The 71,634-nt window shown below is 45.6% G+C and overlaps 2 protein-coding genes and 2 long non-coding RNA genes across 4 annotated transcripts; all 4 read right to left on the bottom strand.

Annotated features, from left to right (window-relative positions):
* Window positions 1-7,250: 7,250 nt before the first annotated feature.
* Window positions 7,251-8,840, bottom strand: LOC311512425. Its single transcript, XR_014709453.1, has 2 exons — window positions 8,777-8,840; window positions 7,251-8,218 (listed from the first exon to the last, which is right to left on the bottom strand). It is a non-coding gene; the product is annotated as an uncharacterized lncRNA (long non-coding RNA).
* A 5,688-nt stretch (window positions 8,841-14,528) lies between these two features.
* On the bottom strand, window positions 14,529-17,282 carry LOC311512737. Its single transcript, XR_014709549.1, has 2 exons — window positions 17,193-17,282; window positions 14,529-15,042 (listed from the first exon to the last, which is right to left on the bottom strand). It is a non-coding gene; the product is annotated as an uncharacterized lncRNA (long non-coding RNA).
* Window positions 17,283-21,490: 4,208 nt separating this feature from the next.
* Window positions 21,491-26,095, bottom strand: LOC311512300 (uncharacterized protein). The gene is made up of 2 exons (XM_084613444.1): window positions 26,036-26,095; window positions 21,491-23,336 (listed from the first exon to the last, which is right to left on the bottom strand). The coding sequence occupies exon 2, from the start codon at window positions 23,313-23,315 to the stop codon at window positions 21,783-21,785; it is 1,533 nt and encodes a 510-aa protein (XP_084469570.1). The 5' UTR covers window positions 23,316-23,336; window positions 26,036-26,095; the 3' UTR covers window positions 21,491-21,782.
* Window positions 26,096-55,779: 29,684 nt separating this feature from the next.
* On the bottom strand, window positions 55,780-59,203 carry LOC311512079 (uncharacterized protein). Its single transcript, XM_084613109.1, has 2 exons — window positions 59,150-59,203; window positions 55,780-57,095 (listed from the first exon to the last, which is right to left on the bottom strand). The coding sequence occupies exon 2, from the start codon at window positions 57,072-57,074 to the stop codon at window positions 56,571-56,573; it is 504 nt and encodes a 167-aa protein (XP_084469235.1). The 5' UTR covers window positions 57,075-57,095; window positions 59,150-59,203; the 3' UTR covers window positions 55,780-56,570.
* Window positions 59,204-71,634: the final 12,431 nt, after the last annotated feature.

A 71,634-nucleotide genomic window follows, 5' to 3' on the forward strand; every position in this document is an offset into this window, starting at 1 on the left:
TAATTTCTGAGTAGTGTGGATGATCAAAGCATTTGATTTGTGTAATCCTCAAATACGCTGCGTGAGGCAGATCAGAAGGAATTTATTTCTCCATTTTACAAATGGGTAGACTGAGGCACAGAAGTCGTAAGTACCCTGCTACCAGTGAGTCACGGGAAGAGACAGGTGCAGAAATCCAGTGTCCCACATTCCCAGTACATTACCCCATGCTGCTGACTCCTATATCACTTGATAATGTAATTAGTAGCTCCAGCGCATGTGGATGGCAATCGGGAACAGAACTGGCTGACCTGCCTAGGAGCCCAGACGAGTCACTGGCAGAGCCAACACACAGGGATATCTAGCTCCCAGCCCCAGGCCCAGTCCCCTAGACAAGTGGTTTTCAACCTTTTTACATTTGTGGACCCCTAAAAATTTTTGAATGGAGATACGGACCACTTTGGAAATCTTCGACATAGTAGGCGGACCCCAGGTGTCCGTGGACCAAAGGTTGAAAACCACTGCCCCAGACCATGGTGCCTCTCATGTTACGGGTTGGTTTTTAACGAAATGTGAAGCTGAGCCCCACTGAACAGGAATTGATGGAGGGGATGGATCAAAAGTGAGGTGGGTTTTGGTTTTGGTTTTGCAAAACTTTGAGTGAGGTTTTTCTTTTGTGGGAGGGTTTGATTTCTGAGTCCCATTGACTGTACCGAGTCCTCAGTCCATGGCCTGGACTGTCCAGAAGTTTACAATTTTAGTCAGAGGTAAGAAATGGACCAGGGGCTGGGGGGGAGTCTGGTAGGGTCACGTGCCCACCCAAGTTGCTGCTTGGCTTATAGTGAGCATATTTACACGGACTAAGCCATGCTCAGTAACATCTGCTGAGGCCGTTGCCCTCAATCTGTGTCTTCCTCCCCACTCTTGGCAGGTGGGGTCGTCACTGAGTTTAGTCCCGCCAGAGTGATAAGGACATTCAGTTCACCACACCCCATCCCCTGAAACTATTTTGGAATTAATGTGACTGATTTTCTCTTCTGCTGACCTCGGTGTACAAGGCAGTGACTATAAATGGAGGTGCTTTCAAACACTGCCGTGATATGTTAACATAGGCCGTGGGTTATCCTGTGCAGACCATATCAGGCCAGATTTTGGGCTCCTGAAAGAGTTTCATGGAATCCCACCCCTGACCCATTTGGTGGTTGTTATTGCTGTTGGAGCTAGTCAAAATGTTTCCATCAAAAGCTCTGGCACCTTCAGCGCAACAGCGCCCTCTAGCAACACACTGGGGCACTGCTTTGGAATTGAGCTCCAGGACGACAGCTGAGGAAGGCAGCTAGTGATTATGGTTGCTTCCGTTTTAGGGTGTCCCATCTAAGACACCTTCAAGAGGCTAGATTTTCAGAGGGAGGCAGCTCAGCCACTTGCTAAAAATTGGGCTCCTTTCAGGTCTCTCATGCTGAGCACCCCAAAATGGTGGCATCCCAAGTCACTGAGTGATGGGAAGGTAAGCCAATGGGGAAGGTCTTTTGGGACCATTTTGTCTTTTCTTATTGGTGGGGCGGATCAGGTACATGGTTTTGTCGAGAAGGATTTGGGGCAGAGCCAGTTTGGAAAAAAAACAATTCCAGGATGTGAATGGGTGAAAGAGAGAAAGGAATAATTAAGGCAACAAGTGTGGGCATAGGATAGGCTCTGAGAGCGTGAGTAGCAGTCATGCAAGTTGAGTTGGTCATGGGTGTGTCAAGCCTTGAAAGACTTGAAAGGGAGGAATGCCAGCCAAATTAATCTCTGTTGTACCTCCATGGAAGCCAATGGGTCAAATCAATGGATCAGAATCAAACCCGAGGGGTGAAATTCACATCTGTGCAGCAGAAGGCCTACATGAACCTCTAAGTCCGCAAAATTGGCTTGAAGTGGGATGAAAGTGGTTCAAAGGCCTGGTGCCGGGACAAACACTGTTTCAGTGACGACAGATTGTTGCCCTCAGAATGAGGCATTGGAGCTCCCTTTTCTATTACGGTGATAACTCCAAGCACACACAAACCCTCCCATTTCTCTGGCACTCAGAGCTAAGGGCCAGATCCTCAGCTGTCATAAACCAGCATGACTCCATTGAAGACAATGGGCCAGCCTCTTAGCTGATGTGAATTGGCATAGCTCTTCTGAAGTTGGTGGACTGGTGCCAGTTTACATTGGCTCAGGGTGTGGCCAGAAGTGTTGAGTGTTGGTGTAACCCAAACACCACCCGGGTGTGGTGTTCTGTCCCATCTAATGGCACCGAGACCACTTAGAGAGAGAATAGAATCATAGAATCATAGAATAGAATCATAGAATCATAGAATATCAGGGTTGGAAGGGACCCCAGAAGGTCATCTAGTCCAACCCCCTGCTCAAAGCAGGACCAATTCCCAGTTAAATCATCCCAGCCAGGGCTTTGTCAAGCCTGACCTTAAAAACCTCTAAGGAAGGAGATTCTACCACCTCCCTAGGTAACGCATTCCAGTGTTTCACCACCCTCTTAGTGAAAAAGTTTTTCCTAATATCCAATCTAAACCTCCCCCACTGCAACTTGAGACCATTACTCCTCGTTCTGTCATCTGCTACCATTGAGAACAGTCTAGAGCCATCCTCTTTGGAACCCCCTTTCAGGTAGTTGAAAGCAGCTATCAAATCCCCCCTCATTCTTCTCTTCTGCAGGCTAAACAATCCCAGCTCCCTCAGCCTCTCCTCATAAGTCATGTGTTCCAGTCCCCTAAACATTTTTGTTGCCCTTCACTGGACTCTCTCCAATTTATCCACATCCTTCTTGAAGTGTGGGGCCCAAAACTGGACACAGTACTCCAGATGAGGCCTCACCAATGTCGAATAGAGGGGAACGATCACGTCCCTCGATCTGCTCGCTATGCCCCTACTTATACATCCCAAAATGCCATTGGCCTTCTTGGCAACAAGGGCACACTGCTGACTCATATCCAGCTTCTCGTCCACTGTCACCCCTAGGTCCTTTTCTGCAGAACTGCTGCCTAGCCATTCGGTCCCAAGTCTGTAGCTGTGCATTGGGTTCTTCCGTCCTAAGTGCAGGACCCTGCACTTATCCTTATTGAACCTCATCAGATTCCTTTTGGCCCAATCTTCCAATTGGTCTAGGTCCTTCTGTATCCTATCCCTCCCCTCCAGCGTATCTACCACTCCTCCCAGTTTAGTATCATCCGCAAATTTGCTGAGAGTGCAATCCACACCATCCACCAGATCATTTATGAAGATATTGAATAAAACCGGCCCCAGGACCGACCCTTGGGGCACTCCACTTGATACCGGCTGCCAACTAGACATGGAGCCATTGATCACTACCCGTTGAGCCCGACAATTTAGCCAGCTTTCTACCCACCTTATAGTGCATTCATCCAGCCCATACTTCCTTAACTTGCTGACAAGAATACTATGGGAGACCGTGTCAAAAGCTTTGCTAAAGTCAAGAAACAATACATCCACTGCTTTCCCTTCATCCACAGAACCAGTAATCTCATCATAAAAGGCGATTAGATTAGTCAGGCATGACCTTCCCTTGGTGAATCCATGCTGGCTGTTCCTGATCACTTTCCTCTCATGCAAGTGCTTCAGGATTGATTCTTTGAGGACCTGCTCCATGATTTTTCCAGGGACTGAGGTGAGGCTGACTGGCCTGTAGTTCCCAGGATCTTCCTTCTTCCCTTTTTTAAAGATTGGCACTACATTAGCCTTTTTCCAGTCATCCGGGACTTCCCCGGTTCGCCACGAGTTTTCAAAGATAATGGCCAGTGGCTCTGCAATCACAGCCGCCAATTCCTTCAGCACTCTCGGATGCAACTCGTCCGGCCCCATGGACTTGTGCACGTCCAGCTTTTCTAAATAGTCCCTAACCGCCTCTATCTCCACAGAGGGCTGGCCATCTCTTCCCCATTTTGTGATGCCCAGCGCAGCAGTCTGGGAGCTGACCTTGTTAGTGAAAACAGAGGCAAAAAAAGCATTGAGTACATTAGCTTTTTCCACATCCTCTGTCACTAGGTCACTAGGAGAGACTAATGAGCCTGCTCTACAGCCTTAGCTAAGGGCCATGTGGCTTTTGGCTCATGCACTAAGCTCCAGAAGTTCCAGGTTCGATCCCACCCGCCCGCCCGCTGACAACCGGGGTCGGTCAGTGTTACGTTGGCAGCTGGTGAATGAGAAAACCTTACAAAATGACAGCCAGGTTTCATAGAAACACAGGCCCGGAAGGACCTTCTGAGTCATCAAGTCCTGTTTCTGCTATTGCAGGCCACACCATAATGCAATCCCATTAATTTAACAAGAGCCAGCTTAAAACTAGTTAGGTTGTTTGCCAAGCGACTTCCTTTCTCTTTGCCCATTTCATTGGGTTTTAACATGGTGTGTTAATTTGCCCATTGCAACCACCCACCCTGAGATCTTGCCAGACCTGTCTTATGCCTGGGGTATAGGTTCCCTTCTTTCCAGAAACTGGCTACCATTTTAAGCATCTGACAACTATAAAACTTCATGGGTCCTGTAGGTGGCTGTGTGTATTGGGTGACCCAGAATGAGTTGCAGTGGATTGTCTGGCAATTTCACTCCCCTTAGATTTCCTTCTTTCTCACAGCTCAGTCATATTAAGAATGACTGTTCTTATTTGTTGGATGCTGTCAGTGTGCTCTGTGTCATAAAAGATACAGAAGAAGAAACAGTCCCTGTTCCAAGGATCTCAGGATCTAAGATTCTGGGGAAGATTATTTCAGAGATTCCTAGATTTTAAAGCCAGCAGGGACAATTCGATAATCTAGTTTGACCTCCTGCATAACACAGGCCCAAGAAACCCACCCAGTGACAGTAGAACCTCAGAGTTACGAACACCTCGGGAATGAAGGTTGTTCGTAACTCTGAAATGTTTGTAACGCTGAACGAAACGTTTTGGTGGTTCTTTCAAAAGTTTACCATTGACTATTTACTTAATGCAGCTTTGAAACCTTACTAGGTAGAAGAAAAATGCTGCTTTTAACCATCTTAATTTAAATGAAACAAGCACAGAAACAGTTTCCTTCCCTTGTCAAATCTTTTTGTTAGGCTTTCCTTTTATTTTTTTAGTAGTTTATGTTTAGGGGTATGGAACGGCTTCCGTATGAGGAGAGATTAATAAAACTGGGACTTTTCAGTTTGGCAAAGAGACGACTAAGGGGGGATATGATAGAGGTCTATAAAATCATGCCTGGTGTGAGAAAGTAAATCAGGAAGTGCTATTTACTCCTTTTCATAACACAACAACTAGGGGTCACCAAATGAAATTATTAGGCAGCAGATTTAAAGCAAACAAAAGGAAGTATTTTTTCATGCAATGCACAGTCAACCTGTGGAACTCTTTGCCAGAGGATGTTGTGAAGGTCAAGACTATAACAGGGTTCAAAAAAGAAGTAGATCAGTTCATGGAGGACAGGTCCATCGATGGCTATTAGCCAGGCTGGGCAGAGATGGTGTCCCTAGCCTCTGTTTGCTAGAAGCTGGGAGTGGGCGACAGGGGATGGATCACTTGATGATTCTCTGTTCTGTTCATTACCTCTGGGGCACCTGGTACTGGCTGCTGTTGGTAAACAGGATACTGGGCTAGATGAATCTTTGGTCTGACGTAGTATGACCCTTCTTATGTTAACACAGTACTGTACTGTATTGGCTTTTGTTGTCTTTGCTGTTGCCTGATTGTGTATTTCCGGTTCCAAATGCGGTGTGCGGTTGACCGGTCAGTTCATAACTGTGGTGTTCATAACTCTTGAAGTTCTACTGTACTCCCGTACTGAGCCCCATAACTTGTGTTTGACTAGAGCATCTGTCTCAGACAGGCCTCCCATCCTGGGAAATCCTCAAGAGAGGAGGTCCCTGCCAGCTTGATAAATGATCTTTAATGCAGCTGAGTGACCTCACATGGGAAACACCCAGCTCTCAGCACGTGTGTGTTTGCACCTGCGGCCAAACCCCAGCCTTGATACTCAGTTGGTCCAATACGAGCTATTGTCTCCCTCACCTTTGTCTCCCTCACAGAATAGTTCTCCAAGCTGGTTGGGTATAGCTTTAGGATTCTGGCCAAGTACCAGGCTAATTAGGTTACATCCTCTGTGCCTAATTTCTCCAGGCAGGCTCTGTTGGATATGGCATAGGATTTTTCACTTGCTGGGCAAACTATGTTGGGGGACCTAGTAATCTGAATGCATAACTGTATGTTAGGTGGAGTTACTGATCTTAGAGATCTGTACTATCAGACCACAGCACCTGTTCTTTGTGGGACACCATCCGTATTCTCCCACTGAAAAGCTACTTGTTTTACTAAGTCTTGAGTCCCCTTTCTGGACCTTTCTTCCCAATCTTTTTTGAGCCTACAGCTTTTGGGTGGCCTTAAAAGAAGAATGAAAAATGTGGGCCAGATCTCCAGCTGGCGGGATGTGGCCTTAGCAGGAGTCAATAGAGTTACCCTGATTTACCCCAGCCGAGGATCTGGACCAATGTCTCTGAAGTCTGGCTTCTTCCCTGTGTTCTCTGTGCCTTCAAAGCATATCCCTGTTCTATTGCTAAAGAACGTTTGTGGACTTTTTCCTGTACCAGGCCTGTCTGAAAAGGTGAAATGGTATCTATATAGGCCTGTGCTGGGCCTCAGATAGCTTCCAGTGAACTGAATGGGAATCCTGCCGTTGTCTGGTTCAGGAGTTCTAAATCTGACTGCAGTTGTCACTGAACAGGACTGGGCAAAACTGGGGAAAAGAGAAACTGCATTTTTATCAGGACTCAGTGAGAAATTCCAGAAATAATGGGCTTAGTATCTATCTATCTATCTATCTATCTATCTATCTATCTATCTATCTATCTATCTATCTATCTATCTATCTATCTATCTATCTATCAGATGAATGGAATGGGATGGATTCTTGATAGGACATTTTAATTCCTGGGTTTCCTATGAAATTGATCCCAAGACAGTTAACATTCCTTTCACTGAATAATGACTTTTTCCTTCTGGATATAACGAGCAGTGTAGACAAATAATTCTGTATGGGCAGATCCTCACATGGTATGAATTGGCCTTGCTGCACTTAAGTATATGGAGCAATGCCAGTTTACACCAGCTGAGGAACTAGACCTTTGATTTCTAAGCAGATTGGCGCACTGTAGCCATTTCTTCATCAAAGAGAGCAAAAATATTCCGAAAAGGAAAGGTTATGGTGGAAATAAATGAGAGGAGGAACACCAAGACAATGGGATGCTCATGAATTGTAAGTTTTATTGTCTTCACATCTACAAGTGGACACTGAAGTGGGAAGGTTGTGCGTGAAATTATCCCAGCAGAAAATATTTCATGCTGCATAGCCCAAGAATATAAACGATCCAGCAGAAACAGCCCTTAATGATAAGATTTCACACTTATACAGTGGGTTAACTCTTCAAAGCGCATTACAAGCATTAATTGATTATAATACTAAAAACAATAGAGAGAGTGCAATTTGTGAATGAAACAGATCATGCCAAGCTGTATAAATGTAAGGCAACGTCATGAGAGCAGGAGATTCATTGTTGTAACTTGTCGCTGTCACTTCAGCTGCCGTGATGGAATTTTGCAGACTTGATTTTGCAGCTGTTGACTTGGAAGACACTTTGCCCCTGGTATTCAGCACTTTTTCACTGGAAGACAGCACTGTTGCATTGGGGGACAGCACTTCTGCACTGGAGGACAGCACTGTTGCACATGTTGTTTTGGCTTCACATAAATTGGTGCACTGTGGCATGCTCCAGAGGTATCGTGGCACGACGATCCAGAACCGTGGCACGACGATCCAGAACCGTGGCACGACGATCCAGAACCGTGGCATGACGATCCAGAACTGTGGCAGGACCGCTCAGAACAGACCGACCACCCATGGCCGTGGCATCCTCCGGAGGATCCATGGAAGTACGATGGCCTCCTGACACAGCAGTGGCCTCCACTGCCATGGCACGACCCTGATGACCCGTGGCAATTCTCAGCACAGCCCGATCGTCGATACTCGTAGCATCGGTTATCATGGCCTCCCCTTGGCCCACAACCACTGCTGCAGCAAGTGCTATAAGCATAGGTGAAGGGGGTGCGCCGGGTGTCCAGCCAGGAGCCCGCAGGGTCATACCAGGTGGAGTTCCTGTTGAAGTAGGATTCCCTTCCAGAAGAGTAAATCATTCTGCAGCCTAGGTGAAGCTGAAAGAAACAGACCACATGGAATAAGCCCTTGAATTTCCATTTACTCTCTTCAGATAGAAATCCCTGCTTTTATAGCCCTCACACGGGCCAGGGGTTCTTAACTTGAAAGCGACAAATCTAAAGGTGATCTCAACACCCACATCTGGGGAATGGCCAGTCTCTTCCAAGATGCCTTCCCTAGGTTTACGCTGAAATGGATTTCCCCAGCCACATGCAGCCGGGGATCAGAGTCAGCCATAGGGCATTCTGCCATTTCTCCCCCACACAAACGTGCTGGAGCTCTCTTCTCGAGGGAGCCCTGTGGTGCTCTGACCTCTCAGCGCCCCATCCTTCAGCTCCTAACCATTTATCCTTATGACCCGTAACGCATTCTGTACGCTGCCTCGGAGACATGAATGCCCTTCACATTTGCATATGGACCCAACTACACAAGGAAAACTTGGCTCTAGCATTCGAACCCAGGCACAGGGAATTGTAGACTCTGATCTGGAAAAAATATATATGTTAAGGATATTTCTAATGAACAGCAAAAAGGATCAGTATAATCTGACTTACCCTATTGACCAACAAGGACCGTTGAGAAGAGGTGAAGCTGAGTGTGTCAGGAGCACTGGGATGCAAGAGTTTTTATACAGCTTGGAGCTCTCTTTGAAATGAGATATCCCCGGGGAATGAGCACTTAATTATTGACAATCAAAACAAGCCCGTGTTTGTTTGCAGTTCCCCATGTCCGGCATTGTGAGTTGACTATTTCTGATCAGCAATAATTTCTGAGTAGTGTGGATGATCAAAGCATTTGATTTGTGTAATCCTCAAATACGCTGCGTGAGGCAGATCAGAAGGAATTTATTTCTCCATTTTACAAATGGGTAGACTGAGGCACAGAAGTCGTAAGTACCCTGCTACCAGTGAGTCACGGGAAGAGACAGGTGCAGAAATCCAGTGTCCCACATTCCCAGTACATTACCCCATGCTGCTGACTCCTATATCACTTGATAATGTAATTAGTAGCTCCAGCGCATGTGGATGGCAATCGGGAACAGAACTGGCTGACCTGCCTAGGAGCCCAGACGAGTCACTGGCAGAGCCAACACACAGGGATATCTAGCTCCCAGCCCCAGGCCCAGTCCCCTAGACAAGTGGTTTTCAACCTTTTTACATTTGTGGACCCCTAAAAATTTTTGAATGGAGATACGGACCACTTTGGAAATCTTCGACATAGTAGGCGGACCCCAGGTGTCCATGGACCAAAGGTTGAAAACCACTGCCCCAGACCATGGTGCCTCTCATGTTACGGGTTGGTTTTTAATGTAATGTGAAGCTGAGCCCCACTGAACAGGAATTGGCTGGGGGGGGGAGTCTGGTAGAGTCACGTGCCCACCCAAGTTGCTGCTTGGCTTATACAGAGCATATTTACACTGACTAAGCCATGCTCAGTAACATCTGCTGAGGTCGTTGCCCTCAATCTGCGTCTTCCTCCCCACTCTTGGCAGGTGGGGTCGTCACTGAGTTTAGTCCCGCCAGAGTGATAAGGACATTCAGCTCACCTCACCCCATCCCCTGAAACTATTTTGGAATTAATGTGACTGATTTTCTCTTCTGCTGACCTCGGTGTTCAAGGCAGTGACTATAAACAGAGGTGATTTCAAACACTGCCATGATATGTTATAGGCCGTGGGTTATCCTGTGCAGACCATATCAGGCCAGATTTTGGGCTCCCGAAAGAGTTTCATGGAATCCCACCCCTGACCCATTTGGTTGTTGTTATTGCTGTTGGAGTTAGTCAAAATTTTTCCATCAAAAGCTATTTTGGACAGAATTTGGGTTTTTAAATTGTTTTTATTCCAGTGAAATCAGCAGAGTTACATTGATCTACACCAGCTAAGGGCCTGGCCCAATTATTCAAGTGGGAGCTGATTCAAAGTTCTTTCAAGTGAATGGAAATAGTCCCATTTATATTAATGAACTTTGGATCAAGCCCTTGGTGCTCAAGTGTAAATGAGAATAGATAAAATGTAGTTATCAACATTGGGATTTGTCAGAACTGGAATTTTTCAAACATAGAGCTGAGTTGGGTTTTTTAGATCAAAACTATTTTTCAATAAAAATGCCTTTTTGATGAAATTTTTGCAAAAATTTCCATTTTTGTTGAACGTTTTTGTCTATTTATTGGAAGAAACGAAAACTAAATTTAATTCCCTGGAAACCAAGAAAACATTTGTTGTGTGGGTATTTGGTTTTTGTTGCAAATCCAGAAATTTTCAGTGAAAATTAAAAAATGTTTGTTAAAAAGTTTCACGGTAAAAAACGGTTTTCAAACCATCTCAAATCATGAGATCCAGTCTCTAGAGAACCATCAGTGACATTTTCAGACTTTTCATTTGAGAATCACAAATGGCACGTTATAATTTGCATGTGACCTCATGCTATGCGTGCCCTGCATACTCAAACACATGCTTCACATTCTGAATCCATTCTTAACGATAAGGACACGTTGCCTTTGCACACCACCAGTGCAAACATTAGCTAATTAGTGTGTGTAATAAATCACACAGAGTAAATCCACCATGCAATGCTTTAGGCACTGAACAGATACATGACATATCGCAGTGAAACTGATATGTTGACACAGCATGCCACTTATATACACACTGAGACTCCCAGGTGGACATATTCAGCCCGTGCTGCCGCAGTTTCATCGAATCATAGGATTAGAAGGGACTGCAAGCATCATCTAGTCTACCCCCTGCCAAGACGCAGGATTTGTTGTGTCTAAACCATCCAAGACAGACGGCTATCTGCTATAATAATGGCTATCATGGCGATTGTTGCTGGAGCTAGCTAGATCAAAGCTAGCTTGGGTGGATCTATGCATGCTGCAGTGTAATGATGTGTACTGGCCCTTTCAGACTAGAGTTGGCCAGAAGACTTTGTTCCAGGGACTTTGGAATAAACAAAGGCCTTGGAAATGGCCTGATAGCAGGAATACCTCTTATTGTAAAGTGTAGTCCTGAGTATTGGTCCTCATTCGGATGATCCTGGCTGTTAAACGCTATAGTGATGAGTTTATGTTGACCCCTGAACCGGTATGTGTTCAATAGGATGCTTCTGGAGTTACCAAGGAAAAAGTGAAGAGGCTGATAATTATGGAAATGCCAACACGTTGTCCCTCTGATGAATTGCAAGCTTTGTCTCCAGGGTCCAACTGGAGATTGGAGAAGGAAACCAAGGGCTGGCTAGTAGAAAGTTTTATATATTAGTTTAAATATTCCATAACCCAAGAATATCAATCAGACACAAGGCATGATACTTAAAAAGAACACTTCACATTTGTATGGGGGACGACGCTCTTCAAAACGTGTTGCAGACATTAAAGGCAACTGGAGGGGAAAAGAGAGAATACCTGTAATTTGTGAAACGGAGAAGACACAAAAAGCTTTATAAACTGAAGGCAATCTCAAAAGAACAAGCAGCCAACTGGCACATTTATGCTCATAGGCTGTTTTCAACAGTTCACTGTTGTTTCTCTGACTATCTCTTCTGCACATGGGCTAGCAGCTGGCAGATCTGCTTTTGCTGGTGCTGGCTTGGATATTGAAGCGCCGGGGTTGATAAAAGAGCAGAGCACGGTTGCACTAGTGCATAGCCTTGCTGCTTTGGTGCACAGCAACGTTGCACGGGTGGGTGGCATTTTTTCACCAAGGCACAGTGTTGCTGCATTGGTGAACAGTACTGCTGCACTGGACAACCCAGTTGTGCTTGTCTTCACGTAAGGGCAGCTTTGTGGCTCCCTCGGGCAGGTTCCCTGGGTGTTGTGGTATGATGCTGCAGAATCATGGCATGATGATGCCTCTCAACACAGACTGATTCTTTTTGGCATGACCCTGAAGCTCTGTGGTAGGGGGAGTCTTTCAGGGACCAGTAGCAACCTTAAAACATTGCAATAATAATAATTAATAAGAACACAGAGCTCTTTTCCCCAGTAGATCTCCAAGTGCTTGGTTGAGGTGGTCAGTTTTCATTGTTCCTTAAGTCTCTCCTTGCAAGGTAGGTTTCCAAATCTTGCAACTTTTTTCTATACGACTTGTGGGTCCTGGCAACTGGGCAGCTCGACTGGTAAGTGCCTGACTGGGTCCTGCAGCATCTGCTAGAGCGGCACGCCCCCTCCGCAGCCCTCACCCGGGCCTTGTGCCCCCTGCCCCCCAGCAGTGCTTTATGCCTCCACCCTGGCCTCGTACCCCCTGGCCCCGAGCAGTCTCTGGACCACCCCGACCTCATGTCCTTGAGGACTGGTCCCTGGAGCCTTCTGCAGCTCCTCCCATCCCAACAGGCCTCTTTCCCTCCCCAGTCCATCTCCAGTTTCCTGCTTCTGCCACATCTGACCTCTCCAGGGCTGCTATCTGGAGTCTCCTTGGCCCTCCTACTACCCGGAGCCTCCTTTCTTCCCCTCTGCTTTCCCGGTCCCCAGAGGGGCTTTGCACCCCTAGCTGGATCATAGTCCGACAGCTTCACCTCCTGTCTCTGAGCCCAAAAGTACTCACACACACGTGCACACTCACACCCTGCCTTACTGCCCAGATCCCAGCCCATGCCCATTCCTCTTCCCTCCACCCCCATCGCTGCTACTTGGATCAACTGGGGGCACAGAGGATCTGGGCCTAGCAAGGCAGGATTAGAAAAGCACCTGAAATCAGCAGGAGTCTGGTGCCTAAGTTGCTAAGGTACTTTTGAAAATCCCACTAGGCACCTATGTGCATCTTTAGGTGCCTAAACCCCTGCAAATATCTGGCCTCTAGGCTTTGCAATTCTGGTTAAAGCAACGAGTAAAGAGGTGAAAACCACCTGAGCCTTAGACATCCCACGCCTATTGAAATCCAGTGGGAGTTGTGGCACTCTGTACCTTGAAGCAGCGCCCTGGAACCCCTGTATTGACCCCGTCATAGAATTATGCTACATTTCATACAAAGCATGCCATGTAAAATAGCTTATGAAAGGTCATGATCTGATGAAACCCATTGTTCTGTCCAAATCTGTATATCATTAGTGTGTGTGAAGTTATGAGATTTCTGCTGTATGCTTGCTACTGAAATACGTTGCAAGCTTGAGAGTCTCTGCTGCTAGGTGCAAAGGAGGACGTGTGGCACCTTAGAGACTAACAAATTTATTTGAGCATGAGCTTTCGTGAGCTACAGCTCACTTCATCGGTGTCCCTGGGGGACACCCCTATTGACTTCTCTCCATTCTGAAAATTGACCCTTTATTCCTACCCTTTGTTCCCTATCTTTTCACGAGAGTGGCTGGCAATGCTTTCAGGATGATGTAACAATCCTTTATCGAATGTAATGACAAGCTTTTGTTATCTTGATCCCCCTGCCTCTGTTTATAAACAAACTCCCTGCCCCGGGGCGGAAGCTGTTAGCAGCACAGAACTTATCACATTCCACACTCAAAAAGAACAGGAGTACTTGTGGCACCTTAGAGACTAACCCATTTATTTGAGCATGAGCTTTCGTGAGCTACAGCTCACTTCATCGGACTCTCACGAAAGCTCATGCTCAAATAAATGGGTTAGTCTCTAAGGTGCCACAAGTCCTCCTGTTCTTTTTGCGAATACAGACTAACAGGGCTGCTCCTCTGAAACCTGCTGCTAGGTGGTGAGCCGCTCCCAGGAAGGTGTTAAGCAGCCATTCATCAGCAGGGAAGTTGTAAACAAGGGATTTGCAATACTGTAAGAGGGCTGCACAGGCATCACACAATGGGGTATTGCTCAATTCTGTGACTCAGCAAAGCCCACCAGGACATGCCTGGGCTCGTGTTTTCTAGGCACATGGACTGAGGATATAAAATAGGGGACAGTGGCATCATGCCTTGGCCTTTCTCCTCCCCCACTGGAAGCAACAATTCAGCACAGTTCTGGGGTGCAAGGCGGGGGAGATTTGCTGGTGTCCTTCTCTGTGTGATTTGTGAGTGGCTCTGGGAGCATTCTTGCAATCTGGCTGGGTGTGGGGCACCCCATGCTGTTGTGCTGAGTGATAACAGCACTTGTAGGGGTTTGCTGCTTGTCACTAGCAATGAATTGTGAGAGACAGCCCAGCCTGGAGAGTTGAGGGGGCACAGCTGTACCCCAGTTCCAGGTTGCACCCTGGTGGTCCTGTCTCAGAGTTGGGCACTTAATGTGCTTAACCTGCCATCAACAGCCCAGCTATTTTTTAAAAGGAGAGGGCTTACGCTCTAGCGAGGAAAGGGATTGGTGACAGACAAGAGGCTGAGAAGCTTCTGGTTAACAAACGCCAAGACTCTGGCACTCTCACGGTTTGTAAAATTTAATGTCTGGCATTTCTGGCCAGAGACAGAGGCAGGATTAAATTATCTGAGCATGCAGGAACCAACCACATTTCTTAGAGGTTGTTAATAACACCCTGGGTTGCTACAGTACCTATCGGAGGAGAGCGAATGTGCAATTTAGGAAAGAGGTAAGGTGGCAAAGCTTTTCCAGCTCAATGAGAGCGAGAAGCAAACTCGGCTTCTGAGATGGACTTCTTTTTTCTTGTCCTCCTTTACTTCTGGTGCTTTTGCGGTGGCCACTGGCAGGGCTGCTTGGTCTGCTGCTGACAAGGGATGGTGGTGGTTTGGCAAGGAACAGGGGTGGGGCACTGGGGCAGAGGTTTCACATCATGGCATGTCCCGCCCCCACTGCCATGGCAGGAGGAGCTTCCGGTGTCGTGGCAGGAGGAGCTTCCGGTGTCGTGGCAGGAGGAGCTGCCGGTGTCGTGGCAGCCTCGGGGCTCACGGGAACACATCTCTCTGTAATGCAGGGAACCCTGAAAAAAAAGAAAAAAGGATCATCCTTCAGTTACTGTGAAAACACGAGTAACTTCCTTAGGCTTTTCCTTCCCTCCCCGCGTGGAATTTACGATTCTGTTATGAGTTAAATGCATAAGCCAACAATTCCCAGATAATGACCTCTTCTCACTCGGGAGTCAGGAGCATTTGTCTGCGAGGTTGCCCAGACAATTTCCACTCCATGAGCCTGGCACCCCCCCCCCCAGCTGGGGGGAGGGATAGCTCAGCGGTTTGAGCATTGGCCTGCTAAGCCCAGGGTTGTGAGTTCAATCCTTGAGGGGGCCATTTGGGGCAAAAATTGGGGATTGGTCCTGCTTTGAGCAGGGGGTTGGACTAGATGACCTCCTGAGGTCCCTTCCAACCCTGATATTCTATGGTGTAAATGGAAGGAAGCTATGTTGAGCTAACCAGCTGTAGATCTTTTCTCCAGTTTTCCACTGATGGGCATTTATGTCCTCAGTCACATGTAACCACTGCTCTCCAGATTCCCAAAGAAACCTGGCATCATTTCATTGATTCCCAGGCTGCCTGAGGAGGACCTGAGCCAAAGTTTTTAGGACTTCGCTCAGGAGGTCTGGTGGCAAGGGGTGGAAGCTGAAAGAGTGAGGTTCTCTGGCCTGGGGATTTACAGTCCACACGTAACAGAGTTTGTAGAAAAGGGTCTCAGGAAATGTTGTAGGGTTTGTGATTTTTTTAAGGTGGAATCAAGCCATTTCTGGTTATGGTTCAACAAAAATATTCTCTTAAATGTGGAGGTATGAAATGAAAAGAGACACTGCTTTATAAGTAGTCAGTGAAGAAACAAGACTAATAATAACCACACCTATCATTACTGCCATTTTACAGATGGGGAAACTGAGGTATGAGAGAGTAACTGACTTGCCGAAGTTCATCCAGCAGGCCAGTGCTGAAGGTGAGAATAGAAGCTCCTGAGTTTCTAGATCTCCTGAGTTCCAGCTCAGTGTACTACATTGCCTCCCTGGGAGCGAGTAGGTGTGTGCATACAAAAAGTCTGGAGAAAAATGCTATTGAGGGAAAAATGTTTGTTGTGGGACAAGGAGGAGAGCTGAAAACAAGATGCGGAAAGAGTTTCACATTATCAGTAGCACAATTTGGCCTGTCATAAAATTTCCAAAATGCCTTAGCAGTCTAATTCTCATGGATTAGATGGATCACATCTGAGGAAGTGAGCTGTAGCTCACGAAAGCTTATGCTCTAATAAATTGGTTAGTCTCTAAGGTGCCACAAGTCCTCCTTTTCTTTTTGTGAATACAGACTAACACGGCTGCTACTCTGAAACCTGTCATGGATTTACAGTGACCCTTCGGTTCCCAGGTTCCTAAATCACTGTTGGGACATAGGTTCCTAAATCATTTAGGTGTTATTGAACATTTTACCCAAGATGACTGCCACACTCTCTCTGGTCTGGGCCAAATCCTCTGCTGGTGTAAACTGGAGTAGCTCCTTTGAACTCAATGGGATCTATGCTGATTTTACCCCAGATGAGGAGCTAGCCATTGTGAGTCTATGGACAGTATCTTTCTACTCTTGAAAGATGGGATATTCTAAGGCATTGAATAGGGTATACAGGTCCCTAAATCCCATTAAAATTCCAGATTGAAATGGGAATAGGATACCTATCACCCCTCTGCTACTTTCAAATTTCCAGACAAAATGCATAAAATAAAGATTGCCATTGGATAAAAAAGAACTATGAGTCAAGGAGATGACCTCATAGGTAGCCTTGTCCCAAAAAGCTTGAATAGCTGGGGAAAATGTATTAATAAGCTTAAGCCTATTCTCGCATCAGTTTCCATAGTTTGTCTCCTTTCCACTTCCCATACTTCACTTCGCTTCTTTCCATTTTGTCTTCAGAAAACCAGAAATCCTAGGCACTATGGTCGTTCAGATAAATAACAACAATTAAACAAAAATACTATTTAGCATCAAATTCTACTGCCAGATTTGGTATCAAGCCCCGACAGCCCACCCACCATCTCAGAACTGGAGTCTGAATAATTTCAGTGTCCAGAGCTAGACTCCTAATACATTTTGGCAGATCGTAGTCCAAAAACTATTGAGTTAATTTTAATGAACAGTAAAGAGCTTCATTAGAATAAGGGCTTACCTTAAATGCCAGCAAGAACACCAGAGATAGGCGTGAAGCTGAGTGAATGAGGTGGCTAGGGGTATGGGAACTTTTATACTTTTCCTAAGCCCTGCTCTTGGCTGGGGGACAATGACCAACGTATTTACAGCCTCTAATTATCCCCTTTTTTCAAAAGCTTATTTGACTCATCGCCTTTGATTGATATCATTTCTTTTCCCTGTGTTTCACAAAGTTTTAATTGCTCGCCCCACCCAACGTGCATTGTAAGTGGAGATGAGACAAAGGGTGAGGGTGGTTTTGGTTGTTTAATATCTTACTGTCATGCAGGGGTAATTTTTGTATTGCAGCACCTACAGTAGAGATGATCCTTACCTGAAATATCTGAAATTCCCCTGGCCAAGGTCTGAACAAGGAGGTGGGGTACAATATTCAGTGGTAGTTTCCTGCAGCTCTAATTGACAGGACATGTCTTTTAGATAATGGCCAAGATTTTCTCAAGTGAATGGATGCCTCCATTTTTACTTGAGGTGTCGTCATTTCTTAGTCGATCTAGCCAAGCCACACCTAGGGCTTGGCACAGCCCCTTCATTTCAAACGTTTGCAGCTTTTTGCTCCAGATGCTTTGCCAATACCCATGTTTCACAACTTGAAGGGACGTGGGTGCAACGGGTGTTGAATATAATCTGGTATTAGCGGAAAGTGCTGTGCATGACTACAATGATCAACAGGCTCCAACCACAACAGTTTGGTCATGTGGCTGGAATGACCCCACACTGAGTGCCTAAAACTGTTCTCAATGGAAGAGTTCATGATGAGAGGAGCAGTGGATGTCCAAGGAGACGACTGTGTAATACGGTATATAAGCCAATCTAGACAATCTCCCTAAGAGGCCCAAAGGGCCGCTCAAAACAGATTTGGATGGAATCTGTTCATAACCACGTCCCTTTGCAGCTGTGGCATTGGAATAACGAGATGTGTCCTGTTTGGCAACCAACTCTGAAAGCTTTGCCCAGGATGTGCGAGAAACAGGAAATAATTTTCTGCTGGTTGGGAAAATACTTGGAAACCGATCTTGAAATGTCTGATTAAGAAATAGATCTGGGTTCCCATTTTCTCTTCTTTACTTTTCCTCCCAGTTTCTAATAAGGGGAGTAAAAGCAAACAAAGAAGAGGCCAGGGGAAAAATAAACCCTCCAAATGATAACATTAAATAAAAAAAAATCATTGTGTTTGTTTTTAATATGTTTTCCTGTCCAAAAATAAATTAAAAATTAGTGAACAAAATGAAAATTTTTCATTTTTTCTGGTGGGTCACTTCTGAAATATACAGATCTGTTTCCAAGCAGCTCTATTTGCAAACCAGCCATTGCCACTATAGGTTCATAGGTTCTGAGGCCAGAAAAGATCAGTGTGGTCACCTACTCTGATCTGTAGAGCTCAGGCCAGAGAAGTTCCCCCAGAATAATTTCTAGAGCAGATCTTTTAGGAAAACATCAAATCTGGATTTAAAAATGGTCAGTGGTGGAGACTTCTCGGTAAATTGTTCCAGTGGTTAATTACTGTGATTAATGACACATGCTCTTCTCTTGGTGTCTGATTGTGCAAACTCTGTTCATGTGGGTGAGCCCTTACTCATGGGTGAAGTCACTCAGACCACCTGCATAAGTAAGGATTCCCCAGGAGAGTAAGTCTTGCACAACTGTGAAGTTAGAATACAGTTATGCAGCTAGCCACATCTCCCGTGCAGATGGCACCATTTACACAACGTTGTTTCGTTGCCTTAATCTAACAGGCAGGCAGTGTCCCACCAAAGCCTGAAAGGAGCTCCTAAAATGAACTGTCCCACCTCTGAGAAAAGTCCCTTAAAAGCATATGCCTACAGGGGTGTTTCCACCTCCAGGGAGGTGTGCACGGATCTGTCAATAGGCAATAGTTAATGCTAGCACTTTAACGGGACTAGGCAGCAGTTCTGCGGAAAAGGACCTAGGGGTGACAGTGGACGAGAAGCTGGATATGAGCCAGCAGTGTGCCCTTGTTGCCAAGAAGGCCAATGGCATTTTGGGATGTATAAGTAGGGGCATAGCGAGCAGATCGAGGGATGTGATCGTCCCCATCTATTCAACATTGGTGAGGCCTCATCTGGAGTACTGTGTCCAGTTTTGGGCCCCACACTACAAGAAGGATGTGGATAAATTGGAGAGAGTCCAGCGAAGGGCAACAAAAATGATTAGGGGTCTGGAACACATGAGTTATGAGGAGAGGCTGAGGGAACTGGGATTGTTTAGTCTGCAGAAGAGGAGAATGAGGGGGGATTTGATAGCTGCTTTCAACTACCTGAAAGGGGATTCCAGAGAGGATGGTTCTAGACTATTCTCAGTGGTGGAAGAGGACAGGACAAGGAGTAATGGTCTCAAGTTGCAGTGGGGGAGGTTTAGGTTGGATATTAGGAAAAACTTTTTCACTAGGAGGGTGGTGAAACACTGGAATGCGTTACCTAGGGAGGTGGTGGAATCTCCTTCCTTAGCAGTTTTTAAGGTCAGGCTTGACAAAGCCCTGGCTGGGATGATTTAATTGGGGATTGGTCCTGCTTTGAGCAGGGGGTTGGACTAGATGACCTCCTGAGGTCCCTTCCAACCCTGATATTGTATGATTCTATGATTCTATGACTTGTTGCTTTGTGGTTGGATCGCTTTAATGAGACCGGATCTCCCCTCTTGGCTTCTGCAAAGCATGTCTCCCTGGTTAAAGGGAGGTGCACTGAAAGAACAGTTAGAGATCTTTGGTGATTCTTTGTCTTATTTTCTAACACTTTCCGGGGTACACTTTGCCCTGTATTTCTGGGCGGCCTGACCCCAGGGGCGCCCCAGGAATCTACATTTCTCCCCCAGCTCCTCTCATGCTCCTGTGATTTACCACTTGCCTTTGCCAGCAGAAAACGAATATCCTTCACCTGCTGGCTCAGCTGCACTGGCCGGGGAATAAGGGAGGGGTATGTGCATGCATGTGGGTGTAACCAAGGTTCCACTCATTGCCCGTCTACTTGCCCAGGCAGGTGCAGCCCTGTTTAACTCTGCACACTCGAACCTATAGTCCAGGTAGCTTGCCTTGCGTTGGCCAAGAAGTAAGGGGAATGGTTGCCCCAGGTTGGGCTTCAGCAGGGATGTAGTGCTTTTACGTTATGCCTGCAGGCTCATTGCTCAAAAGCACAGTCCAGGTAACCCATACAGGGAGGTAAGAGATGTTCTTGCTCTTTTTAAGAGGGTGTAGTCCACGTGTTAATCAAGTGCTTTGGGAGAATTAGCCCTCTGTATCTAACCGATGTCCTGGGTCAGCAGTTATTGCGTGTAATTTATAAAATGTGCTGGTCAAGTCTCTCTGGGAGCATGTGCTGTTTATATGAAAAGGACTCTTTAATTAAAGGAGAAAACTGAGAGTTAACAAGCTGAGTCAATGTCAATTAGGCACTCCGAAGGGCTTGTTTCTGCTAGAGAGTTTTGCTGTGTTAACGTCACCAGGAAAGTGGCTGCCCTCCCGAGTGTGGATGGGATGTTGCTGGTATCAGAGTGCTCATACCTGTACAGATTATTCCAGATCAGGAAGGGGAACATCCATAGAGGGCACCTTGATAATGGACTATCTGGGTCCTCACTGGGGCCACAGTAGTACAAAATCACACCCAGGACTGTACAACTTTTCTAGTGCAGACCAGGACTCAGTTTCCCCACACCATGACCTGTCCTGAAAGGCCCCTCAGCCCATGTGACAGCCTCTGCAGCATGCCCTGAAGGCCAGCGAACTCTCTCATTCTCAGAGCAGAGAGAGAGAGAGGAGTAGGTTACCGTGCAAGGGATCCGTCCAGCTGCCGTGTTCTGTTTAAAATCCAGGGGTTCGTAGCTTCAGAGGCTAAAGTGAACTGCAGTGGGAGAAGTCCGTAGGAGAGTTCGAAATTGAACTGGGACCTCCTGAGTCCCAGTCCTGTCTTGCACTCATTGAGTAGCACCTTACTCAGGAGTAGCACCCGTGTCTTCAGTGAGAATACCCACGTGGTAAGGAACTATTCAGTGTGTGTCCGGGTCTCAGGATCAGGTCCTATCCCGTGCAGTCCTGGAGGAGATGCAGTAGATGCTATGAGGCCATGTTAGGAAGCATGACAACACCCACTTATGTCAGCTGAGGATCGGACCTTCTGCCTTCTCCAATCTGGGATTTCTAGGTGGACACAACAGCTGTGTTAATCCGAGGTCAGTTCCCAGTCTGAAGCCAGGTGAACGGCTGGCAGGGGAGCAAAGACTGAAGCAAACACCCTGACACTGCGGTTCTCATGCACAATACGTTTTATTTTTGTCTCACATGCACAACTGGAGACTGAAGTAGGGACTCGAGGAAGGGAATTTTTATCCCAGCCTCGAAGCACAAACCACATTTCTCAGGGGCATCGGCAATAGGTCAGTGATACGGGCTTCAGCTGGCGAAGAGAAGAGAGAAGCTGCAGCTTAGGACAGACACAAGCCATGCAAAGCACTGGAAATTAAGGCAGCTTCACAAGATCAAGAAGTCAGCTGGTACATTTATGTTCTGGGATTATTTCCCTTGTTGCTTCCGCGGCTGTTACTTCTGCAGATTTGGGGGCCACTGGCAGGGCTGCTTGGTCTGCTGCTGCTCCACGCATGGGATCACAATGGGGCATTTCTGCTGCATCGACTGCAGGGAGCCTCCACTACCGAAGTCGGCTGAACCACCACTGCACCCGACAGCTGAGCCTCCACAGCCGTAGCTGGATCCCCCCCGACTGCAGCTGCCTGCGATGGTAAACTTTTGTCCTGATCCCCCGCTCCCTCCGCCTGATCCCCCTCCAACACCGCAGCTGTACGATTCTCCACTCCCACCGCCTGCGATGATAATCTTTTGCCCTGATCCCCCTCCAACACCACAGCCGTATGACCCCCCACTCCCACCCTCTGCGATGATAATCTTTTGCCCTGATCCCCCACTCCCACCGCCTGATCCCCCTCCAATGCAGCACCCAGATGATCCCCCGCTCCCACTGCCTGCGATGATAATCTTTTGCCCTGATCCCCCTCCAACACCACAGCCATATGATCCCCCACTCCCACTGCCTGATCCCTCTCCAATGCCGCAGCCAGACAACCCTCCACTGCCACCGTCTGCGATGATAATCTTTTGCCCTGATCCCCCACTCCCACCGCCTGATCCCCCTCCAACGCAGCACGCAGATGATCCCCCGCTCCCACTGCCTGATCCCCCTCCAACACTGCAGCCATATGATCCCCCGCTCCCACCGCCTGCGATGATAATCTTTTGCCCTGATCCCCCTCCAACACCACAGCCATATGATCCCCCGCTCCCACCGCCTGCGATGATAATCTTTTGCCCTGATCCCCCTCCAACACCACAGCCATATGATCCCCCACTCCCACTGCCTGATCCCTCTCCAACACCGCAGCCGTATGATCCCCCGCTCCCACCGTCTGCGATGATAATCTTTTGCCCTGATCCCCCGCTCCCACTGCCTGATCCCCCTCCAACGCAGCACCCAGATGATCCCCCGCTCCCACCTCCTGATCCCCCTCCAACACCACAGCCATATGACCCCCCACTCCCACCCTCTGCGATAATAATCTTTTGCCCTGATCCCCCGCTCCCACCGCCTGATCCCCCTCCAATGCAGCACCCAGATGATGCCCCGCTCCCACTGCCTGCAATGATAATCTTTTGCCCTGATCCCCCTCCAACACCACAGCCATATGATCCCCCACTCCCACTGCCTGATCCCCCTCCAACGCCGCAGCCAGACAACCCTCCACTGCCACCGTCTGCGATGATAATCTTTTGCCCTGATCCCCCGCTCCCACCGCCTGATCCCCCGCCAACACCGCAGCCGAACGATCTCCCACCACTTGAGCCGCCACTGCCACCCCCGGTGATGATAATCTTCTGGCAGGACTCCCCGGAGCTGCAGCAGGATGAGCCCCCTCCGACGCCGCAGCCCGACGAGCCTAAAATGTGCTGGCCCAGCAAAGCTCCAGGGCAGCTGCCCGAGGATCCCCCACCACTGGCATGGCGTCCTCCAGCCTGAGCTGGGATCTCACGGCAGTCCTGTTTCTCCTGATGCGAACACATCCTCCGGCAGGCTAGGGAACCCTGGAAGGAACAGAAGCCCCCAGGGTTTGCAAAAGCAGGAGACACTGGCTTTTATTGTCCTGTGCTATTGTAGGGTAGCATTTTTTTTAATGGTGCTCAACCTGTGAACCATGAACTTGTCAGAGGGTCACCAACTGCTCTCAGCTGGTGGGTGCACTGATGGGGATTTCCCACAGCTGGTCCAGTCTCAGGGCCAGATAGGCATGTCCATATTGTGTTTGGGTTGCCACTCAGAGGGACCAGTTGCAAGTGGCTGAATAGAAAGCCCTGTTGCAAACAGAGTTTGCGCTGCCTATAAAGGGGTTGGCAGGTATGAAAAAAAAAGTCACTGAAAACTTGTGAACCTCATTGTCCCATTGTGGTTTCACAGCATCTTCAGCTGCTCTTAAGCCATCAGGGCTTCGAGGCCAAAAGCCGAAATAGAGTTGGGTTTTGCCAATTGCTCTACGCATGACAGGGGAAGAGGCCGCCTGGCATTCCAACAGCGCACATGAAAGGTCAGAAGTTAAATAAAGGGCAAAGGAACACGGGGTGCAAGAGAAAAGTGAGTGTCTGGGTATAAAAGCAACCAGATTGAAGTAGAGTAGCATTTTCCAAGGTTAATGCAGTTTTCTTTTTTGCTGAAATTTTTGGAGGAAAATTTGGACTTTTCATCAAGAACTAAAAATATTAGTTTTTGGCTGAAATATTTTGATTTGCAGGTTTTTGACGAAAAGATGAAGTTTTCCACTGGGGAAAAAACAAAAATTCTGACCAGTTTTGGAAGAAAGATTGTCAGAGAAACAAGAGCATATTTTATGTCATTGCTTTATAGAACTGTTTTGAAAATATATAGATATTATGAAATCAATGGTATAATTTTTTTGGTTCTTGAACAAAGTAGTTTACTTTCCTAGGTCCAGAATTTGGCACCTGGCAGATAATACACTGTGATAAATAGAGGGGGATTAGCTCCCTTTGATGGACACCCAGACAGCCAGTTAGCTGTTCTTTACTTGCTTTTCCTGTAAAGGGTTAAAAAGTCCCCCAGGTAAAGAAAAAAAAAGTGGGCACTTGACCTAAAGAGCCAATGGGAAGGCTAGATTTTTTTTTAAAATGGGGAAAGAAACTTTCCCTTTGTCTGTTGTTCTCTGGGCTGCAGGGACAGAGAAGCAAGGCTATAAGCAGAAATGTTGTGTAAGGTTTGAATCAGGTATGAAAAAGTATTTTCCATACCTAGAAGAAATAATTTGGATAGGGAATGTTTAGTTAGATGCTGTCAGGTTTATTTTGGCTTGTGGATCTCCTCTGTGCTAACCCCAGGTGCTTTTGTTTGCTTGTAACCTTTAAGCTGAACCCCCAAGAAGCTAGTTTGGGTGCTTAATTTTTGGAATTGCTCTTTTAAAATCTAGCAAATGCCTAAGTTCCAGCTGTATTTTCTTTCTTTTTGTTTTAATAAAATTTACTCTTTTTAAGAACAGGATAGGATTGTTGGTGTCCTAAGAGGTTTGTGCATGTTGTTTGATTAGCTGGTAGCCACAGCTAATCTCCTTTGTTTCTTTCTCAGCTCTTCCCCAGAGGGGGGGTGAAAGGGCTTGAGGGTACCACGCAGGGAGGAATTCCCACGTGCTCCTTCTTGGGTTCAAAGGGTTTTTTTTGCATTTGGGTGGTGGCAGCGTTTACCAAGCCAAGGTCAGAGAGAAGCTGTAACCTTGGGAGTGTGATACAAGCCTGGAAGGGCCAGTATTAATTTTTAAAATCCTTGTGGGCCCCCACTTCCTGCACTCGGAGTGACAGAGTGGGGATTCAGCCTTGACATGAAAAATAAACCTGACAGCATCTAACTAAACATTCCCTATCCAAATTATTTCTTCTAGGTATGGAAAATACTTTTCCATACCTGGTTCAAACCTTACACAGCATTTCTGCTTATAGCCTTGTTGCTCCGTCCCTGCAGCCCAGAGAACAACAGACAAAGGGAAAATTTTTCCCCATTTAAAAAAAAAAATCTAGCCTTCCCGTTGGCTCTTTAGGTCAGGTACCCACTTTTTTTTTCTTTACCTGGGGGACTTTTTAACCCTTTACAGGTAAAGCAAATAAAGAACAGCTATCTGGCTCGCTGGGTGCAAATCAAAGGGAGCTATCCGTCCCCCCCTTTATTTATCACACATGCCATTCTTGCTGTTATTGTTAGCAAAAAGCTAATATTGTTATTGTGGTTTTTATTATTATTATTATCATTGGGATTGTCCTAGTGGTACAACTGTCAAATGCAGATCGGATCTTGAGCTTCCTTTGCAAAGTGCTTTGAGATCTATGGATCCAAATTGCTCTGCAAAAGTTAATTTATTATTATTATTCGTATGTTGCAGTAGCATCAAAAATGTGTTAACACTTGGCAGACATGCTCACACGCACAAAGAGTGCCCAGTCCCATTATTGATCCGTCTGGGTTTCTAGAGTGCTAAAACACGCAGCATCTACTGTCCTAGCCCCGTCTCCTTTCTGCTACCCAACTGGAGTCTCTTCCTGCTTTGTCCCCAGCACATTTAAGAAATTCTGCATTGCATCAGAGCAATGGACTACCCAGACCAGGAGAGTTTGGTATTGGAAGGGAATTGTCCAGAACAGATTCAGTATGGATTCTTTGCAGGTCATACCCCAAAATTGAGGAAAGAAGTTATCATCCATGAATAAACAGGAAAAACAATCTGACTTACCTTGTTCAGCAACTAGAAACAAATGCTAAGAAGCAAAGTCGAGTGAATGAGGATCCTTGGGACATAAGAACTTTTATACTGGTACCCTGGCTTCTCCAAAGGGAAGTGAGACACCCCCAGGAATGGTGATGGGTTTATTTACCAACCAAACCCTGCTCTACCTACCCATCTCTTTGACTCAACATTTCAGATCAATATCTCTCCTCTGCATCACCTGTTATGTTCTGCTGCAAATCTATTTAATTGCTAGTCCAACTTAATGGCTCAATTGCTTAATTTGTGTTTGGAACTGGGGGAATCCTTTGATGGCTGGGGTGAGGGGGCCAGCAGCAACCCTTTCCCCGCTGTCTGCAAAACAGCAGATGAACTGATCTGTGGAAGCCAACCCTGGGTCTCCAGAACCATCTGTGCAGCTTCCCAGTACGCTTAATCTGCTTTGTTCCAGCCTCTCGAAGTCCTGGACTCCCCAAAGCCACATTTTATAGACAGTTGAAAATGGGAGCAGGCACACCGAGAGTCCCATGAAAATGACATAGGGACACTCTCAAAACTCACCGAAAAGCTGGCCAAGTTGATCTGAAGTCAAGCTGCTGACAAATCAGGATGATGGCTAATCTGGTGGTCCGTGGCTAAAGCCATCGAGAACAGCAGAGCAGAAAAAAGCCAACGAGAAGCGTGATCGAAAAAAAACAGGAAGAGGCCACGTCTGTCCGGCGTGTGCACACATCTTCAGATCCCATGTCACTTCACATTCACACAAGAAGACGCCCTGAAAGAAACCGACTCTCCTCCGACTATGACGGGAGACTCCAACCCAAAATAACCAACTTTGCTTCCTTCCAGCCACCAGCCCCTAGCACCAAAGTCTGTATTGCATAGCCCACCAGACCTGGATTCTCAGCAGGAACAATGGGCCCCGGGGTGCTGGCCAGGCCTGGCCACTGAATGTAGCCCACTGAATGTGGCCAGGCCTGGCCCCATATGTAGCCTGCCTCCCCCATCACTGAGTGGAACCATGATGGTTCTGCAGCCAGCAAGACCCTCCATTCTGAAGGATGACATGGCAGGAGATGCCCACCCATCCTGGCAGCTGCCCGGCCCAGGGCTGTTGTAGGTGGTTCAGCACCATCCCTTCTCTGAGCAGCTTGTCCTGCTAGGGTCAGAGCTCCCGGCACACTCCTGAAAAGCAAGGGATGGGAAAGCCCCTCCACACATCTCCAGAGACCCTGTCTTCAGGAAAAGTAGGGCACGGAGCTGGGGAAGCTAGAGGTGCTGGTGGCAGCCGAGCTGGGCTGGGTGGGATTTTGCTGGTTTGAAGGAAATTCCACAATTTTGACTTTTTTTTTCTGTTCTGAAATGGAACGACACCAGAGAATGTCAAAATTTTGCACAAAACAAAATTCCGTCTTATGTACTTCTAAGGCCCCCATGACTGTGGTCAAGGGGCCATCTGGCGATCTCACGATTGTTTATATATTTATCCTCACAGCTCCCCTGTGAAAGAGACAAGTACTATAATCCCCATTTTACAGTGGAGAAACTGAGGCACAGGGCGGCTAAGTGACTTGCTTGAGGACCCTCATGACCTAGGTTAGTGCTTTAACTACTGGACCATCCTTCCTCTCTGCCACATTCCTTCCTGCCGCGTTGTTCCACTGCTGTTTTTCACCCCTACCAGGCGGGGACCACAGGGTAGCAATGTCTCCAATTGGATCATCTGGGTGAGTTCCACGAAGGAGATAACGTTGACCGAGGGAGCCCTGACAGTAGGAGTTTTGCCACCACAACTGGGATCACATTTGTAGGATTCAGAGACCGTTCCTAAAATATAAATGGAATAAAAGGAAAACAGAAGCAAGGAGGACATGCAGGAGCATGCTAGAGGAGGCTGCCTGGGACTTTGATCAAGACCTTGTTGAATGAGCTCCAACGCCCCATTAATTAGCCTTTGCTCCCAGTTGTTTATGTCTGTGTTTCCATCTGGCTGTGCAAAGCAGGCCAGGTTGTTTTCCAGTCTGGTTTGCATGTAGGTGGCTAAAGGATATGGCTCTACCGTGCCTGTGTTTCTAAAGGGTGGTGGTCACCTGTTGGCATGTCTGGAATGTTTTCTGCCTCTGATACACGCCTGTGTTTTTGTTGTCATGGTGGCAGCACTCCAACTTCGAGTGACAAATATCATGGTCCGGGTGATCCTCCTCCCTGACAAGCGCGGTGGTCTAGTCAAGGTGCCCCAGGATGCCACAGATCGGAGCAGAACCTGGAGGCTGTGTCAGGCGGGCAATGGGCTCTCGGCCACCTGTCTGCTCTCCTGGCCCCAAACAGGGGCTGGTTTGGACCGTTGTGGACTTTAGGCCAGCCCAGCCATCCAGGATGACCCATACCTCATGTGTTGCTCCGACTAAAGTGGGCCACAAAGTGGGTTTCTTTTCAGTGAGAAATTCTGAGAAATATGGAAGCTTTTTTTTTTTGTTTTTGTCCAGGTTTTTAGCAGAATTTTTTTGACTTTTCATCATAAAAAACCCCATACACTTGAACCGCCCCTCCCCACACACAATTTAGCTACTTGTGGCAACTGAAAACCAAAATTTCTGGCCAAAAATATTTAGTGAAAAATGTTGAGGAAAGGAAAATTCTCCAATTGACTATTACAAAAAGTGTAGATGGCAAATTTCTGATGAAGACGAGTTCTGACCATGTTCCATACCACCTTGGCCTGCCCCCTGATCTGTGAGTGGCATAGAGACAGTTATGCCAGGGTGACTTCATTAATCATCTCTGCAATGACCAGGGGAATGTGCTACTGCTCTGGATCAGTTTATCACTGGGAGATGAGGGCTGGTCGCTGAGTGAATGCGTTTCTGGAGCCATTAAGTAAGGAGCCATTATGTAAGGCAACAGATTAAAGCATAGATATGGTTATCCCTGGGAATAGGTCTTTTATGTGTGTTCTAACACACACACATACACAGACACACATCTATCTATCTATCTATCTATCTATCTATCTATCTATCTATCTATCTATCTATCTATCTATCTATCTATCTATCCCCAGACACCCCCTCTATCTAATCTATCTATCTATCTATCTATCTATCTATCTATCCCCAGACACCCCCTCTATCTATCTATCTATCTATCTATCTATCTATCTATCTATCTATCTATCTATCTATCTATCTATCTATCCCCAGACACCCCCTCTATCTATCTATCTATCTATCTATCTATCTATCTATCTATCTATCTATCTATCTATCTATCTATCTATCTATCTATCTTCTAATAATATATAGATATAGATAGACCTATATAACCCGTATAAAAAACCAAACCTAGCACTCTGAGAACTAATTAGTCTTTCAACAACATCATAATAACCAACCAGCAGCATTAAGAATCATATATATGGATAATGGCAGATAGACAGGTAGTCAATGCATTATTGGCTAGTGTTTAGGGATTTGTTTCCTCACATGTATTGATTTTCACCAGGACTATCTGCGGGAGACAATATAAAGTAAAAAAATACAGCAGACCCCCTCATCTGAAGTATGTATTCGTGCAGGGGTTGTCAGTCTTTTTCTTTCTGAGACCCCACCCCTGCCTCCCCCCACCCCAGTCATGCCGTAAAAACTCCACGGCCCACATGCGCCACAACAACAGACAAAAGCCAGGGCCGGTGTTAAGGGGTAGAAGCAGGGCAATTTCCGGGGGTCCCATACCACACGGGGTACCACAAAGTTAAGTTTCAACTCAGCCCCAGGTGGTGGGGCTCAGGGCCCTGAAATATTCCTTGCATTCCTGTGCGGTGACACGTTGCCTTTCTGCCCAGGGCCCTGATGAGTCTAATGCCAACCATGCTGGGAGGATCCCCTGAAACCTGCCGGCAGCCCCCCAGGGGGCCCTGGACCGCTGGTTGAGGACCATGGTATTAGTGTGCGACTCACAGACCATCACGTACGGAAAAACTGAAATGTTTCATTTTGAAAATTCAAAACTAACTGTTCTGATTCCCCTCCATTAATTATTAGTTTTAGTTTTTTTTCAACTGAAACAATGCAGTGAAATTGACATGACTTTAGTGCAATGTTTCAATGGACAGGCACCTGCGTCTTTTGTAGGGAAAAATAAAAACTTGGGCAAAAAATGTTGCTCAGCGTGAATTTTGACGCAGGCCCAAGTCTTTGGTTGGGAAGTTTGTCAGCTGTGAGCAACAGAGGTAACTCCTTTTCTGACTAACAAATTTATCTGAGCGTAAGCTTTCATGGACTACAGCCCACTTCATCAGATGCACAGAATGGAACATCGAGTAAGAAGAGATATACACATACAGAGAACATGAAAAGGTGGAAGTTGCCATACCAACTCTAAGAGGCTAATTAATTAAGATGAGCTATTATCAGCAGGAGAAAAAAAACTTTTGTCGCGATACTCAAGATGGCCCATTTCAGACAGTTGATAAGAAGGTGTGAGGATACTTAACATGGGAAATAGAGTCAATATGTGTAATGACCCAGCCACTCCCAGTCTCTGTTCAAGCCCAAGTTAATGGGATCTAGTTTGCAAATTAATTCTAGTTCAGCAGTTTCTCGCTGGAGTCTGTTCTTGAAGCTTTTCTGTTGCAAAATTGCCACCTTTAAGTCTGAGTGACCAGAGAGGTTGAAGTGTTCTCCGACTGGGTTTTGAACGTTGTGATTCCTGATGTCAGATTTGTGTCCATTTATTCTTTTGCGTAGAGACTGTCCGGTTTGGCCAATGCACATGGCAGAGGGGCATTGCTGGCACATGATGGCATAGATCACGTTGGTAGATGTGCAGGTGAGCCCCTGATGGCGTGGCTGATGTGATTAGGTCAGAAGTCATCAGAGAAGAAATAAGCGTAGTATATCATGAGAAACCTCTCAGATCAGGGCTCCAGCAACGTGAATGGATTTTCTTGGCTTGGGATTGGCTGGGAGCAGCCCGGATCAAATAATACACGGAATGCCTACAGGGTCTCCCGCCTCCATGCAGGCAGTTCAGAGCGCCCCCCGCTGGTCCCTTGCTGTAGAGCTTGCAGAATAAAAAGTTTTTTTTACTCTCCCAATCCTCTACATTAGCCACTTTCCCTAGACAGAAACTCCTTTGAAAACCCCTGCCTGGAGCCATGTTACTCCCTGCCGGCTGCCATGCTGGAACCTGCCTTTACACCCCTCCTACTTTGTGGTCAGATCACAGAAGGTGATGGAGCCCGGGGGGCCAGCCCGGTATGGTGCAGAGCAATGCCACCCTCACAAATACCTGCCCCAGGAAGCTCCAGAGAGTTACAATCCTTCTGCTCTTGATAAGGGGAGGTAATTACTGCAATACCGCATACTGGTCTGGGTGCAGTTTTGCTCTACTGCCTGGCACATTGGGAGGGAGTGGGCAGGGATGGCTCCCCTGCTTCCCCTTCCCTCTCTGCCCCCTTCTCTTCTACCTGCTTGAGAGGAGACTGAGTCCAGAGCACGCACCCCCTTGTCCTCCCCCAGTGTTTATAGCTACCATGGAGGGAGTGCTCACGCAGGTCCACGGGGTTGTGTGTGTGTCTATTTGTGGCATCTCGCTCCCAGGAGTGATCGTGCAGGGCCGGGTCACAATTCTTTATTGAAGAGTCTAGTCTCAGGGAGTCTGGCCTCTCTCCCCTTGCAGGCCATGTAAAGAAATACCGTAGGCATCGTACAGTGCCTAGATGTTGTAGAGACTAGTGCTGTCTCTCGGATGAAGAGAGCCCGTGAGATTTTAGCCCTGCCATCTTTAGCCTCGGACATCCAGCTGAGATCTCGCACGCTCTGGATAGTAAAGGTGCCTTAGAGCTGTTCTCCGAACATGGGGTTCTCCATTATCTGTCTGCCATTGTTGGGCTGGGTGAACTGAGCCTCTGGGTCCGTCTACCCTGCAGCTGGAAGGCGTAATATCCAGCTCCAGGAGACATACCTGTTCTTGCTCTGATCGAGCTCATGTGCTAAAAATAGCGGTCATGGTAGCGTGACGGGCTAGCTGCCCCAGTACATAACAAGGGTCTGGGACCCTAATGAGGGATGGGTATTTGCATATAAAATGGTGCTCAGATACAAAGTTACCTCCTTTGCACATGCTGATAGCTCTTTGTGTGAAACCTTGTGAGTTGGTCAGGTGGTGACATTTGCGGGCCAGACTGTGATCCCTGGCAAAGAATTACTGGAGTAAATCCCAAAGCAGTTAATGGGTTCACAATCCGGCCCTATGCAAATGTATCTTCATTTCTGTCTCAGAATGATGCGCTGCTGATGTCAGGTGTTTTAGCGCTGTGCTGGGGTGTAGAAACCCCTCCGCCAGCAGAGAAAGGGTTAATGGGAGCCTGAGCCGTCAATGAACCCACCTGGAGGGGAATTAGGTAATTCAATTAGCAGGTCCACCTGGAAAGAAGTCAGGTTTCCCTTAAAAGGGCTGGGAAAGCAACCCATGACATGGAGAACTGTGTAGGGAAGTGTTTGTCCTGTGACTGGCCTTGGATGGTGATGGGAGCTGGAAGGCAGGCAGGCCCAGGCCCCCAGGCCCAGGCCCAGGCCGGTGGGGATAAGGATCCAGCTGGGGAAGAGGTATGCAAGGAGAAGGCTTGAGTGTTAGCTGCTGGGGTGAGAGCCAGGACTCCTGGGAGGTGGTGCTCTGTAGAAAGAGTGGGGCAAGGTTCTGCAGAGCCTGCAAGGAGATGAAGATTCTGCAGAGAATTGAGCCCAGGAAGGGTAGCAAAGTTTGTTTTGTTTTGGATTTTTTTAGAACAGTGGTTCTCAACCAGGGGTATATGTACCCCTGGGGGTACACAGAGTTCTTCAACTCCTCTAGATATTTGCCTGGTTTTACCACAGGCTACATAAAAAGACCCAGCAAAGTCAGTACAAACTAAAATTTCATACAGACCATGACTTGTTTATACTGCTCTATATGCTGAAATGTAACTATAATACTTATAGTCCACTTGATTTATTTTATAATTATATGGCAAACATGTGACACTTTTGTATTTTTAGTAAGGTGTAGTTTTTAAGCAAGTAGTTTTTAAGTGAGATGTAACTTGGGGGGTAAAAAAGACAAATCAGCCTCTTGAAAGGGCAACAGTAGTCTGGAAAGGTTGAGAGCCACTCTTTTAGGAGACCTAGACTGAAAAGGAACCTGGTGGAGGTGATCAGGCAGATCACCATTCCAGACCACTGAGGCCTGAAGGTGGGAAGAGGTGGAGAAGTTACAATGCTGGGCCTTGCTGTGAAGGTGTGCTTCTGTGACAGTGAGGTGTGCACTGTTGGGTTAACGCTAACAGACAGGAAGATGTGTGAGAGCAGGACGGCGAAGATGAGATTTTCTTTATTGTTGATATCTCCCAGGATCATGTCTCTCATCTCCTCACATCTGTTCCCATCCTTCCATGTGCTTGCGGCTCGTTGTCTTGTCTCATGTTAACTACCTTAGCTTGTCAACTTCCCTCAAATTTGGGAAAGGGATTTTAAACTAGCTTCAGGGCTTAAGCTGATCTCTGGCTATCAGAGACCAGGATGAGACCGCATCTACACACAGAAGCTATTCCAGAATGAAGCATAGGGACCTCCAAATATGTTTCAAGCGGGACTGAAGTGCTGGTCCCAAACTACCTCCTCCATGTGTTACTGAATGTGGGGCCTCCAGAGAGGCTCTGCTTGTCATTGGCAGCAGGGTGGAGCAGGATCTGGGAAGGATTAAGAACTCCTGGAATAGGCCTACGTAAGTATTAAGGAGAAGGAGGCTTGGGGAATTTAGAACTGCATTTGCTCTGGTGAATTCAGTTTTTTTCCATTGCAATTAAACCATTTGGTTTCCCGGTCTAAGGAAAGAAGGCTATTGGGCCTGACTGATGGGAGTTTGGATGGGTTTAATGTAGTAGATAGATGCCCATGCTTCTAGTTCAGGTGAGAGGTTTGCCTGAGTTGCATAACTTGAGTGCACTAGCATCTTTCCTGGGGTGAAGATGAGCCCTGAGTCTGCTGAACTGAGCAGGAGACCTTATGAGCAAAGGGTTTCTTGTGAAGTTACTGGCACTTCCCACTGCCTTAGAGCTGCAGAAATTCAAATTCATCCGGAAGCAGAAAAAAACCGTATGAATCCTTTCAGTGGTATTACTCATGTGAGTAAAACGAGCATAACTGGGTCCTTAAGGAAGGCTGGGTCTGAGTTCAGTTCTAGAAATGTAATTAGGGCACTGGGAGTTACACTCTCAATTAATTATCTAGCTGAATAAAATTTTCTCTCACTGCATCTCCTAGCACTACTGGACTGGTGATCGTGATGAGTTATTAATTTGAACAGACAATCTGCAGTGGAAAAAGGAAGTAATATAGCAGCACTGGTTTGCCACTGGCTGGAATATCTGCCCTTGGGGTAATCTAGCCTTCCAACAGTGACGCGAACATAGATGTAAGCTAGCCATGCCGCATGACCCATGAAACACTCGTAGGGCATGAAGGATGGGAAGCCGTGTCCAAAATCCCCTGGTCTGAATTCAGCTGTGGTGTAATGTGGGTGCCTCTCCATGGAAGACCATGCATGGATTTGCCTCACTGTGTTGTGATAGCATCAAGTTACAGGGCTCGGTCTCTGAGGGCAGCTGCTCAAGTGTAAGGGTGGAGGTGTGGATTCTTGCAATACCTCCACTCTAGACTGTGACCCAGGTACGCTGCCCCATGTACCAACAGGTGATCGCCTAGCATGTCTGCCTGGGTTTTGATCACCTGCATTTTCACCCTTCAAGAACCTGTGACCAGGATAGTAACAAACAGCTTCCTTAAAACAAAGGATTGTAATTTAGCAGTTGGAACAAATCATTAGAGAAAACAGAGTGATCGACTGACAGCCTGCACGACTGTTTCAGTTCATCTGGTCTTCTGCTACTCTACAAGCTAATTGAGATCAGCTCTCCTCTTAAGTTACAGGAACAGAACAGACCCGTTGCATCCTCCCAGCAAGCCCAGATCCTGTGAATCTCTCAGTCGGGTTCTCCCCTCTGATTTACTCTGTTCAAACTGGTTTCAGTGGGATAGTGCCATTAACCCTACTTGCTCTGACCTTGTCTCTCAAAGAGTAAGTGGTTAGGTGATGAGTAGAAAGGGAATTCTCCCTCTTCTCTTGAGGGGCCATGCTGGCTCTGCTACCCAACAGACCCCTGTGGTGAAAGAGTGAGGCCATGAGACAGTATGGGCATATCATGTCGGTGACAGACACTGTGTTAGAGCATTTCAGAACCATTGCTCCTCTGGGCAGAGGCCCAGCAGAAGGGATATGCATCACTCAGGACCATTTAAACCAGTGTCCCCAAACTTTTTACCTTGTACCCCCCACATCCACACCCCCCCCCCCCGAGCTGTATCTGGGAGCAGGGCTGCAGCTCTAGGAGGGGGGACACGGACAGGAGTAAGGGGGCCAAACCTGGGGCCACAGCTGCCCCAGGAGCAGGGCTGGCAGAGGAGAGGAGCTAGGTGGTGCTCCCTCTCTTCCCCCCTGTGGGGGCTGGCCTGGGCCCCAGCCATGCCGCCCAAATGTTCCTCCATGAATTCTAGGGGGGCGTGCCCCACAGTCTGAGGACCTCTGACTTAAACTTTATTTTGAGAACTTGAGGTGTTGCCAAGGCCTGATGCTGCCTTGTTGTGAATTTCACCTGTATTGTGTAACAATGACTTTTCCAGATGTAATCTCACTTCTGTAGGAGTATTTACTCCTTGGCTCCCCGCCCCTCTTTCTTCATCTCTTTACCTAAGACTCCAATTGGGTCACATGAATTCGAGGCCCAGCTGTAGTCTCTCACGTATTGTCTTTTCTCCAACTAGCTCAACAGCTTCTGTCTATTCTCAAATCCCCTGCTGCTTCCATGGAATCCTCTCCCGCACGCCTGCCCCCCTCCCCCCCCCCCCCCCAAGATCCTGATTCAGGTATGTACTTAAGATTGTGCATTCATGCTGCCCTGGATAGTCATGCTTTCCTGACACAAGCCGTGACGTGGTGTCACTTTTCCTCAGTATCTGAGCTGCTCAGACTTAAGCTAGTTGCAATCACACCTCATAACTGCAGCATAGATGCCATTCGATGCTTATGTGTGTCTCTTGTGATGTACTGGGCAGTGTGTTTATAAAAAAAAAAACTGATTCATAAATCCTAGACTGCCAGATGGGGTGTTTCTGATGAACCAGCCATGAACTAGGAGATACATTCTAAATTGAACTCTCATTTTGCCAGTATTAATCAGACCTAACAAGAGAATACTCTAAACCATGATTACTCAATTAACTCAGAAAATCTCCAGAGTTGTATGTATTGTTGTTCAATAACAAAAGGAAATTGTTACATGAGGGTAATGATGTATTAATACAATTGTTCTTAATCTGTATTAATATAAAAAGTGGACCAGGGATTAGAGTGGCACAAGACATGCTATCATTGCTTGGTGGAGAGGAAGGCACTGTTTATGTAAATGATTTTGTCATTTATCATATGGTACGGTTGACAGTACACTGTGTTCTCAGTATGGCTCATATGAGAACACAAGACCTGGTAGTAACAGAGGACTCAAAGCACCCAGACGTCTGCTGGAAAAGTAATATAGCAAAAAAACAAAGTTGCCAACAAGTTCTTGGAAAGTATTGGGGACAAACTGTAGGCAAGGTGCCATGGGACGAAAATCTAAGGGATAAAGGAATTCACGAAAGCTAGCCGTTTCTCAAGGAGACAGTTTGCAGTTGTGCGTTTAATATTATCTTGCTGCAAAGGAGCTCTAGGAAGAACAGTAAGAGGAGTAAGTAAGAGTTCCCCCAGGAGCTTTGATGACCTGGAAATCAAAAAGCAATCTCACAAAGTGTAGATTTAGACAAATTGCTAAGGAGTATAAAACTAGCACAAGCCTGCCAGGACAAAATCAGAAAGGCTAAGGCACAAAATGCGCTGAACCTAGAAAGGGACATAAGGCAATAAGAAGTTCTTTAAATATATTTGGATCAAGAAAAAGACAAAAGAAAGTGTGTAGATCCTCTGCTTAGCAGAGAAGCAGGTCTATAGACACCAGGAAAACGGAGGTGTTTAATGCCTGTTTTTGCTTCAGCCTTCACTTAGAAAGGTTGAAACTCAACATAATTTAATCTGAACAAGAAGGGGGAAGGAATGTCCGACAAAATAGGGAAAGATCCAATTAAAGAATATTCAGATGTATTCAAGTTGGCAGGGCCTGATAAAATTCACCCTAAGGTACTTAAGGAACTAGCTGACGCAATTTTTGAACGGTTAGCAATTATCTTTGAGAACTCGTGGAAGCGGGGTGAGGTCCAAGAGGACTGGAGAAGGGCAAACACAAGCACCTATCTTTAAAATGGTGAATAAAGAGGATCTGGGGAATTATAGACCAGTCAGCTTAACCTGATACCTGGAAAGGTATTGGTACAAATCATTAAAGAATCTGTTAAGTGTAACACTGACAGACCCTGGTCGTCCGCGGACAGGATCAAACCTGGGACCGCTGGCGCTTAGTGCATGAGCCTCTACCTCATGAGCTAAAAGCCAACTGGCTATTAGCAAAGGCTGGAGAGTGGACTCAATCTCTTTCACTCGGTGGTCTCAGTGCTACTAGATGGGACAGAACACCACACCCAGGAGGTGTGTACCTTTACATAAGCAGCTAAAGGACAACCTATAAATTTCCTTCTTTTCCGGGGTTACTGGCCTACTGGATGGGGGGGAAGCTGCAGATATGATAAATCTTGAGTTTTTTAGTAAGGCTTTTGACAAAGTCCCCCATGATATTCTCATTAGCAAACTAAGAAAATGTGGTCTAGATCAAGTTAATATAAGATGGGTGCACAACTGGCTGGAAGACTGTAGCCAGAGTTAGCAATGGTTCACTGTCAAACTTGGAGGACTTATTTAGTAGGGTCCTGCAGGAGTCAGTCCTGGGTCCTGTACTGGTCAATATTTTCATTAATGACTTGGATAATGGAGTGGAGAATGTGCTTTTAACATTTGCAGATGACACCCAGCTGGGACAGGTTGCAAGTACTTTGGAGGGCAGGATTAGAATTCAAAATGACCTTGACAAACTGGAAAATTGGTCTGAAATCAAGAAGATGAAATTCAATAACTTCATTGAGGAAGGAAAAAAGGGGAAGAACTGGCTAGGTGGTAGTACGGCTGAAAAGGACCTGGGGGTTAGAGTGAATTGCAAACTGAATGACTCAACAATGTGACACAGCTGCAAAAAGGCTGATATCACTCTGGGGTGCATGAATAGGAGTGTCGAATGCAAGACATGGGAGGTAACTGTCCAGCTCAGACAGCTGGATACTGTCTGAGTCCGGGTGCCACACTTGAGGAAAGATGTGGACAAATTGTAGAGAGTCCGGAGGAGAGCAACAGAAATGATCAAAAGTTTAGAAAACCTGACTTGGGAGGAAAGAGTTTAAAAACAACTGAGCTTGTTTAGTCTTGAGATAAGAAGACCCCGGAGGGGAGGAGGGGGAGACCTGATTGATTTTTTTTTCAGGCATGTTAAAGGGTTTTATAAAAAGGACAGTGATCAGTGTCTGCCAAAAGCAGGACAAGAAGCGACGACGGGCTTTATCTACAGGGCAGGGCTGTCTTCTGCGGTGCGTGCACAGTGGCTAGCACTAGGGGTCGGATCTTGGTTGGGGTAATGCACATGACAATGACACCTTTCTATTCTGGGCCCGATTCACAGGGAGCAGTATCGTACTCCATGGACATCCCACTGAATCCATTGGCTCTGCTCACAGAGTAGGCACTACTCAACAGGAGTAAGGGTGACAGCACATGCCCTTTTAGTAGGTCATCTGTGCGCCTTGATACCCATAATTCCGGCGATTATAGTAGTCAGATCTTCCCTGGCAAAATTTGTCTCAGGAGGTCAGACGAGATGATAAGGGGCCCTTTTTGGCATTGGCGTCTATAAATCTTTTTTTTAAGAATTTATGCATTCTGCTAATAGTGAGTCAACTAATAATACATTGCATGTCAATGGTACGAGGGGACAGATAATACAGCCTGCTTGCAGTCATAACTCCCATTTCCATCTGGAATGGAGCAATAACCTTGACACAAGACACCTCCTTGGTGGAGTTGGCAGCACAAGGGGATAACGATGCCCGAGTTAATCATCAGATATAGCAGACATACCAGTTTATGAGCCACCCAGCTGTTAACTCATGTTGATTCATGGTACTCACCCACCTTCCTCCTCATATGATCCAAATAGTTTGCATGTGTCTTAAGGGACATGCAGTCACCAAAGGGAAACTACTAATTGGCTCACGATCGTCTCTGGCCATATCTTGCCACTGGTTTATGGCAGGATACATACTTCAGGGGTGAGTTCTTAGTTTAGTTTCAGGATTATCCTGTTCATGAAGTACAGTCCCTAGGGATGGGAAGGCCGTTCTGATGCAGTAAGGACCGGCCCAGAGCTTGAACAGAACTAGAACCAATCTGAGGCCCCCAATTCAGGATACCACTTAGGCACATGCTGAACATTAAGACCTGAGGTTCTAAAAAATTCAGTACATATTTTACAAATGAGATGACACCCTCTATGGGAGAATAGTTCCTCAGCACATGAAAAGGGGAGGATTTGCCCTTTACAGAGGACTAAGACTCTTTGACTTGGCAGGATTGCCCAAGCACTCTGTATCCGTGGAAAACCCAGAACAACAATAAGAAGCATGGGCCCACATTTTCCCAAAGTAGGTGAAATCAGTGGGAGTTAAGTACCTAATTACCTTTAGATATCTAGCTGTAAGTGAGTTTGGAGCACAAGTCTCACTGAAAGTCCGTGGTGCTTGTGCTCCTAAGACCTTGTCCACTCACAAATTGTATCCCTTAACTCTACGGGTGTAATTAAAGGGGCATTTGCCTCATGTGGACACAGTTATGCCAAAGTGAATGGACTCACCCCACTCTAGTTTATACCCATATGGGAAGGGGAATAAGCTATACCAAAACAAGGCATCTTGACACTAGTATAATTGTATTGAAACTAGGACTTGTATGGGTAATATATCTTTTTAACAGGTATACATCTGTGCTTTCTCTAGCCTGTCATTCTTTCGCATCTCGTACAATGTAACTCAATGGCGTCCTTTAAAAGAAGTATTTTAAAAAGAAAGTGTTCCTGTCTTTCTGCCCCTCCTGGTGTCAGCTAGGGAGAAGGGTGGGGATACCGAGTAAGGCTGTTCTTGTGGGCATGTCCCAGATGAAACCAGGAGTTCGATCTTTGGATTTATGGGCGTTTCAACAAGCTTTGGAAGCTACCCGCATTGCCACACATTGTTTTATCACTCATCCTACGCCCCCTCTCTTCCATCTGAAGGAGAAAGCAAAATGTCAATATGATGCCCACCTCTGGGGGAGAAGGGACAAGAAGAAGTCAGGCTTTCCATCTTGGGGATCAGCTGGAGGCAAAGCATAGTCTGTTCCTAGACCCTGCCTAGTGAGGGGCTTTTGTAGGACAGGTGGACCTTGGTGGGCATACCACTTCACAACTATTTGCAGACCGTTTCCTTTGTACATGAATCTCTACCCAAATGGCTTTCTCTTTGGTGATAACAACAGACGCTTCCAGGACACCCATGTTTCAATGTAGATCATTCCCCTTCCCCTACTTCTCCTGATGATCCAAACCACGGCGAAGGCCACGTCTATACCACAAACCTTACAGCTACTCCATTGGAGCGCCATAGTGTAGACGCTCCCTAGAGCAACGGAACACTCTTCTGTTGCCGTAGGAACTCCACCTCCCCAAGCAAAGGTATCTAGGTCAATGGAGGCAGTCTTCCGTCAACCCTCTGTGTCAACCTAACGCCCTGCATCGCTATCGCGATCAAGGGTGTGGATTTTTCACACCCCTGAGAGCTGCTGCTATGTCGTCCTAGTCTAAGTGTAGATCAGGGCTAAAACGAAGTGTATTTAGGGCGGGGAAGGAGAGAATGAACACCCCGATCCCAGGCCCCCCCACAGAGCGACTTGTGCTAAGCTGCGTGCTGCACAAACTGTGACACGTACACTTGTCCTTTCGCAACCTCCAGTTGCTCATACCCCATGTGATCAAACTGGTGTAATGATCAGAAAGAGAACCACAGCCTTTCATCACTGTGTACTGAGCTTTCTGAATGAACATGCAGGTTGTCAGACGCAATAAGGAGCTGAAGGCTGAGTCCAATGTCAATTCCCACCTGGATGTCACATGGGAGCGATGGTCTCACCAGGCTGTAGGTGTAATAAGCAAGCAAAACAGACAGTATCAGATTCTGCCATCCTTCCTGTGGGGTGGTGCCTTTCTGCACGGACCCCTGTGGAAACCAATGGCCGATGGTTATGTCTGTACCATGTCATGGATGACTCCTCGCTTGGGGACTCCTTGTTGTAAGGAAGGTAGAATCTAGCCCCCAGGAGTTTTCAGCTCTTACAATAATAAAGCCAATTAGTAAAATTGTCAGTTTCCCAAGTCAAGTTTATTCATGCTTTGGCTCGATCCAGTGCAGCGTGGCTGTGAGTGCTGTGTGAATCGTTAAGGTAAAGACGGCAGAACGAGAGAGAACACGTTCAAGAGAAGCCTGCTGCAAAGCCCTGGAGTTACTCCTGCCAAGAAGCAGGACTAGGATCTGCAGTTCCTGTTGAATTTCTGTGGACTTCCACAGAAGGTGGAGGAAGAATCGCCTTGGGGCCAAAGGACGAGGCTGGGATTTCAGAGATGTGGGTTCATTTCTGGCTCTACCCCAGACTCCCTCTATGACCTTGGAAAAGTCACTTAGGGCCAGATTTTTAAAGGTCTTTAGGCACCTAAAGATGCAGGTAGGCCTATGGCCTCACTCCCATTAAAATCAATGCCAGCTAGGTGCCTAGGCAACTCAGAAAACTTCACTGTCTGCAGTTTAGACACCTAAATACAATTCCAAATCTGGCCCCTTAAATGTTCTGTTCCTTGGCTCCCCATCCGTTAAAGGGGAATAACCAGGCTTTTTTGTCTATTTGGATAGTAAGGTCACTGGGGCAAGGACTGTCTCTCGTTATACCTGTGCACCACCCACCACGGTGGGCCCTCAATCTCGTTTGAGGCCCCTGTAGGCACTATGGGAATAGAAACAATAAGAGCAGGAGGTGCTAAGCCACTTTTTAAATCATGCTCATGGCATCTCCGATTAAGTCCCTTCTGAGAAGACTGGTCTCAGCAACTGGATCCCTTTATTTTCACTGCTAACAGGAAACAGGGTTAGCATTAGGGTGACCAGATAGCAAGTGTGAAAAATCGGGGTGGGGGGTAATAGGCAGCTGTATAAGACAAAGCCTCAAATATTGGGACTGTTCCTATAAAATCAGTACATCTGGTCACCCTAGTTAGCCTTGCTTTCCTTTTAGACATGATCTATTTTTCTGCTGTTTCACCTGGTTGCATAGGAGCTGTATTGATGATGTATCCACGTAGGAGTCCATAACACTATCTACATGCTCTTCTCCACCTTCAGAGCTGGCCAGAGTTGCAACAATTTACCTCTGCATTTTCTGCCTACAGTTTTCCAGCTGCAGGGAACGTAGCTATAACAACCCTACTACGAGAATGTTCTCTTCTGTTTTGTCTTCTCTCGCGCACATTCATTCTTCCCCTGCCAAAACCACCTTGTGCAATATTCTCCTGTGCAAATGCAAGAGGGAAACTTACGTCTGATTCAACTGTATGTGTGGCATAGTGAGTCTTACTGGGGAGTTGTTTCAAGGTCTGAGACTAGGAATGCTGGGTTTGTAACTAGAAAAACAATTTCACAGGGGAAAATTCTAATATATAAAATCTTGAGAGATCACCCTCCTCCTTAATCTCTGCTGGAGTGAAGCCATGGCATGAACTAAGATAGCCTTTATAAGCCTTACTGGGCTGACCTGAGTCAGTTTAATTAGTTGTATTTGTGGTCTGTTTTGAAGGTGAGAAGCATGCTAAAAAGTGCTGTATATCTTTATTTATGAATCTTCCTACTTGGCTAGGAGACCTCTGAAAGATGCAAAAAGTTGCTCTGGTGAGTCAGTAGGGGGCATTCGTTCATCTAATTCCATACTGATTCCGGCCCGTGGTGCGCATGCCATTATTAAGATGAGATTGAAAACTAATGCCTCATCTCCTGTGATCGCTAAAGATCCCATGACAACTTTTGCAAGAGACTGGCTGTTAATTCTCATGCTCCAGTCAAATTCCAATCTGGGTAATTACCTTTGCAGCACCCTAAACTCCTCCTGCAGTGTCAGTTCATTGCTGGTGGCTTCTTCACTGTCTGAGCAAAACACTTGTGCAATGCTGCTCTGCCCTGTCTAAACAGTTGCCCACATTCCACCCCAGAGATGGCTGCATTTCATGGGTGAATTAAGCCCTTATTACTTACACACTTCCTATCTTTAGGAATGAAAGGCTCAGTGTATATGCAGAGTGCTCATTAGGTGTAACTAATATTGTAGACTGAGCATGCTCAAATTAGCTTTCAGTCCCAACCCTTTTTGTTTTAAATTTCACCCCCAAAACTGACCAAGTTAAGGCATTCATTCCCTTTATAGCTTATGGCCGGGTAGACTCCTTCCACCACGTGGCTATATTGAGATGCATGTTTCAAAGTGCAAACACTCCTGCAATAGTTTTGTTAAAAAAAAAATCTGGAATCGCTTACAATGGAAAACCTGTGCATGTCCATAAAATATCCCTTTTCTAGCATTCAGAGACTGCTCATGGGATAGCCTGCTCAGCTGTCCAGAATCATTCCCCATTGATCAGAGACCACAGGGCTGGGTCTGAGCTACAGAGACCTTCACAGGAGACCCCAGGGTAGGCAAAGGAAATCCTTATGATAGGGTTTGTGGGTCAGATTCTTGTTTGGATCTGAAAAGCAGTAAAATCTCTGGCCATATTCCCATGCTTCATCCTAGTCTACTGTAGGGTCTTATACCACAGTGATCAACTGAGTATCTGACCGTCTCAGATAACCCACTGGGGGCTAGGTTCAGAGTCCTTCAGTCAGCACCACATTGGCCACAAAGGCCTTATATGCAGAAGGGGCTCTCAAGAGGGGCCAGACAATCTCTGATACCTCCAGAGCTCCCTAACCTGGATTCTAATCCACAAAATCTCTGCTTCTCTCGCAGCCCCTTGTATAAAGTTCTGAGCCCAGCCTCAGTTGCCCCTAAGTGCTTCATCTCAGGGAGTCTCTGCTGTTTGAAATGTGGGGCAGGGAATCAGGGGAACACCTTGCTGGCACTTAATCCCTCCAAATCTATGAGACTACCTGTCTTGAGAAGGCCTTCCACTAGGTGGTACCATTGGGCAGGTTCGGAAGGGCTGAGGAATCGGCTCTAGAGGGCACCAAAGAGCCAGAACCACTCAAGGAAGGTGAATGTTTGAAAACGATGAGTCTGAATAGAAGGAGGTGTAATCAAAACTTGAAGTGGACTCAGAATTCTCAGGCTCATCCCAAGGCTCTTCAGGGTGAGCCAGAGGGAGGCCATTAGCTGGCAGAAATTCATTAAAACAAGCTACATAATGGAGTTGGCTCAAAATTTTGAGCCATGTTGATGAAATTTCCAAAATCTGGGAAAAGAATTTGAATGAAATCTTGATAAATTTTTGTCCTGCTTCTTGATTAGTTATATTGCCAGTCAAAAATCTTTGTAGTTTTGAAATTCAAAAGGTGGGGGGACGACACCAAAAAAGTTTCATTTTTTTCCCTTAAAAAAAACTCAGTTCCGTTGTGTGAACTGGCTAGAGCAGGGCAAAATTTTCACACACATTTTTTTGAGTGAAAAATGCAGATTGGAGACATAAACGCTTTGTGGATTCATGTTGATTTTTGCCGATTTTTTGATTTAAAAATCAAACTTGAAACAGGCAGTTTTGCAATTTTCAGTATGAAACTTTCTGATTTTCAATTTGTGAGTTTTTATTTGTGACATTTCAAAAAAAACTTTGAAAAGCCCTTTCATGCTGTCAGAGCAGCTAATAGGGGCCTCAGTGTCACTGAAAACCAGGCCCCACCATTCTGAACTGGCAGAATTTTATACCCACTTTGCACTAGTCTCTGGTGACTCCAGGTACAGAGCAACAGACTCACACCCACAGCCTCTGTCAAATCACTTTCAAGTGGCACGATAGATGTTGCAGGGCTTTCCTCTAATCTCATTGCTTGGGTGACATAAACCGCTAATTATATCATTAAAAAAGCCCAAATGTGGCTACTTGACAGAGGACTGTGAATAAATTCATCTTCACAAAGCTCTTTGAAAAGGCAAAGTAGCCAAAAACGTTAATATTCCCAAGGGGGCGCATCCACGCTTTCCCCACACAAGATGCATAACGCTTAGTCAGCTGCAAACATTATGCAGCTTTGCATTGTAGGCATATTTTATCACGTGGAGTCTCTTGGGGGCCCTTTCTTCATTCAGGTTTCAGAGTAGCAGCCGTGTTAGTCTGTATTTGCAAAAAGAAAAGGAGTGCCAATTGGTTAGTCTCTAAGGTGCCACTAGTACTCCTTTTCTTTCTTCTTTCAGAATTTTGAGCAGCCTTTTAGGTGGCAGCTTTCCAAACTCCGTGGTTAAATTGCCCTAATTACAACTGCTAAGCTCCTCAGTTTGTCTGTTAAACGCTCTTGTGCCACTTTGAGTCAGGCCAAATGTTTTAAAAAGTGAGTATTTAATTTGACAACTTGCATAAACAAAAAGTTGAATGAATTATTCAGGAAACGCATCTTGAAGAGATGGTGCAATTACATGGCCAAATGTAACTTACTGCAAATGCCAAAAATTTTTAAACTCTTTAATGAGTATGAATTTAGCAGGCTATACCCCCAATTCAACCTCAGTCAATTGGCTGCAGTAAACCGTAGTAACTCAATAATGCTGGATAGGATGTCTAAATTCCCTGCCACCGCTGGGGCTTCAGGTATTGGTTCACCTCAGTCCCTCCTATGCTCTGCCTATGGTGCATAATTATTTACTCTCATGAGCTGTAATACATTGGTCTAATGCCAATTGCTGGGTTTAGTGTGCAGGTGGGTAGCTTTGGTGGCTTGTGACAGACAAGAGGTAAGATTAGATTAGATTATCTGGTGTCCCTTCTGGCTTTACACTTTGAGTCTATGAAATGGTTCTTGTTGTAAAACTGTAGCAAGAGAGACTAGATGCCACTGTCTGGAGCTCAGAGGATAGTACGCTGCCCCAGGAATCAGTGAATGTGGGTTCTATTCTTAGCTTTGGCTGTGGGGCACAGAGTTAATGATGCTGTTATAGGCTGATCGTAATTGCTGACCTTCATATAAGAGAGCTGTAAGAAATAATTAAGCTCCTTTGTGGCAGCCCTCACCTAAAACAAAGGCTGCTCAGGAGTTAGAATTATATCAGTGGGAGCGCTTTGATAGGTATTTTTTTGATTAACAATGTGGGTTGTGGGGGAGAAGCACACAAGAACAGACTCAGAAAGAAATGGCAGACACAGTCTGGACAAGCCTACAGAGGTTTGGGGCTGGATGGTGTGAGTTGAGCATGGAAATTGTCTCCTGTTTGGTTCCTCCTCTGTTCCAGGAATCAGGCATTTGTAAATAAAAGAGTGTGTCAAGAAATACTTGACTCCATCACCAGTTTCTCCTCTCAAGGGGAACACCCTGCAAGACCCTACATTTTTGTTAGTGGTTCATGTCAAAAAGTGTTAAATACAGAACTTCCTTTGTAAGGGGGCTTTAAGATCTATGGATGCAAAGCAGTGATAGGAAGCTGTGTTATAATGAGAACATGCACCCACCAAAGTATCACCAAGTGTAAGATTTAACTTTTCACATGAAGTTGGAAACTGGGCAAAGGAGCAAGAAATCATTCCAGTTGAAAAGACTACATGGTGCAGATTAGATAGCTGTTGGGTGTAAAAAGTGCAACAGAAGAACAAACTCAGCCAATCACAAACAAAAAGACACTGAAGTCTGGCAATTCCTCTTTTTTTTATTCTAGCTGTTATAACTGGATATCAGTTTTGGAGATTCCTGTTTTGCTCTGATTTGGTCATGTCTCAGGAATTTCCAGAGCTTTTTCCAGACACTAGCAAATGCATATACATGTGCTCAGAACTGTACAACTTCTGAATTATGTATTTAAATGCTAATACACTCCCATAGGTTGCTGCCACAGCCTATTAACAGAACCAGTTCTGAACTTTATAAAGGAAAGATGCGTAAAGCTAAAGCGATCAGAAGTTACATGACTTGGCTTCTTACATTTGGAATTGGCTTTTTCCTTGCAAGGCTGCTGTGGATTTTATTCGTAACACTGCTATTTCTAGCACTGCTGTACAGGTGGGCATTTTGGGGAACAAGTCTCCACGCATTTTGGAGGACATGGCTCTGGGCACAGCTGGGCACGTGGCTCTGTGCACTGCTGGGGACCCGGATCTGTGGTGTGAGGATGACCGGGTTCTTTGCATGGAGGTGGCATGCATGGCTGTTTACACTGCTGCTGAGGTTGCTGGCAAGACATCTTTCAGTGCAATGGTGTGAAACCTGAAACAAAAGTTAGGACAGCTCTTACACACATTTTACTGCATCAGTCACTGGTGAACTAAAAGGCTACAGGGCAGATCTTCCACTGGCCCGTGAAATGTTTTGATGGCTCTTTAATAAAGAGTTAGAAGAAAACACCAATTATCTGGGCACCATTTAACCCCCCCTCCCCCAGCTCTCCAATTAGAGCTTAAGTGCTATCCAGGCATTGGGTTGAATCTCTGCTCATAGATGATGTTCCCCCTTACATATGTGTGTTAACTCCAATGCCTTCAATGCAGTTTCTCTTGATTGACACCCACACAAGTGAAGAAACAGGCCTGTTAAATTTTGCCATCATTAATGGCCACTGAAACCAACAAGGATCTATCCTCAAGTACTAGATGCCCACAGTTTGAGCTGTAGGAAACACTAGGCATGAACTTAGAGCTCTACATTATTTAAAAAAGAATTGACATTGACTTACCTGGTTCAATGCCACAGAGAAACCCAACGAAGAGAATACAAAAGGCCTGCGATGGGGAGACCTTTTTATATAGTACCTGCACCCTCCTCCTTTCAACAGCGAAATGCTTGGCATTTACAGGCTTACTTTTACTATTAATTTTTATTAGAAACTCTCCCTCGAATCAGTGCTTATGATGCTGCTGAATTAAAAGACTCAGTTGGCCACTGCTCTTTCTAGGTTAACTACTTGGATGGGTAAGAACTCCTCCCTTATCCCCTCCAAAAAGCTGCTCTAACTAAAGACAATGACTGATCTAGGGTGAAGTTTTTCAGAAGTACTTCAAGCATTTAGCAGCTTAGTTCCCATTCACTTAAAATGCTTAAGTGCCTAAGTCACTTTCAAAAACCAGACCGTGGCTTCTAAGTGTTGTAGGCACTCTTGGTGCCACATCTTAGTGCAGTGAACACAAAGCATTCCATATTTTTAATTATGAATATTCCTACTGGGATAGGAGACCTCTGAAGAATACCTGGAAGAGGCAAAACGCCAGGGTACATGACCTTTCAGGCTCAAGCTTGCAAACTTGTAGCTCAAGTTAGGCACCAAACCCCATATTTAGGGGTTCACATGGACTTTAGTGGTCTTTGGATTAGGACTGTAGATGTGGGATTTCATTTCCGGCTCCCATTGCTGGCTTTCATAGGTATTCAATACTTCTGAAAATTGGGCCTCTTTTTTTTGTTTGTTTTTTAGGTGCCTGAATTTAGGCACCCAGCTCTGAAAGTCTTGGTCTGCATTCCTGTGTGCTTTTAGGACACTCAAACCCAATAGCCAGCTCCTGGAATTCATTTCTGTGGAGATATCCTTGTATATGTCCAAAGTTTAGCAGTTATAGGAATTGCTGGACTGGATCAGAGCAGGAGTCCAGGTAGTTGAGGTTTCTGGCTTTGACAGTCACCAGTACCAGACACTTTCACAGTAAGGTTAATGTGCCTTGCAGTAGGCACTTCGGGGACCATCTCCTCCAAAGGATTCTTCCTAACCCCCCTAAACCAGAAGTTGGTTTATGCCCTGAATGATGGAAGTTTATCTCCCTTCCAAAACTCTTGTATGTTTTTTATTTTATAATCTTGGGATATCCTTGAATTTCCTAACCATAGGCTAGATTCCGGCTACCCTTCTTCACCTTAACACCACTGTCGTCCAGTTAGGTAAGGGTCTCTGAACTGCACTGTGTTCTTTAGCTAAAGAGTCAGTTGTGTGTGTATATGATGGGCCAGATCCTTATCTCATAGATACTGACATGCTTCCATTGACTTCAGTGGAGCTGTGCTGACTTATGACACCTGGGGACCTGGCTCCCTAATTCTAAATGGCCTTCCTTGATAATCAGAATGTGATAAATACAAATACTTCTACGCAGAATATCCCAGACAGGTCTCTCTTTTTTTTTTTTTAAATTTTTTTTTAAATGCACTTCATTAGCACACAGGAGTCAACTATCTTGCTGACAGACGCTGGCATCACGGGAGCCGCTTGGTGTAATTTTCAAGGTGTGGAGGGAGGGATTATTGTGCAAACTGCCTCTGAAGGGCTCCTTTGTTCAGGTCGTTCAAAGGAACACAAGTTGCTGATGCGTTTCATTCATGCGGCAGCACTGTAGCTGTGCCAGCAAATGGCAAAAATGCTCCTTTTATTGGTACCACGTACAAAGCTCAGCTCTACTTTTTAACCTGACCCCATCAGAAGATTCAAGCTACCTGCATGCGGCTTTGCTCCACGGCCCCTGGTGGAGATCAGTATGTTGTTTAAATTCTTCAGCCTTTCCGTCACAGTAGGTCAGATCCTCCGCTGCTCTGAGTCTGGCTTCAATGGAGTTATGCGAGCTCAGTCTAGCTTTGTCCTACAACTTTAGGTCAGGCTCATTCAGGCGTGGGGAGATTAGATCACAAAAAAGTGAAAGCAGGTCATTTTCTCTCTAGGTCAAACTAAATTCTGGCATCAGGCCTATTGCCTATTAAATCCTCAAAACAGGGCTTAAGTCACATTTAAGTCTTTCAATAGGCCTTTGTGCTGGACCTCTGCCTTGGAGTCAGTTTCGTCCTTTGTGTGCAATATAAAAAGCAAGAATGCATTCTGCTTTAGCTGAGGGCTAAGCCTCTGCATGCAATTCCACTTTGCAATGTGGGAAGAACAAACCTGTTAGTGATGAAAGAAAATGCACACAATCATGTTCTGTGGATCTGTAACAATAAGAATACCTAGCTCTTGCAGCAGCAGATTGCAAAGTGTTTCACACAGGAGGTATCACTGGTTGCTTTTTAGATAGAGAAACTGAGGCACAGAACTGGAGTGACTTGCCCCAGGTCACTCAGTAGGCTGGTAGCAGGGCTGGGACTAGAACCCGAGCCTCCAGGAGTCCCACAATGGTGCTCTAGCTGCTAAACACTACTGCCTTCATAAGGCCTGGAAGTTCCATAAATGGGGCCACAACAGTGGGGATTGTATAAGACTGTCCCAGATCAAAGGCAACTGTGTCTGTATCTCTTCCCCCCCCCCCCTTATGATCCAGCAAGGGCACCTGCGCTTAGATTCCTGGCTCCCTGGCTGTCACCACTCTCGGGCAGAAACACGTGTCATGGTGTCCCTCCTGAGCAGATATTTCCAGGCTGCACAGTTCCCTGTCTACGCTGTGAATTCCCCCGGCAAAGTCAGACTGCCACAGCCAGCCTGCTCTCCTTTCCTCCTCACAGGCCTTAAACAGCGTAATTACCACACAGCACTTTTGAAACAAGCCCACTTATTTTTATGGTAAAAGTGCTATGGAGAAACTGAATGAAAACCAATCAAAGAACCTACACGCATGTGAATATGCTTAACAGAGATCACTCCAACTCCAGCAGAGGCTCTGGTGGCTGAACAGTCCTTCAACCCTCTCCCCAGCCCAAGGAGTTTTTCTGTGGCTACAAGTTCATAACTGCCTTGACTTAGAAGCAGCACCCCCATGAACTGAGGGTCATTCTCTTGTCCAGTTTGGGCCTCTGATTTTGTCCTCCTGGAACAGGTGACCAGCAGACAATGGGTGTCTCAAGGCACAGTTTCTAAAGGATGGGTCCAGACTAAGGTGGGTAATTTGCATCTCCTCCAAATATTTCCTAGGAAACCCACTTAACTAAATAGTCTGACCTATTTTTTAAAAAAAAAATCACTGCAAGCTCATAATCCTTCCTCAGGTTTACATATTTCTTTCTCCTCCTGACCACCCCCCCCAAGATGTTACACACAATAATACAGCAACACTTGCGATTTTAATACAATGAACTCCTAAGATACTCAAACTTAATTCAATAAGGTCTGGCCAGGATATTGCAGGAAACTGCCCGATCTGTCCCAAAAGCACATGTAAATTATTATTACAAATAGCAGCGAGGGGTCCCACTGAGCTCAGGGCTGTACATACACCTAGTAAGAGACGGTCCTTGACCTGGAGAGCTTACGGTGGGGTTCACAAAGGCACTTAGATACTTAGCTCTTTGTTCTATGTTTGGGCAGCACCTAACACATAAGTGGGGCTGGTGGGCTCTACCATATCCAAATCATTAGTAACAGGGAGCATTGTTATCCTTATGGTAGAGGTGGGGAACGGAGGCACACAGATCAAGTGATTGGCTGAAGGAATCTAAGTCCCACAGGAAACTAGGGATGGAGCTTGGAACTGTCTGGTGCCTTAAGCACAAAAGCATCCTGCTTTGCATAGAGCGCTCATTACAAGGTCTGCTGAATAACAGTGTTGTGGGAGGTGCTCCTGGGATCTCCAAATCCATTGTTTTGCTATTGCACACATAATGAAATGGTCATAATAGAGTTAACTGGGTTACCCAGAACGTTATGGAATGGAGCCACGTCCCACCCTTCCCTCGCTTCCTCTCGAGTTAGTAGGAGATTCTCCTGCTCTGGGATGCAGTTTGAGGTCCCAGCCTGCAGTCCTGTGAGTAGATTTATTTTTGTTGCATTGAGAGCTCCTTGTACAAAAGTCTTATTTCTAAAGATTAGAGAGTCCTGAGGAATAGCTGCAAGGCAGGAGCAGATGGAAAATAGCAGCTGGGCTCCAGTGTTTGGATTTCATAGGGCCTGCTAATTTTCTCAGACACAGGGACTAGTGGGACTATGCTGGGCATTGAAAGCTATTAGACCATGTTACATCATTGGTACATAGTGTATCAGTCTATTTATATAACACATGGAAGCCTTGGCTTCGGAAGGTGCTGTCAATGTGGGAGTCCACTTATGACATTCTCCTTCGATCAGTTACTGATCCCATCCATTGCTAGGATAAACCACATTGATTGTGCCTTATTTACAGGCAAGGCTCCCAAATTAATTCATTTGCATAACTGAACTGACACCAGGATGGTATTGAATTCCAAAGAACAGTTTCTCCACAGGATAACAGGCAGACTTCTGAGCCTTCTAACCTGCCACTGTGTGACACAAGCCATTGAAATGTGACAAAGACTGAAATGTGGAAAGTGTTTTGTTGCCATGCTCTGTGACAGTTTATACATGGTGTTTTAAGTATCAAGCCTGTTTCTAAGGATGCTCTCTCACTGTGAATCAAAGAAAAAATGGTTTTGCAATCAGACTAATTGATGTGTGGGTGCGGAACGAGAATATGACAGATGGAAAAACTGGTTTATTGGGTTGGCAATGGTATAATATTTCAAAGTGAAAGTTGCTCTTTTTTTCTATTCTCTTGTGATCTTATAGCTAAGAATCATTTGTCCATGAAAATTCCTGCTCTACTAATATTCACCAGTATGAATGGTTTCCTTTTGTTTAATGCATCTGGATGTTGGTCAGCAGAAGTCTGGATGGAGCAGGAAATGCAAAATAAAGGAAGAGACAGGAGGTAGTCTAGCATGATTTCATTTTAATAGCAAAGAGTCATGGAGGATACAGTTTTTGCAGCTAAACCATGTCATGTATCTGCAGAGAGCCAGACAAGGTACAATAGGTATAAAGTCTTATGTGTAACCCTTCTGCCCATCAGAGTTGGCAGCAACAAGGGCCGGGTTCAATATCTAGGGGATCCATTCCAATAACACAATGCAAAACCAGCTCGAGCCCCCACCCAGGGACCTGGGACAAATATATACCACCCTCGCTGGGCACCTCAAAGAGGCAATACTTCCCTTTCGCAAGCACAGAGTCTGAGTGCGGCAAAAAGCCTTTTAATAACAGAGAGAAACAATGCGGCATGATGTTGGGGAAACACCACCACCAGGATTCATAACACAACCCTTGAGCAAAAACCCACCCCAAGCAAACTGGGTCTTGTCCTTTCCCTTTGGTTCTTGAGTCCAGCAACCCGAAATCACCCAAAGTCCCAAAAGTCCAATGACCCAAAAGTCTCCGTCCCTCGTCAGGGCAGCCCCAGAGTTCGAAAGTTGCTCTGCAGAGCTTTACCTCCCAACCTGGGTGGAGATCAGGGTGAGGGGGGAAGAGGGGTAAGGGACACCTTACATGATCTGAAGCTGACCGCCCCACAGCTCCATAGGGCTCCGCTCCGTTCCACCAGCTTCACGTCCCACGAACTGCTCCACCCGCCGTCCCACGAACTGCTCCACCCGCCGTCCCACGAACTGCTCCACCAGCCGGTCCCCAAGGCCCTCCAGCCCTCCCGCAAACTGCTCCACAATAGATCTTCAGGCTCCCCCACTGCTTAACACAACGCTCAGGGATTTCAGCTCTTAGTCAGTTCAGCTCTTTGGTGACTTCAGCTTGTAGGAGGGGAGCCTCAGTGCTGGGACACCATTAGCCCAAAGTGAGCTCAAGCAGCCTGTAACTAGACTCCTAATGGAATCAAAATTAGCTCTGATATCCCACAGCGGAGAGAGAAGGAAGTGCAATTAACATGTAAGGCCTTCACCAAGGGGCCCATACCCCCAAGCCTTAATACTTGTCCCCAATCTCTCTTCATTCACAGAGTTTTGGAACCCATGACCCTTGCCTAGCGAGTGCTCCTTAGTTGATGGCGAGTCCCTCCATCATAACAAAAGGCCGAGTACAGTTCCAAGCACAGTTCCCATAATCAGGGTAATAACAATTTATTCTTCCTGCCCCAATAACAGAGACAGTGGGGATCCCACAGCAGCCAAAGTGACCATTTGGGCAGCTGTGGCCTCATTCTAGGCGGGGTGGGTGTGCCTATGCAAATGAGATCAGCCCCTGAAGTTCTTTTCCACAACTTGCCACACTTCACCACTAGATGTCAGGGGGGAGCTCATCCTGACTCTGCTTACACATGTTATAAGAATTTTCAGGAGACAGTTTTTCCTCCTTTCTTGCTGGAGAGTTTTTAAACTGCCTTCCTTTTGTCTTTGCATGGTCTCTGGGTTTAAGATGCAGAAGGTCATTGGAAGGCTAACGCATATGTTGAGAAACAAAGTCTCTCTTGCAGCATGCCATCAAGCAGCCAGAAACAAACTGTACTTGTTACTCAGTCACATACAGCATTAAAATCCGGATGAATGCATGGGGATGGAGAAGCTCTGGAAGCAGTTGCAGGGAAGAATCCTAAACCTAATACAAGGAGATGTCACAATTCATGAACCCCGGGCAGTGGGGCTTGGGCTTCAGCAGGTATTTTAGCTTTGTGGGGCCCCTGCTTGCCACCCCCTAATGCCAGCCCCATAAACTCATCCTGTGAATCCCCTGGGTTGCCCCCCCTCCAGGTTGAGAAACACTGATATCGTATACAGAGCAGTATAAACAAGTCATTGTCTGTAAAAAGTTGTCGTTTGTACTGATGTCGCTAGTGCTTTTTATGCAGCCTGATGTAAAGCTAGGCAAATATCTAGCGGTGGTGACGTACCCCTTAGAAGGCTGGTATGTGTACCCCGGTTGAGAACCACTGCTCTAATCGATCGTTAGAGTCCTCCTAGCTGGGTCTGACCACAGAGACAGATCCTAGAGTGTCCCCCGGTTAAGGAATGCTCATTACCTAGGCAACCGCAGTGGGTGGGCAGCTAGACACGGGAGCGCCCTGGCCGGTGTGGGAGACCTGGCAGGTGTGACTCTGGATTTACACCAGCACGCGCGAGAGGAGAATCAGGCCCCAGCTCTTGAAACTGGGCCCACATGGGACTTAGAGGCGCAGAATAATAATAATAATACCCAGCCCTCGCAGACTTGGCAACAGGTCCCCATTGTTGCAGTCCTTGCCCACCCTCCCAACTCCCCGTGAGGCAGGGCTGTTATCCCTGTTGGGCAGACCCTAAAAGTCTGTCAGAGCCTGGGCTTGGACCCAGGTCTCCCAACCCCTTGCCTAGTTCCCTAACTCCCCAACCATCCTTCCTTTGCTAGACCTTGGCTACAGGATTCTGGCTTAGCGAATAGAGTGCTGGACTGGGAGTCGGGAGAGCTGGGTTTTATTCCCAGCTCTGCTGCTGGCCTGTTGAGTGACCGTGGGCCACTCACTTCACCTCTCCTTGCCTCAGTTTCTCCATTTGTAAACTGGGGAGAATGACACTGCCCTCCTTAGTAAAGTGCTTTAAGACCTACTGATGAAAAGTGCTGTATGAGAGGTAAGGCTTTGCATTAACGTGGCGTGAGGTGGTGCATGACCCGCCTTCTGGCCTGTCTGCAAGTGGGAATTCCAGCCGTGGTGAATTGTAAATAAGGAACGGAGGAGGAAGTGAAAGCAGGCGCCGTGAAGCAATGTGAGTTTTAATGCGTAAGAAGTGGAGTATACAATGTGCAGAATGAAATAATGCGAAGTACAGAGAATACACGTTCTGGTTTCTAGTCATACCAGAGCTACGAAGTCAACTGGCACTTCCCTCTGAGGTAAGTCACTTCACTCAAGATGCTCTTTCTTTGTTTGAGCTGTAGAACTGGGCAATCAAGTCCTGTTTTTTCCACCATTTTAAGCTCCTTGTTTTACCCTCTGTGGGCTTCATATAGGACAAAGCCCAATATACGCACAGAATTAAAAACAGCTTCTGCACAAAACATCTTCTGTAGCCAAGTTAACAAACAGAAACAAATGGTACGTATTCTTAGAAAGTCTAGAATATACAGGGCAGAATTCTCATGATACTGAGGCTATTTTATGCCCCTCTGGTCCTTGAAGGCATCTTATAGTGAGTGTAAACATAACATATGCCCACCTTTAGGTCCCTAACCTTCTTTACATTGGCAGAGCGGTTGTCAAAGAGCCTTAGTGTAACGAACTCAAGCCCACTGTGTTAATAATAAAAGGAGCAAGTAGCTACCGGTCCATTAGAGTAAATAGTCATAAATCTAAGGTAAAGGATAGCATGGTAAAGAGCGATGGCCCTGTTCTTCAGCAGCACTAATCACCCACCGCTCTCGTTGGCTTCAACTGGCGTTGTGGGAGCTCAGCATGTCTGAAGGCCATGCCCATAAACTCAGCTGTGAATCTGTGTCTAGCTTTTTCATTTCCTGGTTGGCTTTTGTTCTGTGGCCGTTGCTTCTGGGTTTAGCATGGCCCACAGTTTCCGTAGCCCCACGTGTCGGGCCATTGGGGAGCATAAGGGTATGGGTATTTTGGAAAAGATGGCACATACGTTGGACCACATGCTTGAGGGTATCCACCATGCACATATGGTGGAGCGCATGGATTCCATCTCTCGGGGAATGGCTGAGGGTGTATTAAACCATACGGCTCATGATACCTCGTGACACATGGCATCGAGCATTTCACGCCCACTGGCTCAGAGAATTTGGGGATATACTGCACTGGGTGTCTCTGGGCATGTGGCTCAAAACACTTGGTAGGACATGGGACCGAGGGCTTTGCAGCACATGGGTCTCTGCACTTGGTAGTGCATGGTGCTGGGTGTTTCACAGCACATGGCTCTGCGCACTTGGTAACATGTGGAGCTGGGCCTTTAACCACGCAGGGTTCGGCAGGCGGCACGAGGCGCGTGGTTGAGTAGGGCGTGTAGTTCCGTTGCTTGTACTGGTATGCAAAGTAAGACATCTTCCTGTGGAGTAGGTCAACCTGAAATGCACCGGAAGGAAGAGAGTACGACACAACAGAACCAATAGGTTAAGAGGCTTCAAGCTCAGATCCTATGATGGAGGTCATGTAAGAACCTAGGTGGGTAGACAGACTGGTATGTATGACCGTGATTAAATAGATATGGAAGGAAGGGAGATAGGGAGGTAGGTGAAGGGCAAAGAGAGCATTTAAGGGCACAATTAAATCTGTAAAGCCTTCATTGATGCTCTTTCCTAGAGATCACCACTGCTTGCACCATCTCCAACCCTCTGCCTCTCTCTTATCCTCCCACTTTGTTTCTTGAGCCTGCTCTTTTGCAACTCCTAATCCTTCATAGCTTCAGCCACTGATAAACATGTTACCTACTACTTGCATGGCAACATACTTGTTCACTGCTTTGTGGAGTCATTAGTCCTTACAACCAAGGTGTCCAGTAGCTAGTTATTATCCCTGTTTTATAAAGGGGGAAACTGAGGCCCAGAAGCATCTTGCCTAGCGTTACTTAGTGAGCCAGTGGGAGAACTGAGACTAAAACCCAGGCACGTAGAGTTGTTTAGTGCTACTAGGTATAATTTGCATCCCAGCAGTGCCTAAAGTTTCCAATTGAGAGGCAGTGTTGACTAGTGGCTAGAACACTGGACACCATTAAAGACCTAGGTTCCATTCCCATTCCATTCCATGCCACTAGGCTGCTGGGGACTGTAATTATCACTTCACTGCTTCCTGCCTCAGTTTCACCATCCATAAAATGGGCATAATGATCTAGACCTCCTTGTAAAGTGCTTTGAGATCTACTGATGAAAAGAGCTATAGACAAGTTGGGTGTTATTACTATGCTGAGCACTGTACACACACACACACAGTAAGAGAAGGTCCTGGCTTTGAATAATTTACATTCTAAATAGACAAAACAAGGGAAAATGTATCCCCAATTTGCACATGAGGCATAGGGAAATTAAGGGCCAGATTATTACTCCAGAAGAGCATATTGAGCAGTGAGTTTCTTGGAAAATCTGGCCCCAGTTGATTTGCCCAAGGACATCATGAAATCTTAGCAGAGGCAAGAACTGAACTCAGATTTCCTGTCCCAATCTAGTTCTTCAACTCCCAGGTCCTTGTTTCATTGTTATTGTACTGTGCTATATTGCCTTGTCTTTTAGTCTCTCTTCTGTTCTGTCCTGCAATGCCGTAGAATTGTTCTAATAAAGCCACAGAAGAAAGCAAAGGCCAACAAGTGGGTTAAAGAAGTGAACACTCAATCTAGAATATTTCTATCATGGACAGCTGGTATTTTCCTATTAGCATGTGGTGGTGACAATTTTAATAATGCTACTTTCCTAATTCAAATTTAACCTCTGCTTGCAAACCAGTTCTGTCCAGCATCACAGAGCAGCACTTTGGTTTCCAGATCTTACTTCATTAGCAAATATTGCTGACTTGTAACAGAAGATATTCTCTTGTGAAAACAAAACCCAAATGGGCCAGATCATCTCTGCGCAATACCAACTCCTTCAAAAGAAGACACAGGAACCAATACGTGGGGAGTTTTATGGGAGTTTGGCTCTCAAATCCCATAGACAATCCCAGCCCTTTACCTTTCAGAAAATAACAGTAAAGTTACACTTTGGTAGTTAGATATGAAATCTGAGCTTCCTATCCTTGTAGTTGGGGAGGGGCTCGGGCCATATTCATAGCTGGTGTAAACTTGTGTAAGTCTATTGAACTCAGCTAAGTATCTGGCCAGACAGATATTCAAAAATTCACTAAATAAGACTCTCCAGGATAAAAGTTACCAGGGCTGAGATTTTTCAAAGCTGGCTAAGGGATTTGGGTGCCCAATTTCTTAAGTAAAATTAATGGGAACTGGGTGTCCTAAATACTGAAAATTCTAGCCTTAACTTCTAATGCCCGAATCCACCAGTGACCAAAACTGAATAACTACAAAAAAAGGCTCCTATGGAAAGAAATCCCTTCACATTCTAAGAGTCAGGAGTATTTGGCAAGATTCAGTTAAGGTTAAAACTGTTTAGAAAAAGGGATATTCTGATACTTACGAAGAGCTTGAGTCAAATCAGACTTGCCCAGTGAACGGCAGAGAATAAGTCGACAGAAGTGCTTAAAAGAGCTCTCAGTTGCGAGTTCTTTTATATGATTTCTCAGGCTGCCGGCAGGATGAGAGACATCATCTTTGCATAAGGTCCTAATTAATTACTAAATTAAATTTTTTTATAGGCATAACTATTCCATTTGATGCTGTTCTTTTACTGTGGTTATTAGTTATTAGTCTGTTTTCCACCCCAGTGTGCATGACACACCCTGCAGCTTCCTTTCATTTGAAAACTTTATTGGCCAATGATACCTGGTATCATTCCACTGACCATGCTGGAGTTACTGCAGGAACAAATCTTGCTCCATGTTTTAGATCTTCGTTTCGCAATTTAATAATAGAAAAGTGGCTCAGAAAGGTATATGGATAGCGCAATCCGATGTCATGCAAGATTCCATTTTGGTCCTTTTAATCCTGGCTTGTAACTAGTTGGGAGTATTGGGGAATTTACCTTTGCAGTTCTGGGGCAGATGGGAGTCTTTGCATGCTTACCATTCCCACCCCTCAACAACTCATTCTGCATGAGATCCAATGATCATTAAAGTCAACGGGAGTCTTTCCATTGACTTCAATGTGGGCTTCAATTCAAGCCCTTGGAGTTGAAATTCACTCCTGAAATGAAGGCCAACACAATGCCTATGTCCTATTTAAGAACCCACACAGGAAAATAAGACATAAACACCATATCGCCAGTGGGTGAATGCTTTTCACAAAGTGATTGCTCTATATCTGACCTCTCAGTTCTCATCCTCAAAGGAAACCTGCACAATGCCTTCAAAAGACAAGCTTGGGATCTTACATTCATAACTTTGCTAGACACTAAAAATCACGGTCTTTATAAAAACACTGGATTTATGGCTTATTCCAACAATCTGTAACCCACTAACCCCCCTTCTTTGTCCAATGACTACAGGGGTGTAAATGGGCCACTTCACCTTGAATTGTCCCGTAGAATATGTGCTAATTAGTTATGCTGAACAATCTATCACAGCTAAATACAAGATGGGCCATTCCTGGTACCTTTCCCAGACCTGAAGAAGAGCTCTGTGTCGCTCGAAAGCTTGTCTCTTTCACCAACAGAAATTGGTCCAATAAAAAGACATTGGTCCTCACCCACCATTGATATCCTGGGACCAACAGGGCTACCACAACACTGCATTAACAAAGTGCTGTCCTCCTCCATCTAACACAGGAGGAGGCTGAAGAGGAGCGGTTATTGCTTTATACAAGATCATTCAAGAAGTCTGTGGCCAAACCCAAGGCCAAGGGTTTCAAAAGTGACCGATGGCTTTTGGTGTCTAGCTTGAATCACCTCAAAGGAGCCTGATTTTTCAGAAAGTCCCAAGCACCTGCCCTCTGAAGAACAGGACTCCTTAAAGTGTTGCAAGTTGATTGCCCATGATCGCTAATCACTTTCGAAAATCATGGCCTTCCGTTCTCTAAGTTTATGCCTTAATCCCCAGCCATCCTTTCTCCTCCTGCCTTTACATAGCAGAGCGAAATCTGGAGGGAAGCAGGAGATGATTGAAGGTCCAGGGAGCTATAAGCTGTAGGCAGGTCAGCCTGCAAAACAAAAGTGCACACATGCCTGAGTGAGACAGAGGCTGTTTTTTACACCCCAGAAAAGGGAGAGAACAGGTCACTGACAGATGGAACATCCTCAGGAAACAGAATTTGAAATACACCCAGATCCTCAGCTGGTATAAATCAGCGTACAGTGATTGAAGTTGATGCAGCTGTGCTGATTCACACCAGCACAAGATCAGGCCTCAACTTTTTTAAAGTTTCTGCCTAATGAAAATCAAATTGCCCCAAATTCTGAGGCTGTAAATCATGAGCTGATCTGGGGAGTGACGTGAGACTTTGACACAACTCTTTTTTTGAAGTGACTCTAATATTCGATCCATGAGTAACGTTACTCCAGTAACAAGCTACTAACATTATAATAATACACTTTGCACACATGAAAAGGCAATGAATGTCTGCGAAGAGACTTGAAATCCTTTGTTCCTATGATACCTCAGAATAGCCCTCAGGACTGTATTCTTATAAAAAGACACACACCAAGGTGAATGTCATACAGGGAGGGAGAGACAAAGCCAGAAACAGGACCCAGGTGTCTGAAGTTCTTTGTTCCGGCCCTCAGTGCTGCCCCATATTACACTGTATTACAAGAGGCCATTAGCAACATGTATTATTAAATAATGCTTAACATCCTTGGCTTCCAAATGTGTCACTAACATGAGAGGAGTTGTTAGAGATGCTTGTTTGGCTGTTTCTTGTGAAATTCTGAATGACTCAAATTTGCTGGGTGCATCTTTTGCCTAAACGATGCCATACGAGAAAATGCCCAGGGCTACTGTAGCTTTGTCTTCTTTGGTTACACATGAGGAAAATGATTCTCCCAAAGAGAGATCAAGGTCTGTTTTTCATGGTGGTGTTGCTTGGGTAATCTCAATACATAGCCTGGAATTTTGGTAATATGATCGGAGTCTCGCTGAATGGCTTATTTTCTATTCTACATCGAAAAGGGCTTAGAAGAGGTTCCGAAATCGGTGACAAGAATGATTTGGAAAAACTCTCATAGGAAACGATTGGGATTGGTTACCTTTGAAATAATAGAACACTAATGTTTTAATACAGTCGTGCCCAACCCTATTATACAGCAAGGCCACGTAAGCCTAAACCCAACCTTGTGTGAGCCAAATAAATTCTACATATTTTAATAAGATTTAAAGTCACCCTTATTGATTTATATTTTAAGTTCAGCTTGTTTTGTTATGTATTTAGACAGGTTGTTTCTATGTACAGTATTGTCTATTTACACACTTATGTAGACTAAAATGATGTAAACATAACAACAGAATGCTCAGAAATCGGCCATTAGTCTATTGTATCGAAGCAGGCCGCGGGACTTATGAAATACCCTGGTGGCCGTAAGTTGGGCACTCCTGTTCCAATAGACTATATCTGATGACAAAACTGTTTGAGGCCAGCATAGGAAGTGTGAAACTCACCTCGTGACCAATTTCCCACTTTTCCACAGCTTCAGAGGTTTTCCCTAGTAAAAAAACGTATTTTGTAGCCTGAGCAGGACCACAAGGTGAGCAAGGAAACCAAGTTTCCATTTCTTTTCTGATACAGTGCTGTGCATTATCCCATCCCTTCACCCAGGAGGAAATCATTTACATGACGACTCCTATTTTTTGTGTATTCAAAATACTACAAAAATATCAACTAATTATTAGATCTGATTGGAAAACATTGGTTGGAAGCATTCTCCGCTGGAAATTTTTTTTTTTTTTTTGGACAAGCCCCTGTTTGAGACCAAAAATAAATAAATCAATAAACCTCCACATTTTTCAGGAGATGGAAAATTTATTTAAAGATTCATGTTTTATAGGCTGTCAGGTGTGTGGGTGACGTTGCCTTACTTTGAGAGACGCCCGGCTGTTAGTACAGCCGAGGGTTATTGCTGGTAGGGCAATAGCAGCTCCTGAATTTAGCTGCACCAGAGTAGCTTGCTGATTCGGCAGACCTTGATGTTACTCATAAAGACAGACCACAGGCTTGGTTCGGCGGTGAAGGCACTCGGCCAGGGTTATTGTTGACAAAGCATGGTCCTAGTGCCCTGGCTAAATGGTTACAGGTACGCTAACACATGTATGCCCATGACAAGGTACCACCTCAACAATGCTCCTCCTATGTCTGCTCCTTTTATACATTGATACAAACAAGTTTTGCATTACATTCCAGATGTTAGTTTAGTTACCCTTGTACCTGCTAGTTTGAACAGAACATCCTCAACCATTATCCTGTCATTCTTCCTTATCTTACCAGGGGTCTATGTGTCCCTGTACCATCTTCTAGGAATGTGTTTACATAGTTAGTTGAGAACTCTGGGTGTTTCTGTACCATCCTCTAAGGTGAGGAATGTGCTTACTTGGTTGGCTAATACTTGGTGTGTTGCTATTTTGCCAAGGCCTGGCCTACTCTGGTTCACGACCTTTGGTTCACACTTAGTTATGCCCAGGGCCCCAGCAAGGCCTAAACTGGGAGGCATGCATAGCTTTTGTTTTATCACCATTGATCTTACATCCCATAGATTCTGCAGGGTTTTTTTGTTTTTGTTTCTGTACATCTCTTCCCGCTTTTTACAAAGGAAATCAGTATGATTATCTCCATTTTACAACTGGGGAAACTGAGGTACAGGGAGAGGCCATGACTGACCCAAGGCCACCTGGCAGGCCAGTGACAAAGGCAGGAATAGGATCCAGGTCCCCTGTGTCCCAGTCCAGTGTTCTAGCCACTAGTCTTCCATGGCATGAGAGAGCTCCCCCCGATGACATGACATATTTTAGAGCATCAGTAGGGCAACAGGGTGAACCAGAAAAACAAGTTCATCGTTTTCCTCTGATATGGTGCTGTGCATTAGGCCATTCAATAGCAGGTGTGGAAATAAGTTTATTCTTAGAACTCCGATATTATTTTACACGTTTAAGATGCTGCATAAAACTTTATGAATGACTCCACACAGCTCCTCTGTGATGCAAGCAACTCTTTTGTTCCCTGTTTTACCAAAGGGGGAAGCTGAAGCACAGAGGGGGATGTGAGTTTCACAAAGTCACACAATAAATCACGGGCGTAACTGGGATTATAAATCACAACTTCTGGATTCCCAGTCCTGTGACCATGTCTTCAGACCAGACATGGAAATGATGTAATGTTTTTCTACTGGGTTGCAGATTTTAATCCTGGGCTATAGGATTTGTTTAAAGGGAATACAGCACTGTCCTTAAATACTAGATCCTTGATATGGCCCCAGGTTGCATTACAAGACTACATCAGCAACATGTCTCATCAAACATAACTTAACATACTTGGCTTCTGAAAATGTCATTAACATCAGAGTAATTCTTAGACTCACTGAATTTGGGGTTTGGTTTTTTTGGTGTGTTTTTGTTTCTACTTTCAGAAAGGGGTGTGTACACACACACACACACACACACACTGCAATTGGCCCATTCATCCTGATGGATGCTATAAAATAAAATCTTAACTGACCTTAGCAAATGTGACTTGTGTATGGGACAAGCCCAAGGCCCACATGGGGGGAGTTGCGGAAAATGTTTTGAGGAAAATATGAAGTCACAGTTAAGATTTGCCTTTTATAGCACCAATGAGATGCAGAGGGATAGGGGCGAGGACATCTGAGGGCAGGGATTGGGGATCAAGGAAATCTGGGAGCATAGGAGGACAGGTGTGGGACAGGAGCTCTGGGGATCTGAGGGGCTGTGAGATGGAGACAATGCTTGTGTGGGGTACAGTGGCTCTATGGAGCAGGGGATGGCTGGGGATCGTGGTCTGGTGTGGAAGGGGAGAGCAATGGAAAGATGATCCAGGAGTGGAGGGCCGGAACCATGAGAAGGAGCAAAAGGAAAGTGCTGGGGACCTGTATTCCCAGGAATTGAGGTGGTATTGGCGATCCAGTGCTGTAGGGAGAGAAGAGCTGGGGAAAACTGGAATCCGTGGGAGGGAAGGGAGTTGGGTGTCAAGGAACTGAACTCCAGGGACTGGGCAAAGCTAGGGCACACTGGGAAGGAAGAAAGAGGTATGCTTGGGGGTTGAAGCTGTGGAGGTCTGGGAGTAAGGAAGGTCTGGAGCATTGTGAAGAAAGGTAGGTTAACAACCTCCTACCAAATCGTTATCACAGAGTTCATACAGTGCTCTAATTGGCACCAGTGTCAAAAAATGTCAGAGATGGTTTAGGGTACATTGAATAATTTTGTTCTTTTGATGCTGCATTTGCTTACTGAATTCTTATTGGGAAGTGCGCTCTAAAATACACCTTGTGATTGCCCCCAGTTCCCCACAGCGACGGGAGAGATGTCCTCAGCTCAGTTTACAGGTGTCTGGGATACTGCACACACCAGTCTGTCTGGATTGCCAAGGCCATGCAGTGCCTCATCTCTCTCTTGGGAGATAAACCGTACCAGGAGAAAAAATGAAACTAAATGAAACTAGGCCCCCACACCTGGAGGCAAGCAAATGAGGGGTCTTTGTGATAGGAGAATTATCATGAGTGGAGCAAAAAGAAAAACTAGAAGGCCAATACTATGATGCAACGTGATTTTTAATGTGAATGAAGAGAGGAATACAAAGTGGAACCTAGACATCATGCCAAGGAGAGAGAATATATTTTTAGGGTTTCAGAAAGGGCAGCAACAGGTCACTTACACCAAGAAGATATAATTAAAACAAGATGATCTTCTTTCTTTGTTGCAGCTGTGATGTTTGCCTATCAAATTTGTTTTCTTTTCAGGCATTTGAACACCCTGAAGAGTGACAAATGAGACAAAGCACAACATAAGCAGAGGGCCAAATGACTTCTGCATTATACATCTTGTGTGGCAAACTTAAAAGCCAGCTATGAATGCTATCTATTTGGGGAAAGGCGAGAACCTAAAGTTCCTAATTTCTTTTTGACACTAAGGCCCCATTACACCTCTCTAGCAATGGAAAGTGGCTTTAAACAGAATGGAAATGGAATTTGTGCCCACTTTAAGGCTCCAGCTTCTTACATGCCAGAGTGTTGTAAAGGGTCCTCAGTGGAATTGAGAATTAGGCCCCCACTGCTAATAAAAGAAGCAGTCGATTGTTGGGGAGACCTTAGAGGGAAGAATCAAAGAATAACATGAAAGATGTGTCTGTGCCTCCTTTTCAGAGGTTCTGAGCGCTCACAGCTCCCACTTACTTCAGCAGGAGTTGTGGGTGCAGAGCCCTTCTGAAAGCCATGACCATAAGTTCTACTGTGAATCTGTACCCTGCTTTTCATTCCCTGGCTCTTCCTTCTGGATTTAACATGGCCCACATGGACCACAGTTTCCATGGCCCACTCCAAAAGCCCCTGAACCAGACGTGCCCCCGTAGCCACTTGCAACGACAGGAGCTCCTACGGATTCCACTACGCTTTCCTGAGGGAAAGTGGTGAGGATAGGTCCCGGGAAGGTCACGACAACTGGTGGTGGGTAGATCACCACTCTCGAGTCGGGGCACTGCGTAACACATGGTTGGTTGCAGCTATCAGTATACGGCTTGGGGCGTGCCACGCCGCATGCTGAGCCCCCATCAACACACAAGTTTCCCCCGCACGACATCTTTCTGAGATGGAGGTAACCCTGAAACACACATTATGTAACATAATGTAAACATAAGGCACAAATGTTAGCAGAGTAAAAGATGAAAGTTCAGATACTATTGGAATGGTGTCTATACAGATAGGCTGGAATTTGCATGCTTTTCAATAGGAATCAATGCCTAAATCCCTTTAAATTCTTAGGAAGTCTTTCCCATAGATCCTAAACTGAAAACCACAAGGATGTTATACTTCAGTTTGTTATAAATGAAAGCTGACATCTGCAGTTTCACGGAACTGGCTAAGGCCACATCCTAAACTGGTGGTGTTCCATCCAAAGTTATTGAAAACTTGGCCGTGTTAATATTTCTTTAAAATGCCCCAAACCAATCTTGTCTAGTGTCAAAAAATTTAGGCTCTGATTTTTCAAAGCTAATGAAGAGATTAGGATGTTACTTTCCTCTCTCCCCCCCAATATTAATGGGAATAGAGCATCCAAACCATGTGGAAAAATCTCATTTTAATGTCTAAAGGCTTGATTCACCAATGTCTGCAACTGTACAACTATGAAAGAGTTCTTTTATGGAAATGCTAAAAAATATAGAATATTTGGGCAGGATTCAGTCCTGAGTTAAAAGTGTCAGTTCATAACATTTGAATAGTTTTAAAGAGATGAAGCCAAATCAGACTTACCCAGTTCACTGAGAATAAATCGAGAAGTGGTTAGAAGAATCCTGGGTTGAGAGCTTTTATACTCCTTTGCAGAGCTCCTGAAGCAGATGAGACATTCTTTGTGCAAGAGTTCCTAATTAGTTTCCAAAGAACATTTTTTATAGGTGGAACTCCTCCAGATGATTACATTATTTTACCCCCCGGCTTGTGATTTTTTTTTTTTTAAGTCTGTCTCTGCCCTACATAATATGATGTGCATGTCACATCCACGGGTTCCTTTCATTTTAAAGCTTTATGGGTCAAAGTCATTTTTGTGTCATTCCACTGACCTTATTGGAGTTTCAGCAGGAATGAATCTAGCTCTATGCATTTGGTTCTTGGATTATCCACATAAGATTATCAGCCATGTTTGGGTAGCCACATTTGGACACATGATTCCGATTTGGTCCTTGAAATCCAGGCTGGTGTTGGTTGGAGTAACAATGGAGTTTAAGCTTGCAGTTCCTAGGGAGGGGAAATTTTGTTTTGCACGCTCAGATCCTCCACCCCAGAGGTTCTGATCCAAAGCCCACTGAAATCAGTAAGCGGTTTGTTTGTGGGAAACTGCTGCTAGCAAAGCCCAGGAAAAAGGCAAAGGAGAGATGGAAACAAGGCATTCGTGGTAAAGGGGAGATGGCTGTGGGCTGAGGTTAGACTAATTCAAAGATTGACCGAGTTTAGAAAGTGCTGTGAGATCCTTCTCCCACAGAAACCTTTCCAGCCATGTGCAGAAGGATTTTTAAAGTATAAGGTATGCCCCAAACTGGTCAGTGGAATCGTTCCAATACACACCAGCTGAGGAACTGGTCCATGAATATGAATAAGAATTTTTAACAAAAAAGGGAAATAAACAAAGTGACTTTTTAATGAAAAACAAATATCCCCACATTGTGAGGTTATAACATGACCTGATTAGGGAAATGAAATGCGTAACCTTGACATCTAATTCAGGTGTCAAGTTATTAATATAATAGACGCCACTACTTTGGACATATAAAACATTAATGAATGTTTGTGAAGTGCTTTGATATCCTCTGAAGTTCTGAGAAAGCCTCAGGACTTCCAGCACTGGTGTTATTATCCTTGTTTTATAAGCAAATCAAGACAGACATGTTGTGTTGAAACTTATACACCAACTTAGTGGCAGAGTCATAAATGCAGCCCAATGGTACAGAATTTTGTTCCACGTCATATACACACGCTGAGCCAGTCAGTGTAGCGCGCGTGCAGCCCCGGACATCTAAGGGCATCACAGACCTGTTATTGCTCAATCTCGGGTGGCTGAACGCCACTTGTCCCTCTAAAAAGTTGGACGCCAACCGCTCGGGGGTCGCATAACTAGTTAGCATGCCAGAGTCTCATTCGTTATTGGAATTAACCAGACAAATCGCTCCACCAACTAAGAACGGCCATGCACCACCACCCACAGAATCGAGAAAGAGCTATCAATCTGTCAATCCTTTCCGTGTCCGGGCCGGGTGAGGTTTCCCGTGTTAACTATTAGTCCTGACCCTTATTAGAGTTTGTCACAAAGGAAGAGTAATAACATATCTTCTTTAAAATGCTTGACATTCTTGGTTTCCAAATAAGTCATTATAACAAGAGAAACAATTATAGAGAGAGATTCAGGTTTGGCTTTTTTCTTTAAATTATTCATCTTCTGGATAAATCATCTTTTGATCTAACCAGAAACAATGCCCAACTAGATAATGTGATGAGTCAATTCACTTTGCTGTCTTTAGCCAGGGTGACAATGATTTTCCAAAGGAATGACCAGTGCATAAATTTCAGGCTTCTTCATGCGTTGTGTAGGGTTGTAAATTGCCACATTTAATGAAACAACAAAACCATTGGGATAAGACACTTAAGGTTGCTCAGATGCAAATTCCCACCACTAAGTGAAATCCCTAAAAGGAAGGAAATTTGGAGTTAAGGGTAAAGCCTACTCTGTGTCCTGCTCCACATGCCTGACATTATTCATTGTCAATGGAACATTGCAACCCAACGTTGAGAAGTCTTTCCCCTTACAGAAAGTTACTGTCTTTGCACTTGGCACATTCATCCTCATGGGTGCTGTATAACAAAATGTTAACTGTGACCTCAGCCAATGTACCTTGTGCATGGAACAAGTCCAAGGTCTACATCGCTGGAGCAGATGGGAAACTATTCTGAGGACAATGAGGTCCTAGTGAAGGTTTTGCTTTATAGCACCAGTGAGATGAAGAGGGATAGAGGTGAGAGGATGTCAGAGCAGATGCTCCTGGGCGGAGGAACTCCGGGAGCTTTGGGACTGCAGGGAGAGTATGTACTGGGACAGGCATTCTGGGGTGGGAGCAGTGAGAAGAGATGCTGGTGTTGAGGACAGTGGCTCAGGGGAGCAGAGGAGGACTTGGGGAATGGGTTTATGGAGAGAGGAAGAGTAAAGGAGAGGAGCTCAGGGAGGGGAGAAGCAGAGACTGTCTGAAGCCATGAGAAGGAGAAGAGGGGTGGTGCTGGTGATTGAGTGCTCTGGGGAGATGTGGCCTGGGGAAGACTGGAGTCAGTGGGAGGAAGGGAAGTTGGGGGACCCAGGGACTAGGGGACCATGGGAGGAAAAGAAGTTTGTGTGCATGTGGGTGGGTGCTGTAGGCAGCTGGGCGTGGAACCTTGTGAGGAGAAGTTGGAGGGCCTGTGTTCACAATTGTCTACCCAATCTCTGAATGATCATCATTATAGAATTAATACTGAGCTTTCCAATGGGCACAATACCGATAAGTTATAAAACAAAACTATTCAGAGAGGGAGAGAGAGAGATGATGTGCAGGGGAATGGATAGGTAGGGAGATTGTGCATGTGGGGATGGACAGATACATAGTTTAGGGTAAACTGAATAACATAAGTTTCTTTAACCCTGTCCTGTCTCATTGACCCAGGATATGGTTTGTGAGGTCCTGGGTTCTTATTAGTGAGAACTAAAACTCACCTTGTGACCAATTACACAGTTTCCAATGGCTTCAGAGGTTTTTCCCTGGTAAGAAATGTATGTTGTAGCCTCAGCAGGGATCACAAAGTGAGCAAGGAAACCAACTTTCCATTTCTTTTCTGATGCATAAGCCCATCCCTTCACCGAGGAGGGAATAATTTTCATTACAGCTCATATATTTTTATATGTTCAAAATACTACCAAAATATCAAAAAGTTATTAGAGCTGGTTGGAAGACTTTGGAAGCATTTTCCATTGGAAAATTCTGTTTTGACAAACCCCTGGTTGGGACCAAAAAAAATAAAAGAAGAAGAATCTCCAAATTTTTCCTGGGATGGAAAATCCATTTTCTGACTAGCTCTACTAATTATATCTCACATCCCCTCTATTATGCTAGTAACTATTTTCATTCCTGTTTTACTGATGAGGAAACAGAGTCACAGAAGATGGAAATGCCTTAATGTTTTGCTGGTAAGTTGAGTTCTCTCTCTCTCTCTCTCTCTCTCTCTCTCTCTCGGGACATAGGTTTTGTTTAAAGATAATATAGCTCTATCCTAAAATATGGGAAAGGTGATATGTCCTCTTCCTCTGGAAAACAGAATCATAGGAATCTCCATACTTGAGCAGACTCGTGGTCCATGTAGTCCAGGATCCTGTCTCTAACAGGGGTCAATGCCAGCTTCTTCCGGGGAACGTGTAAGGAACTTTGTAGAAGGCAGTTATAGGATAATTTGCTCATTGGGGAAGCTTCTGCCAATCCCCCAATAGTTAAACCATACATCGATTACTGGCTGGGGCCCTGATGCAGGAGGGTTTCTATCCACTCCAAACCTGGCCAAGTGGAGTAACTCCATATCAGTTTACAGTTTCTCTGGGGTGCTGCACACACCTTCTGTCCCGTTTGTCACAGTCATGTAGCAACTGAGCACTCTCCTTTGACAAACACCCCGCACTAAGAGGTACAAAATTAAGTAGGCCCTGAAAACGTAAGGCACCCAAATTGGGTGACAAGAAAATCACCAAGAATGGCACCAAAAAGAAAAACCAGAAAGTCAGTATTGTGAAGCACCATGATTTTTAATGTGAATGAAAAGAGGGGTATACAGTGGCAGAGTGAAATAATGCAAAGGACAGAAAATCTATTTTTAGGGCTTCAAAGGGGGCTGCAACCAATCACTTGCTCCAAGGAGATGCAACTCGAACAAGATGTTCTTCTTTCTTTGGTGCAGCTATGAAATTTGCCTATCAAGTGTTGTTTTTTTTCAGGCAATTTAAGTTAGCAGTTTCACCCCAGAGAGAAACAAAGGAGACAAAGCACAACATAAGCAGAGGATTAAATGACCTCTGCATTGTACATCTTGTGTAGCAAACTCAGATCCAGCAACAAATGGTCTCTCTATTCATGGAATGGCTGGAACCTAAAGTGCCGAATTTCTCGTTGACACTAAGGCCCCATTACACCTCTCTGGCAATGGAAAGTGGCTTTAAACTGAATGTAAATGGAATTTGTGCCCACTTTAAGGCTCCAACTTCCTTTACTCTGCTAGAATAGTGTAAAGAACCTGCAGTGGAACTGAGAATTAGAAGCAGCAGATAGTTGGGGAGACCTTAGAGGAAAGCATGA

This window comes from Lepidochelys olivacea (assembly GCF_965140295.1).
Source record: "Lepidochelys olivacea isolate rLepOli2 genome assembly, chromosome: 24".
Classification (NCBI taxonomy): domain Eukaryota; kingdom Metazoa; phylum Chordata; order Testudines; family Cheloniidae; genus Lepidochelys; species Lepidochelys olivacea.

What these genes read in the sequence shown, in the direction of transcription:
- LOC311512079 (XM_084613109.1), bottom strand. Translation starts at nt 57,074, where the DNA reads ATGTCTTACTTTGCATACCAGTACAAGCAACGGAACTACACGCCCTAC.
- LOC311512300 (XM_084613444.1), bottom strand. Translation starts at nt 23,315, where the DNA reads ATGTGTTCGCATCAGGAGAAACAGGACTGCCGTGAGATCCCAGCTCAG.